Source organism: Aythya ferina, assembly GCF_964211825.1.
Source record: "Aythya ferina genome assembly, chromosome: 23".
Lineage (NCBI taxonomy): Eukaryota > Metazoa > Chordata > Aves > Anseriformes > Anatidae > Aythya > Aythya ferina.
The window spans coordinates 5780793-5833597 of NC_140321.1; the positions used below are offsets into that span (position 1 = coordinate 5780793).

The 52805-nt window shown below is 66.8% G+C and overlaps 8 protein-coding genes across 10 annotated transcripts; 2 read left to right on the forward strand and 6 right to left on the reverse strand.

Moving 5' to 3' along the window:
- Nucleotides 1–265: 265 nt before the first annotated feature.
- LOC311423100 (retinol dehydrogenase 8-like) lies at nt 266–2830 on the reverse strand (the record flags this gene model as incomplete). The annotated part of the gene is made up of 6 exons (XM_084496709.1): nt 266–505; nt 1152–1335; nt 1418–1511; nt 1588–1767; nt 2497–2658; nt 2734–2830. 6 exons carry the CDS (start codon nt 2828–2830, stop codon nt 266–268), a joined length of 957 nt encoding a protein of 318 aa, XP_084352835.1.
- A 345-nt stretch (nt 2831–3175) lies between these two features.
- On the reverse strand, nt 3176–10172 carry GRB7 (growth factor receptor bound protein 7). 2 transcript variants are annotated; one of them, XM_084496415.1, is made up of 15 exons: nt 9854–10172; nt 7433–7577; nt 7200–7338; nt 6940–7096; nt 6717–6838; nt 6553–6630; nt 5619–5756; nt 5429–5539; nt 5207–5305; nt 4820–4900; nt 4607–4723; nt 4468–4528; nt 4265–4352; nt 3931–4024; nt 3176–3836 (listed from the first exon to the last, which is right to left on the reverse strand). In XM_084496415.1, exons 1-15 carry the CDS (start codon nt 9954–9956, stop codon nt 3690–3692), a joined length of 1680 nt encoding a protein of 559 aa, XP_084352541.1. In that variant the 5' UTR covers nt 9957–10172; the 3' UTR covers nt 3176–3689. The 2 variants fall into 2 exon arrangements, with proteins under 2 accessions (XP_084352541.1, XP_084352542.1); XM_084496416.1 differs by lacking the exon at nt 9854–10172 and adding an exon at nt 7897–7918.
- A 980-nt stretch (nt 10173–11152) lies between these two features.
- On the forward strand, nt 11153–13013 carry MIEN1 (migration and invasion enhancer 1). Its single transcript, XM_084496417.1, has 4 exons — nt 11153–11305; nt 11632–11729; nt 12142–12218; nt 12347–13013. Exons 1-4 carry the CDS (start codon nt 11184–11186, stop codon nt 12428–12430), a joined length of 381 nt encoding a protein of 126 aa, XP_084352543.1. The 5' UTR covers nt 11153–11183; the 3' UTR covers nt 12431–13013.
- Nucleotides 13014–13179: 166 nt separating this feature from the next.
- ERBB2 (erb-b2 receptor tyrosine kinase 2) lies at nt 13180–24282 on the reverse strand. Its single transcript, XM_084496414.1, has 27 exons — nt 24041–24282; nt 21318–21469; nt 21061–21229; nt 20197–20334; nt 20002–20070; nt 18841–18953; nt 18610–18751; nt 18403–18519; nt 18049–18175; nt 17874–17947; nt 17661–17751; nt 17337–17536; nt 17028–17160; nt 16818–16908; nt 16557–16717; nt 16433–16480; nt 16193–16331; nt 15986–16108; nt 15806–15904; nt 15538–15723; nt 15313–15468; nt 15146–15221; nt 14914–15060; nt 14729–14826; nt 14456–14626; nt 14114–14345; nt 13180–14021 (listed from the first exon to the last, which is right to left on the reverse strand). The coding sequence occupies exons 1-27, from the start codon at nt 24117–24119 to the stop codon at nt 13660–13662; spliced, it is 3693 nt and encodes a 1230-aa protein (XP_084352540.1). The 5' UTR covers nt 24120–24282; the 3' UTR covers nt 13180–13659.
- A 1659-nt stretch (nt 24283–25941) lies between these two features.
- Nucleotides 25942–30449, forward strand: PGAP3 (post-GPI attachment to proteins phospholipase 3). Of its 2 annotated transcripts, none has more exons than XM_084495991.1 (8): nt 25942–26155; nt 27780–27877; nt 27984–28106; nt 28192–28254; nt 29088–29149; nt 29237–29373; nt 29469–29673; nt 30143–30449. In XM_084495991.1, exons 1-8 carry the CDS (start codon nt 25957–25959, stop codon nt 30204–30206), a joined length of 951 nt encoding a protein of 316 aa, XP_084352117.1. In that variant the 5' UTR covers nt 25942–25956; the 3' UTR covers nt 30207–30449. The 2 variants fall into 2 exon arrangements, with proteins under 2 accessions (XP_084352117.1, XP_084352116.1); XM_084495990.1 differs by having other exon boundaries at nt 27954–28106; nt 30143–30446.
- A 1130-nt stretch (nt 30450–31579) lies between these two features.
- PNMT (phenylethanolamine N-methyltransferase) lies at nt 31580–34200 on the reverse strand. The gene is made up of 4 exons (XM_084496126.1): nt 33707–34200; nt 33452–33622; nt 33015–33222; nt 31580–32201 (listed from the first exon to the last, which is right to left on the reverse strand). Exons 1-4 carry the CDS (start codon nt 33753–33755, stop codon nt 31766–31768), a joined length of 864 nt encoding a protein of 287 aa, XP_084352252.1. The 5' UTR covers nt 33756–34200; the 3' UTR covers nt 31580–31765.
- Nucleotides 34201–34729: 529 nt separating this feature from the next.
- TCAP (titin-cap) lies at nt 34730–36192 on the reverse strand. Its single transcript, XM_084496748.1, has 2 exons — nt 36003–36192; nt 34730–35408 (listed from the first exon to the last, which is right to left on the reverse strand). The coding sequence occupies exons 1-2, from the start codon at nt 36149–36151 to the stop codon at nt 35153–35155; spliced, it is 405 nt and encodes a 134-aa protein (XP_084352874.1). The 5' UTR covers nt 36152–36192; the 3' UTR covers nt 34730–35152.
- An 870-nt stretch (nt 36193–37062) lies between these two features.
- STARD3 (StAR related lipid transfer domain containing 3) lies at nt 37063–52567 on the reverse strand. Its single transcript, XM_084496744.1, has 15 exons — nt 52479–52567; nt 50534–50813; nt 48128–48205; nt 47841–47918; nt 47697–47750; nt 47475–47592; nt 46261–46359; nt 45570–45625; nt 44942–45034; nt 43571–43633; nt 42446–42541; nt 41836–41915; nt 41326–41430; nt 39886–39979; nt 37063–38066 (listed from the first exon to the last, which is right to left on the reverse strand). The coding sequence occupies exons 2-15, from the start codon at nt 50747–50749 to the stop codon at nt 37962–37964; spliced, it is 1335 nt and encodes a 444-aa protein (XP_084352870.1). The 5' UTR covers nt 50750–50813; nt 52479–52567; the 3' UTR covers nt 37063–37961.
- Nucleotides 52568–52805: the final 238 nt, after the last annotated feature.

Genomic DNA, 52805 nt, shown 5'->3' on the forward strand with positions numbered 1-52805 from the left:
GAGAGGGGGGGGGGCAGCTGCCAGCCCTTCCCAGCCCCGTCACGGCCGCTGCACTCTTGGAGGAAGCCGCTGCGCTTTTTCACCCGGCGCTGGTTAAAAATACCACTCCCGATTTTAATACGGCCGCCGTGGGTGCTATTTCGGGGCCGGGAGCAGGAAGTGAAACCGCGCGGGTCCTGGCCCCGCTTGCCCCTCGCCACCGTGCAGCCCCCCCACCCCGCCACCCCAAACACCTCCCTGGACCACCCCTCGGGGCCCGCGGGCGTTATTTGAAGCCCAGCAGCCGGGCGCCCGCCTGCACCTTCTGGGCCTTCCAGCGCAGCAGGCGGATGGCGCGGAGGCCGAGCCGCAGCACGGCGTCGTACTTGAAGACCAGCTTGTAGAAGGCGTCGGTCATCAGGGCACCGCTGGGGTCGGCGTGTTTCAGCGCGGCCATCGGCGTGTACGCCGCGTTGGTCTGGTGCCGGAAAGGTGGCCGGGCCGCCTCGATCACCCGCAGAGTGTGCTGCACACGGGGACGTCACTGAGCCCCTCCTGACCCCGTCACCTCCTTGACCCCATCCTTGTTTCCGTCCCCAATCCCAGTCCCAGGCTCTCTTCAGCCCTAGCCCATCATCTCCATCCCCATCCTCATCCCCACTGCCATCCCATTCCCATCCCCATCATCCCCATTCCCACCCTCATCCCTGTTTCCATCCCATTCCCATCCCCATCACCGCCATCCCTATCCCCATCCCATCCCCATCATCTCCATCCCCATCCTATCCCCATTTCCACCCCATTCCCATCTCCATCTCATTTCCATTCCCATCCTATCCCCATTTCCATCCCATTCCCATCTCCATCTCCATCCCATCTCCATCCCATCTCCATCCCTACCATCTCCATCCCCATCCTATCCCCATTTCCACCCCATTCCCATCCCATCCCATTCCCATCTCCTTCCCCATCCCATCCCCATCATTTCCATCCCCATCCCATCCCCATTCCCATCCCGTCCCCATCTCTATCCCCAGCAGGGCTCAGCACCAGGGGACCTCAGGGTCAGGAAGGAGCCAGCCCAGGCGATCCAGCTGTGATCACTGCTCCTCATTAGCACTAATTGAGCTCTCATGGCCAGCCCAGCCCACCCGGGCAGGTGCACCCATCACCTCCGCGATGTCCTCGGGGCTCTGCCCCAGGCTGGCGAAGACGTCCTTGGAGTTCCTCAGGTAGAGCTTGGTGAAGATCTCGGCGGTCTCGGGGTCAGTCTGCGAGTAGTCTGCGCGCTCGGCCTCCTCGTACACCTTGGCCTCGAACTCCGTCGTCACCGGCCCCGGCTCCACCAGGCTGATGCTGCCAGGGGAGGGGGCTCTGGGGATGCTGGTGGCTGAGCATCCCCCCCTCCTCGGCCCCTCCACCCACCCCGGGCACTCACGCCACGTTGAAGCGCAGCGCCTGCACCACCAGGCTCTCGCAGAAGCCCTCCACGGCGAATTTGGAGGCAGCGTAGACGTCGTTGAAGACGATGCCTGGGTGAGGAGGGGGCTGGTGGGGCCGTGCTGGCAGGGCAGGACCCCCCCTGGATGCCCCGGTCCCCCCCCGTACCCTGCAGCCCCATGACGCTGCTGATGACCACGATGTGGCCGCTGCGGCGCCGCTTCATGTCGGGCAGCACCTCCTTCACCAGGCGGACGAGGCCGAAGAAGTTGGTGTCCATCAGGCCCTGCATGGCGGCCAGGCTCTGGCACTCCAGGGGCCCGATCATCCCCACGCCGGCGTTGCTGACTGCGGGCAGGAGGGGCATCAGGACCGGGCGGGGGTCCTCGGTGCCCGGGGGGTGCCCAGCAGGGTGTCCCCGTGGCACAGGGTGTCCCCATGGCACAGGGTGTCCTTGGCACAGGGTGTTCCCTTGGCACTGTCCCCATGGCACAGGGTGTCCCCGTGGCACAGGGTGTCCCCATGGCACAGGGTGTCCCCGTGGCACAAGGTGTCCTTGGCACAGGGTGTCCCCTTGGCGGTGTCCCCATGGCACAGGGTGTCCCCATGGCACAGGGTGTTCCCTTGGCACTGTCCCCATGGCACAGGGTGTACCCATGGCACAAGGTGTCCTTGGCACAGGGTGTCCCCTTGGCACTGTCCCCATGGTACAAGGTGTCCCCTTGGCACAGGGTGTCCTTGGCACAGGGTGTCCCCTTGGCACAGGGTGTCCTTGGCACAAAGGGCCCCCGGTGCAGGGTGTCCCTACCGTGGAGGGTCCCCAGCACATGGGGTACCCCTGGCCCAGAGCTCCCTGCTGTGTGGGGTGTCCCTGGCACAGAGGGTCCCCAGCACTGGGAGCATGGAAGGTCGCTGGAGCACGGAGGGTCCCCAGAGCATGGGGTAAGCACCACGCGGGGTGCTCCTGGCGCATGGGGTGACCCCAACACCGAGGGTCCCTGGTGCACGGCACGTCCCCAAGACCCCACAGCTGCAGGGTGCCGGTGGGACACACGGGACCAGGGGGCTGAGGCTCACCCAGGACATCGACGTGGCGCCCGGGGATGCTGTCGAGGCAGGCGCGGATGGAGCCCTCGTCGCACACGTCCAGCTGCTTGATCTCCAGCGTCCTGCCCAGCGCCGACCCCGCCGCCGCCACCAGAGCCCCGCTCCGAGACACGTTCCTCACCGTGGCGATGACTGGGGGCACAGGGGGCTCAATCCCGGTGCAGGGAACCCCCAAATCCCGGTGCGGGACCCCCCCCCCAGGCTCACCTCGGAAGCGGCGCTGCTTGTCCCGTGCCAGCCGCACGGCCAGCGCCAGCCCGATGCCGGAGGAGCAGCCGGTGATCAGCACCGTCCTAGGAGCCATGGCAGGGTCCTGGCCTCGCTCCCCAGCCCCAAGGCTTTAATAGCAGCTGCCCCCCCCCAAATCCTGGCCTTTAATCCCCCACTGTCCGCTATTAATCCCCCCCAACCCTCCCAGCCCAGGGATTTGTAGGGCCGCGTGGCTGAGCCGCACGTGGTGCCCGGGGCGCACAGAGGGGTCTTTGTGCGGGGTCCTGGGGCACTGCGGGGACACAGAGGGTGTGGGGACACTGCCAGCCACGTGCCTGGACACGGAGGGGGTGGCAGATACAGCCCCCCCCCCTACAAACACCCCCTGGATGTGCACGGCTTCTGATTTGTTTGACTTGGGAGAGGGAGAAACGGCAGCTCTGAAAAAATAACCTTTATTCTCACTGGTATAAAACACATCACAGTTCAACTGGCCTTGTGGGGACGTGGTGGGGGACATGGTGGGGACCCCCCCCCCGCTCCCAAACCCTGCTCCTGTGGGGTGGGGGGAAGGGCTGCAGACCCCTGAACCCGCTGAGCTTCGGGGTGAGGGGTCTGCGGCCAGGGGTCCCGTGGGGACGGAGGGGCCCGGCACCGGGAGGGGGGAGAAAGTGCATGAGTGTGGGGGCACCGGGGTGCGGGGGGCGCTGGGGGAGCCCCCTCACCCCTGAGCTCACTGCTCTGAGCTGTGCCGGCTGTGCCGTGCCGGCTACGCCGAACCACCAGCAGTGCCATGGGGTGCTGAGCCGTGCCGAGCCGTGCCGAGCCGTGCCAGCAGTGCCATGGGGTGCCGAGCCGTGCCAGCAGTGCCACGGGGTGCCGAGCTGTGCCAGCAGTGCCACGGGGTGCCGAGCTTTGCCGTGCCGAGCCGGGGTGTGCCGGCGGTGCCGGGCTCAGAGCGCCACGCAGGTGCAGTAGTGCCGCAGCTTGCAGGGCAGGATGCCGCGGTTGATCTGGTGGAACTCCACGAGCTGGATGAGGTCGGCGAAGCGGGTCTGCCCGTCGTCCATGGTGAAGTAGAGCCGTCCTTCCTCCTCGCTCTGCCGGGCAGGCGCAGCTCAGGCCTGGTCAGTGTGTCCCCCCCCAAAAAAAACCCTCCCCAACTCCCCCCCCTTCTCCAGCCGCGGCACTCACCGGCAGGATGAGATAGTGCTTGACTTTCTGCAGGTGGCACAGGGACAGGACGAAGCCCTTGGGGTTGCGCTGGCTCTCCCGCACCAGGAACACACTGCGAGCCCCGGAGCGGTGTCACCCCACGGCCCCGGGGCTCCCGGTGACACCCCCAGGGTCCCCAATCCCCCCCCCCCGACACCCTCTGGGGCTCTATCCCCCCACCCCCCTGCTCCCAGACCCCCTAACTCCCCTACGAGCCCTATATGCGCTGTGGGACCCTATAACCCTCAGGGGCTGCATGTGCCCCAGGGGTCCCGTACCCCCCCAAGACCCCCAGAGCCTCCCCAGTCCGTACCCATCCACCAGCCCCTGGCGGCCGATGAGCTGCTGGGTGTCCTCCCGCGAGATGCGCCCGTGGAACCAGGGCTGGGTGCGGTGGATGGCTGCGGGGACGGGAGAGGGGTGTCAGGTAGGACCCCCCCATAAGGCAGGGACCCCCGGCGGGGGGGTTCCGTGCCCCCCAACCCCATTCTGAGGCCCGTGGTGGGCTCTGCTCACCGGCGCTGAGCGGGGAGGTCTGGCAGGCAGCCGGCAGGCTGTAGCGGTGCGTCGTCTTCTTCTGGCCATGCGAAGCCAAAAGCGGGTGTGAGTGGGTGTGTGGGGGGGGTTCCCCGCTCCCCCCAAAGCCCCCACTCACCCTCCAGGCTTGTGCCTCCTCCAACGCCGCCGTCAGCACCTCGCTGGGGTTCTCGATCACCCGCCCCGTGCACCCCGAGAAGTCCATGGCCACCAGCGCGTTGTCCGACACGCTCCGCTGCGGGGACGGCGAGAGGGGGCTGGTGGCAGCCGGGGGGCCGGGGGGAGCCCCCCATGGCACAGGAGCTGTGCTGGGGGCCGGGGGGGCACTCACCAGGGCCGTGGGGCCGATCCAGGGGGGTTGGCTCAGCCGGGCCTGAGCTTGCTGGTAGTTACGGTAGAGCTGCATGCCGTACTGGGGGGCGGCACCGTGAGTGGGGGGTCCCGTGGGACAGGGGGAGAGCGACCCCCACCCCAAAAAAAAAACAGGAATGGGGGCACCCCCCCTGTGTCTTTGCTGGCTCAGAGAGGGGGGCATCCCACTGGCAGCCCCTCATCATGGGGGTATCTCCAGCATCCCCCAGTACCCCCCAGTACTCTCCAGCACCCCTCAGCACCCCGCGGCATCCTCCAGCATCCCCCAGCACCCTCAGCACCCCATTACACTCCACACCCCCGCTACAGGGACCCCGAGCACCCTCCTGGGGGGGCCGGGGCTCACCTTGAAGAGGCGGAAAGCTGCCATCCAGCAGGTCCGGCTCTGCTCGTCCTCGCTGCACAGCAGCTTCAGGCCCTTCGTGCCGCTGCGCACCTTGTAGGGCTGCGGGGAGAGGACAGAACCATCACAGGGCAGCCCCCCCTGACCCCTCCCCATGTCCCTGTCACCCCTTGGGGGGCAGAGACCCTTTGGCAGAGCTGGCTGAGGCGCCCAGAGGGGCCGCACCTTGATGCAGAAGCCGAACTCGGTGGGCGTCCCGTAGTGCTTCTTGCCCTGCGTCACGTAGTAGATGTTGGACTCGGTGAGGTCGGCGAAGTACTGCAGGTGCCGGGGGTCCTGGGGCCGGGGAGGGGGCGTCAGGGGCCGCCCCCCCCCCGCTGCCCCCAGGGTCGGGGCACCCTGACCCACCCCTCACCTTGGACGTGCCCTTGGTGGAGTAGTAGAGCCCCGAGCGGCGCAGGGAGAAGTAGAAACGCTTCCAGACCTTGCGGCCGGCCTCACGCAGCTGCAGGAAGCCCTGGACCTCGGGGCAGCTCCCGGAGTTCAGGAAGTTCTGGGGGGGAGGCCAGGGCTGAGGGGTGGCCGGGCACGGTGGGGGCCCCATGGCACGGTCGGGTCCCCATGGTATGGTTGGGTCCCCATGGCACGGTTAGGTCCCAATGACACAGTCGGGTCCCTATGGCACGGTTGGGTCCCCATGGCACAGTTTTGTCCCCATGGCACAATCAGGTCCCCATGGCATGGTCCCAATGACACGGTTGTGTCCCCATGGCACAGTTGGGTCCCCAAGGCATGGTTGGGTCCCTACGGTGTGGTTGAGTCCCCATGGCACGGGCGGGTCCCCATGGCACAGTTTTGTCCCCATGGCACAGTTGTGTCCCCATGGCACAGTCGGGTCCACATGGCACGGTTGGGTCCCCATGGCACAGTTTTGTCCCCATGGCACAGTTGTGTCCCCATGGCACAGTCGGGTCCACATGGCACGGTTGGGTCCCCATGGCACAGTTGTGTCCCCAAGGCATGGTTGTGTCCCCATGGCACAGTCGGGTCCCCATGGCATGGTTGGGTCCCCATGGCACAGTTTTGTCCCCATGGCACAATCAGGTCCCCATGGCACGGTTAGGTTCCAACGACACAGTTGGGTCCCCAAGGTATGGTTGGGTCCCTACGGTGTGGTTGTGTCCCCATGGCACATTTGGGTCCCCATGGCACAGTTGTGTCCCCATGGCATGGTTGTGTCCCCAAGGCACGGTTGTGTCCCCATGGCACAGTTGTGTCCCCAAGGCACGGTTGTGTCCCCACGGCACATTCGGGTCCCCACAACACATCCTGGCACGGTGTCCCCATACCTGGATGAGCTCCGAGTGCGCCATGCTCTTGTTCGCCTCCAGGCAGCTGGACACCATCACCTCGGGGAAGAGCGACTGCTGGGGAGGACGAGCGAGGGGGTCAGGGGGGGCTCTGCGGCTCCCTCCCCACGTGGGGCATCCAGGTGTCCCCCCCCCCCACGTACCGCGTTGCTCTTGAAGAGCTCGTACTTGGCGAAGTTCTTGCGGAAGACGAAGCGGCTGTCGGCGCCCAGGGGCCACGCGCTCTGCACCTCCACCACCGACTCGTGGTCCTCCAGGCAGCGCTCTGCGGGGTCAGGGTGGGTGGGTGGGGGGCTCAGCAAGACGGCGGGGGCCAACCCCGTGCCGTGCCGTGCCGAGCCGTGCCGTGTCACCTGGGCCACTCACCCAGGGCCAGGTGCTGGTGCAGCTCCACCAGGGCCCAGCTGTGGTCGTGCAGCGCGTGCGTCCTCTGCACCAGCATCTCGCAGAGCTGCCGCGCCGTGGTGCCCGCCGACACCTCCAGCGAGCGGCACGACCCGTCCTCGCTGAACACCTTCACCAGCTGCAAGGAGGGGGGGCACGGAGGCCGTCAGGACCCCCGTTACCCCACCGGGAACCCCCACCACCCGCCCTGACCCCACTGTTGCCCCCCCCCCGGCACTCACGTGGCAGGTGCCTTCGCGAGGGGGTCCCTGGGGGAGGCTGCTGAGGATGGGCGAGTTGGAGGGGCTGCAGAGCTCGGGGAAGGGGTTGGGGATGCAGGGCAGCGACGAGGCACGCGGCTCCTCCTCCGCCGGTGGCCGGCTGCGGGGCAGAAATGGGCTGAGCCCCCCTGCCCGTGCCCCCCACCTGCCCCGTGCCATGGGGCCGAGCCCCCCCCCACCCCCCCAGCACCCACCTGCTGCCCTGGATGAAGAGGGGCTGCGAGCGCCTGAGGTCGGCGGCGGGCGGCCCCTCGCCCGCGTCCCCCTCCTGCTCCGTGCCGCCCGCCCCGGGGGGCTCCCGGAGGCCGCTCTGCTGGGCCCCCCCGTCCATGGCATCATCTGGGGGGCAGAGAGCGGGGGCTGCAGCCGGTGGCGCCGGGGGGCTGCCCACCCTGGCACCCCCCTGCCCGCTGGGTGATGAGCACCTTGAGTTCAGCGTGGGGGTGATGCAGCAGTGCCCTGCCTGCCCCCCCCAACCCCCCCAGGACCCTGCCCGCCCCCACAGGGGGTCTGCAAGCCCCCGGTGCCTCCGTCCGCATCCCGATGGCGTTGGCACCGCGAGCAGGGGACGCAACCCTGTGGGGAGCACAACCCCATACGAGACACCCGAGAATCCCCCCCCCAAGCATCCCCACGCGGGATGGTGGCCCGGTGTCACCTGGCGGTGGGCAAACTGGGCTGAACTGGGCTAAACTGGGCTGAGCTGGGCGAGACTGGCCGAGCTGGATGAATTGGCCTGGGCTGAACTGGGCTGCGGCGAGGGGGTGCCAAACCGTGCCGAACCGTGCCACGCCGTGCCAAACTGTGCCAAACCGTGCCGAACTGTGCCAAACCGTGCCAAACCGTGCCAAAACGTGCCGTGCCGTGCTGGTGGAGCCTCCAGTTTGGCCCAGCCCCGCCACCACCTCGGGTCCGGCCAAACCAGTTCAGGCGGCCGCTCCCAGCTCCACCTCACCGCGCTGGCATCCGCGCCGGGGCGGCCGCGCCGGGGCCGGGGGCGAGGAGCCGGCGCCCGCCGTGGGAACGGCCCCCAACCCCCCCCGGGGCACGGCCCCCCGCCGCGCTGAGCCGCCCTCGCCCCCAGCCCGGTGCCCGGTGCCAGCACCCACGCGCCCAGGGTGCTCCGCTCGGGGGGACGCGGGGACACGGCCACGCTCCGGATGGGCATGGCACGGTTTGGCACGGCTTGGCACAGTTTGGCACGGCCTGGCATGGCCTGGCACGGCTTGGCACAGCTTGGCACAGCCTGGCACAGCTCGGCACGGCCGGGCACGCACTGCCCGGGACAGGCAGGGGCAAGCTGAGCCCGGCCGTGCCGGACGCGCACGCGGCACACGTAACACACGCGCGGTGCCCGCGGCCGCAACCGGTGGCACCGGGAAGGGGGACACTGGGGGGGGGAAACCGGGGCCGTGCTCTCGCCGCCGTGCCACACCGGGGCCGGGTTAATCATTCACCCGGCCCCACAAACACCTCCCGGCGGCGCGGGGTCCAAGTCCACGGCCAGGCGGGCACCGGGCCCCTGCCTGCAGGGTGCCAAGGCACCGAGGAGCTGAGGTGTACGGGGCCACCGCTGTCCCCATCCCCGTCCCCATCCCCGTCCCCATCCCCGTCCCCATCCCCATCCCCATCCCTGTCCCCATCCCTGTCCCCATCCCTGTCCCCATCCCCGTCACCACCCTGCTGGCTCGGGACCCTCCTCTGCATCCCCTCTCCCCAAAACGCAGCCAGGTCCCTGCCACCTCCCCGGGGTGGGGACATGGGGACGCAGCGAGGGTGCTGGAGGGGGTCCCGGCCACCCCAGGCCACGCGTGGGGTGTGAGGGCCGGGCTGGAGGGGCTGGGGGGTAACGGGATGGCTGGGGACCCCACAGGGCCCCGTGGCACCACAAGTCACCTCAATGCCAGCCCTGCCCGGTGGCCTGGTCCCCGTGGCCACGATGGTGAGGTGACAGCACTGGGGGGACACGGGGTGTCCCTGGGGTCTGGGACAAACCGGGGGGACCAAGGCTTTGTCCTATGGGGCAGGGTTCCCAAGGCCACCGGGGTTAAGGGACAGGCTGTGAGGGCCACCAGGGTTATAGGGCAGGGTTCCCAACGTCACCGCTGTTAAGGGACAGGTTGCCAGGGCCACCAGGGTTAAAGGGATGGGATCCCAGGGCCACCGGGATGGAAGGGAGAGGGTCCCAGGGCCACCAGGGCTGTGGGGTAGTGGGACTGGGACCATCAGGGTTATAGGACCGGGTCCTGAGGTCACCAGCACCATAGGACAGGGTTTCCAGGGCCACCAGGGTTTGGGGACGGGGTCTGAGGGCCGCCAGGTTTAAGGGACAGGATCCCAAAGCCATCACCAATAGGGGATGGGGTCCGAGGCCCACCGAGGCTATGGGGACGGGGTCCCAGAGCCCCCAACCTGCAGGCAGAGACCCCAAAAACCCCCGGTGCCGTGCAACCACGATCCCCGCGTCTCCGAGGCGTTGACGGCGGAGGAGGAAGAAGAGGAGCTGGGAGGAAGACGGGAAGGAAAGGACGGAGAAACGGGGACAGGGGGGGAGGACAGGGCCGGTAACCGGTGGTCCTAGGGCACGGGGACCCCCACCCTGATCCCGTTCCTACCTGCAGCGCCCGCCGCGTCCCGCCACCCTCCCGCCGGACCGGGCATTCCTGTTTTTCCCCCGGTTTTATCTACCTGCGCCAGCGCCCGCCCCCGGCCTGACATCACGGCACCGGGGCGGCCACGGCCCCACGGCCCCCACCCGGTTCGTGGGGGGCGTCCCCCCCCTCCCCAAATCCCCCCCCTAACCGGGGATGGCGAGTTTCCTACAAGGCACCGGGGTGACCCCAAGACCAACGGGGTCCGGGTGTCCCGTGGCCCGCAGGGTGCTGGATCTGCCCCACGGCACCGGGGGGGCACCGGTGGGTGGTGTGTGTGGGGGGTCCCCAACCCCCGTGGGACCCCCGTGTGTGGGGCTGGAGAGCGGGGAGGGGGTCCCAGGGGGATGCGCGGGGGTCCCGTGGGGGATTCAGGGGGGAGAAGGGCGCTGAGCATCCCCGTGGGTGTCTGTGGGGTCACGGTTTGGGGGTGTGGGTGGCCCACGGGGGTCGGTGGGCACCCGTGGAGCTGGGGGGGTCCTCGTGGGGGGGGGGGTTCCGTGGGGAATGGGGGGTCCCAGTGGGGAAAGGGGGGTCCCCGTGGGGAAAGGGGGTCGCCCCATGTGCTGTGGGAGGCCCTGTGGGGTGGCTGTGTCCTTTTGGGGTCCGTGCGCCCCCCCTCGTGGGGTCTGCGCGTGGCCCCCCCGTGGGGTCCGTGAGCCCCAATAGGGCTGCGGGGGTCCCCATATGGGGGGGTCCCCATGGGTATAGTGGGTCGCCCCGCATCCCGTGGGAGCCCCTGTGGGGTGGAGGTGTCCCCGTGGGGTCTGCGTGTCCCCGTGGGGTCCCCGTGGGGTCCCCGTGGGGTCCGTGGCTCTGTCCCCGGAGGGGGCTCGGGGGTCCCCGTGGGGTGCTGGGGGTCCCCTGAGGTCACGGAGGCTCCAGAGGGGCCCCCAGAGGAGGATGGGGGGGTCTCGGGGGGGGGGTTCCGAGATCTGCGTGGGCTCCGTGGGGCTGCCGTGACTCCGGGGGGGCCCCGTGGGCTGCGTGGGGGCCCCGTGGGGGTCCCGTGGGGGGGTCTCACGGGGGACAGGGGGGGTTTGAGGGACCCTGTGGGACCTCAAGGCTCCCATAAGGCTCCCACGGGGCTCCCACGGGGCGTGGGGACCGGGGGGGGGAGCCCCGCGTGGACGCCCCCCCCGGTGCCCCCGTGGGGTGTGTGGTGGGGGTGGGGGGCGGCAGCCGCGGTCCTCCCGCCAGCAGGGGGAGCAGACGAGAGGGCGGCGCAGAGCGGCCGGAAGTGCCGGCGTCACGTGGGCGAACCCGGAAGCGGCGGCTGGCTGGGCGGGCGGCGATGAGCGGCGGGGCCGGGACGGCGGCGGCGGCGGCCGGGGATGGGGCCGGGGACAGCTCCGGTTCCGGTTCCGGTTCCGGTTCCGGGTCTGAGCAGCGGGTCTGCATCGTGGTGGAGTACTGGTGAGTGCTGGGACCGGGGGAGGGGGGGGAACGGGGGCGAAAGGGGGGGGATGGGGGCACCGGGGGGGGCACCGGGGGGCTCTGGGGGGGGGCGGCGGAACCGGGAGGGGGCCGAGGGGGTGAGGGGGGGGCGGGAGGAGGAACGGGGGGGTAAAAGTGGGGTAAAAAGGGGTAAAAGGGAGGGTGAAAGGGGGGGTGGGGGGGTATGGGGAGGGTTTTGGGGGGGTTTAGAGGGGTTTTGGGGGGTTTTGAGGGTTTTTTTTGGGGTGGGGGCGGTGTTTGGGGCCCCCCCGCCGCCATACCGGGCCCGTTGTTCCCCCCCCCAGCGAGCCCTGCGGGTTCGAGGCCACGTACCAGGAGCTGGCGAGCGCCGTGAGGGAGGAGTACCCCGACATCCACATCGAGTCCCGCCTGGGGGGCACCGGTGAGTGTCGTGGGGGGGGCCGGGGAGGGGTCCCCGGGGTGGGGGAGGGCATCAAACACCCCCCCCCCGGTTTTGGGGTCCCCGTGGGGAGCGGTGGCTGTGAGTCCCACAGGGTTTGGGGGAGTCCCTAGGGGGTGGAGGGGGTTGTGGGGGGGGGCGCTGTGGGTCGTAGCTCCGTTTGGGGGGGGGCACCAGGGTTTAAAATGACTGAAAACGCCTTAAAATATTAAGGGGGGGGGGGTTGTGCTCTGCTCCCCCAAGCGCTGCGGGAGGCGGGGGCTGCCCCAACCCCTCACCGGGTCCACGAGGCCCCAGCTGTGCCCCCCCCGGGGTGCACCGGGAGCTGCTGCACCCCCCAGGAAGGGGGGGGCACAGCTCAGGGCTTGGCTCACCCCCCCCCCTTATTTTTTAGGTGCCTTTGAGATCGAGATCAACGGGCAGCTGGTCTTCTCCAAGCTGGAGAACGGAGGCTTTCCCTATGAGAAGGACGTGAGTACTGCGGGGGTGAGGGCCTGGTGCCCCCCCCGGGGCTGTGTGGCTGTTGGGGGGGGGCAGGGAGGCCCCCCCAGCCCCGTTACCCACCCCCCCCCCCTCTTTTTTTTTCTCTCTCTTTGCAGCTGATCGAGGCGATCCGCAGAGCCCGCAATGGGGAGCCCCTGGAGAAGATCACCAACAGCCGCCCCCCCTGCGTCATCCTGTAGCCCCGCGCCCCCTGGGGGGGGTCATTTTTGACCCCCCCCCGCGTTAAGCAGCCGGTTCCCATCCCCTCAGCCCCCCCCGTTCTTTGCTGCCCCCCTCCTTTGTTACCTTCCTACACCCCCGGGGGGCAGTGGGGGGACGTGGGAGCGTAAGGAGCACCCCGGGGGGGCCACCGAGAGCACCCGGGGGGGGGTTGAGCTCCCCCCTCCTCGATCCCTGGGGGCGTGGGATCAATTCTGCAGCCCCCCCCCCCCCCCACGCCGTGGGGCCGGCAGGGGACACGGCAGCTCCGGAAGCCTCACGCCGTGGAGCTGTGAGCAGCTCGTTAATGATTAAAGCCCCTCGGTCACTAATTAAACAGGCACGAGGGCGGCGGGGGGGGGGGGGGAGCATGGGAACCCCCCCCCCAGGCTTCATCCCCACAGCCCGGGGGTCCGTTTAACGACCCCCCCGCCCCGTTCCCAGCCTCCCTGCCCCCCTCACGGCTCCGTGCTCTGCCATGGGGTGGCCGAGCCGAGGTGCCCCCCCCCCCGTGGCCCCCCCTATTTATTCTATACTGTGTATAACCCCCCCCCGCCCCCCCAGCCCGGTGCTGAATAAAGGACGGAGGAGAACGTGACCCCATTCCCCCGCATCCTTTGGGATTTTCCCCCCCCCCAACCCCGCTGCTGGCTCCTGGGGGGGGTCACGGCTGCGGACGGACGGCGTTTTGGGGCCGGGGGGGGGGGGGGAAGCAGAGGGACAAGCAGAGTAGAAAACCCAAATACAATTCTCAAATCCACAGCCCCGGGGGGCGCTTCCAGCAATCCAGCAGGAGCCCGGGGCCTGCTCTCAGTGCAAGTCGCTGTGCCCGGCGCCGCTGTGCGCCGGGGGGGGGGGGGGTTTGTGGGGTCGGGGGGTCGCGGTTTTGGGGTTTTGGAAGAGTTTTGGGGAGCGGGGTGGCACCATGCTCCCGCTGTCCCACCTCGGTGCTGCCAGCGCCGGCCCCGCTCGTCCCTTGGTGTCCTCAGCCCTTGAGCTCCGCAGCCCGAGCCCCCAAATCCAGCGGGGTTTTTGGGGTCCCTTTTTTTGGGGGGGTCCAGGAGGCAACGGGGTGCCCCCTCCGCCTTCCCCCATGCTGCCGCCGCGCTGTCCCACAGCGTCCTGGGGCTCTCCCCGTGTCCGTCGCCTCCTCCCCGAGCTCTGCCAACGATTTGGGGCTCGGGGGGGGGGCTCTTTCGGGGTCCCGACCCTACACGGCCGCGTCCTCGGGGCGCAGGGGGGGCTCGGCCAGGCCCAGGTATTCGGGGTTTTCGGCTGCCGGCGTGGTGAGGGGCCCCCCCTCGGGGTTGCTGCTTTTTTGGGGGTCCTGGTTCCAGTAGTAGGGGTTGTCGAAGGCTTGGCTGAAGGAACCGGGGGCCGGCAGCCCCGGGGGGGTCAGGTATTCGGGATTTTCCACGGCTCGGCCGAAGGGTCCCGGGGTGGGGAAGGGGTGTTTGGGGTCCTTGATGAGCCCGTTCTTCCCCGCGTGGCTTTTGGGTTTCTCCAGCGGGGAGGGGGGCGTGCGGGGGTGCCGGGGGGGGGACAGCTGCTCCCCGGCCTGGTTGACGTACTCTGCGGGGACAAAAGGGGTGGGTGAGGAGCCGAGCGGGGGTGCTCGCCCCCCCCACCCCAAAAAAAATCCTGCCCCTTCCTCCTCCTCCTACCTGGCATGGTGCTGCAGGGGGCCGGGGGGAGGAAGCCTTCGGGGTCCAAGCCCTCGCTCTCGTCACCCGACAGCCCGGTGGGGTCCTCGCTGTAGCGCGTGGCCGGGGGGCTCTGCAGGGTCCCTTTGGCCCCCCCCTCCCCATCCAAAACCTCCGGCACGGGTCCCTCGGGCCCCTCCACCAAAACCTGCTCCTCGCCCTCCTCCCCGTCCGCTGGGGTCTCCGCCGTGCTCTGGAGGCACGAGACAGCACGGCATCAGCCGGGTGCCTTGGGGGGGTCACCCCCCAACTTCTCAGGGTACCGGGTTCCCCAAAAAAAAACCCCAACCCCCCCGGGGTTACCCGCGTGGAGGAGATGCGGCTGCGGTAGGCGGTGGCGGTGTCGGCGCTGAAGAAGCCCTGGTGGGGCACCAGGTACTCCTCGGCGTCCACCAGGTCGTCCATGTCCTCCTCCTCCAGCAGAGCCCGGTAAAAGGTGCTGTCCATGGAGCTGGGCAGCCCGATCATGTCGTTCTGGGGGTGGGGGGGGGGGCGAGAAAAGGGTTTTCGGTGTCTGTAGGGTCGCTGGGCACGGATGGGGACCCCCCCCACACACACACACCCCGGAGTCCCTACCTGGATGACCACGAAGCGCTGCGGGTCCCGCGCCATGCGGGAGAACTCGGTCACCAGCTCGCGGAATTTGGGCCGGCACTCCGAGTCGATCATCCAGCCTGGGGCAGAGCCGAGCGACGTCGGGGCGAGGCGGGGGTCCCACCGCATCCCCCTGCCCCACTTTTTTCCCCCCCCCACGCCCGTACATTTCACCATGATCATGTAGACGTCGATGGTGCAGATGGGCGGCTGCGGCAGCCTCTCGCCCTTCTCCAGCAGGTCGGGGATCTCCCGCGCCGGGATCCCGTCGTACGGTTTCGCCCCAAATGTCATCAGCTCCCACACGGTGACACCTAGGGGTGTAGGGACGGGGTGAGAGGTGTCCTGAGCCCCCCCCCTAAAAGCCCACCCCCCCTCCAAGCCAGCTCGGGGACGCACCGTAGCTCCAGACGTCGCTCTGGTGGGTGAAGCGGCGGCGCAGGATGGACTCCAGCGCCATCCACTTGATGGGCACCTGCGTGGGGGTGGGCGCGGAGGTCAGCAGGGTCCCGTGGGTGGGGGCACGCCCCGTCCCGTCCTCCCTACACCCCCCCCACCCCACCCACCTTGCCACCGTCAGCGTGGTACTCGGTCTCGTCGATGTCGAGCAGGCGGGCCAGCCCGAAATCGGTGATTTTCACGTGGTTGGGGCTCTTCACCAGCACGTTGCGAGCAGCCAGGTCGCGGTGCACCAGCCGCACCTCCTCCAGGTAGCTCATCCCCTGCAGCACCAGGGGTCAGCCTCCAGACCCCCTTTAACCCCCCACACCCTCCTCTATCTCCCGTCCTACCTTGGCGATCTGCACACACCAGTTGAGGAGGTCCTGGGAGCCGATGTGGTCCTTGTTCTCCCGCACGTAGTCCAGCAGGCAGCCGTAGGGCATCAGCTGCGTCACCAGCTGCACCGTGGAGGTCAGGCAGATGCCCAGCAGCCGGGACACGTAGGGGCTGCCCACCCCCGCCATCACGTAGGCTTCCTGTGTGTGTATTGGGGGCCGTCAGCCTGCCATTGTCTCCTAAACCCCCCCCCCTGTGCCCCCCGCCACCGTGCGCGCTCACGTCCAGGATCTCCTTGTTGGCCTTGGGGGAGGTGTTCTCCCGCAACACCTTGATGGCCACTGGGATCTTGACGCTCTCCCCATCCGGGATCCAGATGCCCTGGAGAGGAGCTGGGTGAGCGGGGAGGAGGGAGCCCGCCGGGGGGTGCCTCCCCCCCCCCAAAAAAAAAAACCTTCTCACCTTATAGACGGTGCCGAAAGCGCCCGAGCCCAAAACCTTCACCTTCTTCAGCTCCGTCTCCTTCAGGATGCGCATCTGGGCTTGGTTGGGGAGGGCCCCGCTGGGCGTCAGCGGCTCCACCAGCTGCAGGGTGAGTAAATGAGTAAATTAAGGGGGGGGGTGGACACAGGATGGGCACCCCCCCGGGGGACGTCCCCGCGTCCCCACCTCGGTCTCCTGCAGCAGGCGCCGCATGGTGTGCTTCCTCTCCTGCTGCCGCCGGCGCTTGACGCAGACCACGGTGATGAGCAGCAGGACGACGACCAGCAGAGCCCCCACCACGCCGGCGATGATGGACGTCACCTGGCTGCGGGACAGGAGGTGACGGGGTGGTGGTGGGGGGGAAACGGGGACAGGAGGAGCCCCCCCTTAACACCCGGAGGGGCTTGGGGGTACCCGCGGCGCTACCTCGGCTTCTGGTCCACGGGGCAGCCGTCCTCGTCCCGAATGGTGCACCTGGGGGCGGAGAGGGGTCAGCGAGAGACCCCCTCCCAGCCCCAAAAACCCGTGCCCGGCCACGGCCCGCACTCACGAGTGGGTGCAGTTGGTGGGGCAGAGCTGGCAAACGCCGTCCTCGTCGGGGTATTTCCAGATGGGCACGAAGGAGGCGTCCGCCTTCACCCCGCTGGGGCAGCGCCGCACGCACTGCTGCGCGTCCTTGTAGTGGGCGCAGGCCACGCACTGATCCGCCTCCTGGGGGGGGCACGGGGGGCATGGAGGGGGTCAGGGACCTCGGCACCGGGCTCGTCCTCGTGTCCCCGGTGTCCCCGTGTCCCCGTGTCCCCGTCCTCACCGATCCGAAGCAGGTCTCGGTGCCGTTCTGGGGCTGGCACTCGGGGTGGCACGGCAGGCACCGCGTCCCATTGGTGTGCTCCCGGACAGCGCTGCGGGGCGAGAGCAGCGAGGATTGGGAGGGAGGGGGGGTTGGTCAGTGCAGAACAGGATCCCGGACCACCCCCACCCTCACCCCTTGCACCGTGCTCTACCCCATCCCCGTGCTCACCCGTCCAGGAGGTTGCAGGAGGCGACGCACTCCTGGCCCCGCAGGAACCGCTCGCAGGCCACGCACTGCGTGGGGCCGGGCCCCCAGCACTGCCCCTCGGCGCAGAGGTGGAAGCAAACCAGCCCCTCGCTCTCTGCGGGGTGTGGGGGCACCGTAAACACCCCCCCCTTCCAGCCCCCAAACCCCCCCCCCCCAGCCCGGCTCCTCTGGGTGCCAGGAGCAGCGAGCAGATCCGGGAAGGGTTTGGGGAGGGGGATGGCATTGAGGGTTTGTTTTTTTTTTTGGGGGGGGGGGGGGGGGGAAACTCACCGCACTGCTCGGGGGGCTTGTTGTGGGTCTGGAAGAGGCGCTGGCGGGGGTGGCGGAAGATGCGGTCCCAGGGCACCTTCTGGAGGAAGCAGAGCTGGGGGTTGTGGTGGACGAGCACCATCCCGCTGCTGATCTCCTGCAGGGCGCGCAGCCCCAGCGCCCGCACCGCCAGGTCCCGCAGCGTCAGCGAGTAGGCGCCGCTGCCGAAACACGGCCGGGTGAGCACCCACGGCTTCGGGGGGGGGTGTCCCGTGTCCCCCCCCCATCCCCATCACCACCCCCTCCCCACCACCAGCACCCCGAGGTGTCCCCGACCCCGCTCACTTGTGCAGCACGCGGCCGCGGATGATGCGCAGGTTCTGGAAGACGCCCAGGTCCTCCATGCCCGGCGGCCAGGCGGCGATGTACAGGTAACCTAGGGGGGTGGGGGGGGGGCACGGCGTCACCACCGCCCCCCCTCCTCCCCCCTCGTACCCCCACACCCCCTGGGGACGCGTCCTCCCCAGCCCCGACCCCCCCCAAACCCCGTGCGCTCACCCGTCAGCTCCTCCAGGCTCTCAAAGGTCGCCAGCAGCTGGGGGTCCAGGGGGGGCGTGTTGGTGCTGGGGTCCCTGGGGGGGGGGGAAGAATGAGGGGAGGGGGAGATGGGGGAGGTTGGTGGGGCCGGGGGGGGGCCAGTGGCTCCCCATGGAGTTAGGGAGGGGGTGCTCACCCGGCGAAGGTCTCGGGCAGGAAGGCCAGGCTGCCGAAAATCTTGGTGCAGCCGGCGAAGTGCTGGATGTTGGAGGCGTTGACGGCGCGGACGCCCTTGAGGAAATCCACCCCCAGCCCGTAGCACACTGCGGGGGGGGGCACAGAGGGGGCCAGTTGGTCCGGGGGGGTTCCACCAGGACCCCCCCCTTCCAGACACCGCCTGCCCCTTGCGCGCCGCAGGGATCCCCAGGGCACGGCGGCCCCCCCAGCCCTCTGGGGCTCCCCACATCGTGCTGGGGGGGGTCCCAAAAATGTGGCAGCCCCCCCACCCCCCAAAAAATGTGTCGGGGAGCCCCCCCCCCGGGCTGCTCACCCTCTGGGCAGGGCTTGCTGCACTTCTCACACTTCTGCACGTTGTTGACGGTGACCTCCTGGCTGTTCTGGGGGCACACCAGGGTGCACGACCCCACCTCCGTGGCAAGGTAATTATCTAAACGGGGGGGGGGACAACGACAATATCAATGGTCAGGGCAACGTAACGAGCCCCCCCCCAACCTCCTTGCCCCCCCCCAGCACTCACAGGGGCACTGGCTGACGCAGCTGGCACCGAAGGTGTAGCGCCCGTCGCGGTTCGGCACCGACTCGAAGGTGTCCGAATTGTAGATGACGAGGGGGGGGCAGTGCAGCTCGCAGATCCCGCTCCGGTTAAAGTTCAGGCAGGCCTAGGGTGGGTGTGGGGGGGTGTCCATCAGCCCCTGAACCCCCCCCATTTCACCTTTTTGGCCCCCCCTACCCCTTTTCCCGTGCCCACCAGGCAGTCGGAGTGCTTGGGGCCGGTGCAGCCGGCGGCGCACTGCTCGTGGCAGCAATCCGTCGGCTTCGTGCCCTTGCAGCGGGGGCACCCGTGGCAGATGCTGTTGGTCACTAAGGGGGCACAGGGGGGGGGGACACGGGGGGTCAGGGACAACCCCCCCCATCCCCATCCCCGGGAAGGGGTCTGGGATAAAAGGGGGGGGGCGCTGGGGTAAGGAGTTAGGGGGTGGGTGGCTTGCTGGGGAAAGGGGGTGTGGGAAGGGGTGCCGGGGGTCCCCAAAAAAGGGATTTGGGGGTAGTGGGGGTCTGCTTAAGGGGGGTTTTGGGGGGGTGGGTGGGGGTCCCCAGGGATTTGGGGTCAGTGGGGCAGGGGTTTGGTTGTCAAGTGGGGGTCAGTGGGGCAGGGGTTTGGGGTCAGTGGGGGGATCAAGGGGATTTTGGGGGGTGAATGGGGGTCCCCAGGGCAGGGATTTGGGGTCAGTGGGGTTCTGTATTAAGGGGATTTTGGGGGGGTGAATGGGGGTCACCAGGGCAAGGATTTGGGGTCAGTGGGGAAGGGGTTTGGGGCTAGTTGGGGTTAGCAGCAAGGGGATTTTGGGGGGCTGAATGGGGGTCCTCAGGACAGGGGTTTGGGGCCAGAGGGGGTCTGCATTAAGGGGATTTTGGGGAGGTGAATGGGGGTCCCCAGGGCAGGGATTTGGGGTCAGTGGGGCGGGGGTTTGGGGCAAGTTGGGGTCTGCATTAAGGGGATTTTGGGGAGGTGAATGGGGGTTCCCAGGGATTTGGGGTCAGTGGGGCAGGGATTTGGTTGTCAAGTGGGGGTCCCCAGGGCAGGGGATTAGGGCCAGTGGGGGTCTGCTTAAGGGGATTTTGGGAGGGGAATGGGGGTCCCCAAGGCAGGGGGTTGGGGCCAGTGGGGGTCTGCTTAAGGGGATTTTGGGGAGGTGAATGGGGGTCCCCACGGCAGGAATTTGGGGATTCCCTGGGGCAGGGATTCGGTTGCCAAGCGGGGCCAATGGAGCAGGGATGTGGGAGCCTGCTGGGGGGTATCCAGGGCGATTTGGGGGGTGGGGGGGGGGGGTCTCACAGGGGTGGGGTCTTTGGGGAATCCCCATGGCGGGGGCAGCGCTGACCACAGCCCCCCCCCCCCTTTACTCACGCGTCTGGCAGTCCTGGGGGCCGGCTCCCCAGCAGTGCCCCTCGGCGCACAGCGCGTGGCACCCGGGACCTGCAGCGGGGTGAACGGAGGGGGGAGGTTTTGGGGAGGGGTCCTACACCTTCCCACGGGGGTAGCAGCTCCCCTGTGCCCTGGCGGTGCCACCCCCTCCCCAAAACCCATCCCCGGGGGTCTCACAGCTGCGGCTGCGGGCGCTGTCCACGAGGGTCTCGGCGCGGAGCTCGTTGTGCCGGTGGAAGATGTCGGCCCAGAGGACGGTCTCCTGGAAGCAGAGCTGGGGGTTCCCCTCGATGCGCACCCCCCCCTTCAGGATCTCTGCGTGGGGAGGGGGACACCCCCCCCGTCAGCACCTGGGGATGGGGACGGTCCCCAACGGGGTCACCCGGATCTGCGCCAGGGACCCGCAGCCCCCCCCATGGGGACACCCGGCCCCACAACAGGGACCCGCAGCCCCCCAGGGGGATACCCAGCCCCATGGGGACCCCTAGCCCCATGCCAGGGACCTGCAGCCCCACAGGGGGACCCCTGGCCCCACACCAGGGACCTGCAGCCCCATGGGGACACCCGGCCCTGTGCCAAGGACCTGCAGCCCCATGGGGACCCGTGGCCCCATACAGGGACCTGCAGCCCCACAGGGACACCCAGCCCTGTGCTAGGGACCTGCAGCCCCACAGGGGGACACCCGGCCCCATGCAGGGACCCACAGCTGCACAGGATGACCCCTGGCCCCACACCAGGGACCCGCAGCCCCCCAGGGACACCCAGCCCCACACCAGGGACCCATAGACCCATGGGGACCCCTGGCCCCACACCAGGGACCCGCAGCCCCCCATGGGGACACCTGGCCCCACACCAGGGACCCACAGCCCCCCATGGGGACACCTGGCCCCACACCAGGGACCCGCAGCCCCCTGGGGACACCCAGCTCCATACCAGGGACCCACAGCCCCACAGGAGGACACCCAACCCCATGCAGGGACCCGCAGCCCCCTGGGGCACCCCCACCCAGATCCCCCCCCCCCCCGAGCCGTTCCCCCCGACCTGTGAGCTGCCTCATGCCGAGCTGCTGCAGCCCCGAGTTGCCCAGCACGGCCAGGGCGTAGCGCTCCTGGAAGAGCTGCGTCCCGCGGATGATGCGCAGGCTCCGCAGCCCCACGCCGCTCACTTGGTTCTCGGCGATCAGGACGTAGCCCTGCACCTCCTTGATGTCCTGGCGACGGGGGGGGGCACGGCGGTGAGAGCCCAGCGGCAGACCCCCCGGGACCCCCCCCCCTTGCCGAAATCCCCACCCCGCACACCTGGAGGAAGGCGGTGTCGGCGTCGGGGGCCAGGTAGGTGAGCTCCAGGTTGCCCTGCACCACCTGGCAGCCCTGGTAGAGGTGCCGCAGGGTCTCGTAGTGGCTCTCGGGGCTGGAGGGGCGCAGCAGCTTCATGTCGGTGCCCGTGCACACTGCGGGGACAGCAAAAGGACGTGGGGGGGTTAGGGGGAAGGCTCAACCTCAGCCTGCCCGGCTCTGACCCCCCCCCCCCCAGAGGATCCGGCCAGCTCCGGCCTCCGCAGGAAATGCCGCGGATGCGGCCGCCGCCGATTATCTGCGGAGAGCTGCTCCCAACAGCTTCCGATGGGCTTCCTGGACGGCCTCCGCGGCGTGGGGACGGGGGCGGCACGGGGAATGCCCCCCCCCCGTACACACACACAGCTCACGGCCCCGTGCAACGGCCCCGCTTGCACACACCGGGGCACGACGCCGGCACCGGGTGGGCACCAGGGGGTTGAGGGCTGGGTGCGAGCGGGACCCCGCAGCTTTGGGTCCCCCTACACAACAAGGGGGGGGGGCCCCCAAAGCGGGGAGGGGGGCACGGGGGGTGGGGGGGCGCACACGGAGCAGGAATGCTCGGCCCACGCCGGCGGCGAGGAGAGGGGGGGGGCAGCGCCCAGACAAGACGCGATTGTTGAGCGGCGCCGACGGCCGCCCCGGATGGCCCCAAACGGGGTCCGTGCCCACCGCGGGGGGCTCCGAGGGGCGGCGGGGCTGAGCTGCAGCCGGGGAGGCCGTGCCATTTGGGGGGGGGGGGGGGGCCCTCGGTGAGTCAGGGCGTCCCGGTGGCACGGCCCCAGCCGCGGCATCCCGGTAGGAACCGCCTTTTCAGGTCAGGCGTGTTTGGGGAGCGAGCGGGTGACGCAGGCACGGCCCAGCCCCGGCGCGCCCGTGGGCCCCCAGCACCCCGCCGCCGCCACGCGGGATGGCCCCCCCCCCCCCCCCCACCTTTCCCCCAAATCCCAGCCCCGCCGAGGGAATAGGGTTAGGGGCTGGGGGTCTCGCCGCCTTGCTCCCTGCACCCCTTTTGGCCCCCCTCCACGTCCCCGTGGCGTGGGGAGGATTTGCACCTGTGCAGGTGCCCCCCCAGCCTCTCCAGCCTAAGAGCCCTAAAGGGGGGGCACGATTGAACCCTACAGACGCCAGCATCAGCCCTACAGACCCCGTGGGGGTCTCGCTGCAAAGGAAGGGTCCGGGGGGGGGCACAGGGCCCCGTGCAGGGGGGGCTGCCGGCCGTGCCGTGGCTGAGTGACAGCCCCCGGTGCCGGCAGCTGCCCGCAGAGCCACGAGGCCCTTGGGGGGGGGGGGGGACCGGGATGCAGCCACCTCCTGACCCCCGCCTGCTCCGGGGCCCCCGAGCCCAAGAAACGTCCCCAGGCACGGCCTGGAGCTTTGGAGAGGGGGGGGGGCACCGTGTTTGGGGTTCAGCTCCGCACCCTCAGCCGGGCACGGAGCTGCCCACGGGGATGGGGACGGGGACGGGGACAGGGCTGGACACAGGGGACCCCCACAAAGCCCCACGGGGATTGGGGAGCTGGCGGGGCCGTGCCAGGTGCCCCCACCCCGTAGGAAATTCGGCCCTGGAGCAGGCGGGCGGCCAAAGCTCAAGGTCTGCCCTCCACCTGCTGCGTCGCGAGAGCACGGGGTGCCGCCGGCTCCCCCGGGGCGAAGGGCGAGCGGGGGGGACCGGGGTCCTGCCAGGACCCCCGTTTCCATCCCACGACCCCACTGGCTGCCCTGGGGGTGCAGCACCGAGCCCCCCCCCTTGGGCAGAGCTATCGGGGGGACAGCGTTGGGGACGTGCCGTCGCCCCCCCCCAGCCCCGGGGGACCCACTTTTGGCTCTGCCACCCCAATGCGCCCCCGGTGCCGGACCCGGTCCCCACTCAGGGTCTGGGTGGAGGTGACCGGGGGGGGGCAATGCCTGGTCGAAGCCCCCCCCTCTCTGCATGCCTCAGGGCTCCAGCCCCCCCCCCCACGGCTGCTCCCCGGGCCGGGCAGGGTGCGGCACCTCGAGAATGTGGATGGGAGCGACGGGGACGCGCCCGCCCGCCCACCCGCACCGTGGGGCACCGCCACCGCCCGGGGCCCCTCCGCACCCCAAAACCTCCCTGCAGGACTTTGGGGGGGGGGCCCCCCGGGTGGCAGGGGTTTGTTCTGGCCTCGTGTCCCCCCCCCCCTCCTGTCCCCACGGCCCCCAGGACCCCCGGCAGCGGGGACGGGGATGGGGCCGTTCCCTGCTCGGGGTGCAACAGGTCCCCCAAAAACTTCCCCGGGGGGCCGCGGGGGGGGCTCGTCCTGCTCGGTGGGACCCTAGGGGACGGTAGTGGGGGCGGGGGGCACCGGGCCGAGCAGCCCCCCGCAGCCCAGCGCCTCCCAGTTCAACCCAGTCCGGCCCCCAGCACTCGTGGGGACGCGGGGCGGGGGGCACCGGGAGGGGGGTAACGAGCGCGGGGGGGGGGTGGGGGGCACCGGGAGTCACTTCCAAGCGCACAAACCGATCTCCCCCCCCCGTTACCCCCCCGTTCACCCTCCGGTTCCCCCCCCCGGTGCCCCCGGTGCCCCCGGTGCCGTGCGCTCCCCGCGCAACTCCTCTCCAAGTCCCGCCGCCGCCGGGTCCGCCCCGCGGCCCGGTGCCCCCCCCACGCCCCCCCACCCCCTTTAACCCCCCCCGTCCCCCCCCCCCCGAGGCCCGGGACCCACCTTCGGCGGCGGCGGCGGGGCAGAGGGCGGCGAGCAGCAGCAGCCCGGTGCGGAGCAAGCGGCCGCCGGTGGCGATCATGGTGCTCAGCGCCGGCCCCGGCCCATGGCCCCGCTCCGGGAAAAGTTTTGGGTTTTTGTTTTTTTGTTGTTTTTTTGTTTTTTGTTTTTTTTTTCTTTTGGATTTTTTTTTTTTTTTTTTTTTTTTTTGGGCCGTCCGGAGTCGCCGCCGCCTCCTCCCTCCTCCTCCTCCTCCTCCTCCTCCTCCTCCTCCTCCCGCCGCGCTCCCGAGCTCCGCCTCGCGGGCCCGCGCCGCGCTCCTGGAGACGGGGTTGGGGTTGGGGAAGGGGGGGGGGTGCGCGCGCGCCGCGCGCGCTCCCGACGCCCCCGCGCGCTCCCGACGCCCCCGCGCGCGCGTTAACCCCGGTGGAGCGGAGGGAACGGATGGGTTCGGCTCGGGTGTGCCCGCGGGAACCGGGCACCAGTTTGTCCCAGTACAGCACCAGAACTGGAGCAACTGGGAGTCCTTGGGTGTTCTGTACTGGGAGCACTGGGCACTGGTTTGTCCCAGTACGGCACCAGAACTGGAGCAACTGGGAGTCATTGGCTGCTCTGGCCTGGGGGAACTGGGCACCAGTTTGTCCCAGTGCACCCCCAGCACCAAAGTTACCGGGAGTCCTTGGCTGCTCCATCCCGGAAGCACTGGGCACTGGTTTGTCCCAGTACAGCACCAGAACTGGAGCTACTGGGGGTCCTCAGCTGCTCCGTCCCAGGAGCACCAGGCACCAGTTTGTCCCAGTGCACCCCCAGCACCAGAGCTACTGGGGGTCCTTGGCTGCTCTGTACTGGGAGCACTGGGCACTGGTTCATCCTGATGTCCCCGTGCACCACCAGCACCAGTGACACCCTCGTCCGTTCTGTCCCCTGGGCCTGCTGTCCCGGGCACCACCGACTCGGGACACCCCCAGTCCAGAGCCACCGGGCACTGGGAGCACTGGGACGGGCACTGGGAGCACTGGAACCACCCCGGCTCCAGCCAGGAGCCCCCTCCCCGTGCCCCATCCAGCTGGGGCCGTGACCACCACCAGCACGGGGACACGGGGACAGTGCTGGGGACATGGGGACAGTGCCTGGGTGTGGTGTGGGGGACAGGCCTGGGGACGGGGCAAGGCCTGACCCCGGAACTGACCCTGTACCCCAGAACTGTCCCAGTACCCCAGAACTGTCCCCTTGTCCCTGTACCCCAGGACTGTCCCCCTGTCCCCATACCCACCCCCATAGCCTGTTACTGACCCCATACCCTGGTACTGTCCCTGTACCCTAGCGCTGTCCCATTGTCCCCATAGCCCAGGACTGTCTCCCTATCCCCTATCAGGGACTGTCCCCCAGAACTGTCCCTGTTCCCCAGGACAATCCACTTGACCCCATACCCCAGAACTGTCCCCTTGTCCCCATACCCCAGGACTGTCCCCATACACCAGGCCTGTGGCACTGGCTCATTCCTGGGGCGAGGGGACAGCTCTGGGCTATGGGGACAGGGGAGAGGGCAGGGGACAGCCCTGGGGACATCCTTGGGGACACCCCTGGGGACAGGGGGACATCCATGGGGACATTGGAACACCCCTGGGGACACTGAGACAGCCCCAGGACAATGAGGACAATGCTGGGGACAGCCCTGGGGGTAGCCCTGGGGACATGGGGACTCCCTTAGGGACACGGGGACACCCCTGGGGGCTGCCCCGAGGCCCCCCCCCACCCCTTAGGGCCTCGTTGCCATGGGGGCGGTGTGTGTACACATCCAGGACTACATTTCCCATAACGCCCCGCGGCGCGCACATCCCGCCCTGCCCCGCGCCAACAACCCCGCTTCCGGGGCGTGCCGGAAGCGGCGAGGCCGGGCCGGGCCGGGCCGGGCGGTGATGGCGGGCGGTGGGGCGGCTCGGGCGGCGCTGCTGCTGCTGCTGGGGGCGGCGGCGGCGCCGGGCCCGGCCCGAGGCTCGCAGGGCGACCGGGAGCCGCTGTACCGAGAGTGCCTGGGCCGCTGCGAGCGGCGGAACTGCTCGGGGGCGGCGCTGCGGCACTTCCGGGCCCGGCAGCCGCTCTACATGGGCCTCACAGGTACCGCCCCCCGCCGCCCATTGGCTGCCCGCGAGGGCCACGCCCCGCCCACCGCCTCGAGGCCACGCCCACTGCTTGGGGGTGGTGCCCATCGCAGCGAGGCCACGCCCACTGTCGTGGGGCCACGCCCACCGCCGCGCGGAGGGGGAGGGGCTGGGAGCGCTGGGGGGCGCTGGGGTGAACTGGGAGGCACTGGGCTGTACTGGGGCGGGGCTGGGAGGGCACTGGGCAGGGCTTGTCCTTTACTGGGAGGCACTGGGCTGTACTGGGGCGGGGCTGGGAGGGCACTGGGCAGGGCTTGTCCTTTACTGGGAGGCACTGGGCTGTACTGGGGCCAGACTGGGAGGGCACTGGGATGAGCTTGTCCTATACTGGGAGGCACTGGGCTGTACTGGGAGACACTGGGGTGTACTGGGGCGGGGTTAGGAGGGTACTGGGCAGGGCTTGTCCTTTACTTGGAGGTACTGGGCTGTACTGGGAGGTACTGGGCAGGGCTTGTCCTTTACCAGGAGGCACTGGGCTGTACTGGGAGGCACTGGGATGCGCTCAGGCCAGGCAGAGTGGCACTGGGCCATACTGGGGCCATGGGGGGTCACTGGGCCATACTGGAGGGTCACTGGGCCATACTGGAAGGTCACTGGGCCGTACTGGAGGATGCACTGAGCCATACCAGGGGGTGCAGGGTGGTGCTGGGGGGCACAGAGCCATACTGGGGGGCACTGGACTTTGCTGGGGGATGCACTGGGCCATACTGGCAGGGCACTGGGCCATACTGGGGCCATACTGGCAGGGCACTGGGCCATACTGGTGGGGCACTGGGCCATAGTGGGACTTGCTGGGCCACATCACCCAAGAGCCCAGCTGCTCCCAGCTCCTGTCCCCTGCCCGTGCTGCCCAGTGGTCTGTACTGGGAGGGACTGGGGAGGGGGGGTGTGCACCGAGACCCCTCCATACACCCCAATTACCCCCCAATACCCCCCATAAGCCCCCCCATATCCCCTCCCATACCACCCCCATACCCCCTCCATACACCCCAACTACCCCCCATACCGCCCCATACCCCCCAATACCCCCCCATAACTCCTTTTCCCCCCCCTCCACCCCCTCCCACCCCCCAATTACCTCCCCAATACCCCCCATAACCCCCCAATACCCCCCCATAACCCCCTTTTTCCCCCCCTCCACCCCCTCCCACACCCCAATACCCCCCCTAACCCTCCCAATTACCCCCCCACCCCCTAATACCCCCCAATACCCCCCCAATACCCCCCCAATAACCCCTTTTTCCCCCCCTCCACCCCTCCCACGCCCCAATTACCCACCATAAGCCCACCCCCACCCCCCAATACCCCCCCTAACCCCCTCAATTACCCCCCTACCCCCTAATACCCCCCAATACCCCCCAATACCCCCCCAAAACCCCTTTTCCCCCCCTCCCACCCCACAAATACCCCCCAATACCCCCCCAATAACCCCCTTTCCCCCCCCTCCACCCCCTCCCACCCCCCAATTACCCCCCCACACCCCTTAATACCCCCCCTAACCCCCCCCAAACCCCCCCTAACCCCCCCCAAACCCTCCCCTAACCCCCCCCAAAAAAAATAACCCCTCTCTCCCCCCCCAGGCTGGACGTGCCGCGACGACTGCAAGTACGAGTGCATGTGGCTCACCGTGCGCCTCTACCTGCAGGGCGGCCGCCGCGTGCCCCAATTCCACGGCAAGGTGAGCCCCACGGGGGGCACCCGGGGGTCTCCCCGTGTCCCCCCCATCTCCTCACAGCCCCGTGGCCCCCCCCCAGTGGCCCTTTTCCCGTTTCCTCTTCGTCCAGGAGCCGGCCTCCGCCCTGGCCTCGCTGCTCAACGGGCTGGCCAGCTTCCTCATGCTGCTGCGCTACAAAGCCGCCGTGCCCCCCGCCTCCCCCATGTACCCCACCTGCGTCGCCTTCGCCTGGGTGAGTGTTGACCCCCCCCCAAAATGTCCCCCCGGGGTTGGGGACGCGCTGTAACCCCCCTCCCGGTGTCCCCCCCCCACCCCAGGTCTCTGTCAACGCCTGGTTCTGGTCCACCGTCTTCCACACCAGGGACACGGCGGTGACGGAGGTGGGTGAGGTCTGGACCCCCCCCCTCAACATGTGTCCCCCCCCCCCCTCAGTCCCAGTTCTGTGTTTGGTGGCCCCTCTGTCCTGTCCCAGTCCCGTTTCCCATCCCCGTCCCAGTTCCGTGTCCCCATCCCAGTCCCATGTCCCCATCCCAGTCCCGTTTCCCGTCCCCATCCCGGTCCCCTGTCCCCATCCCGTCCTGTCCCAGTCCTGTTCCCATCCCAGTCCAGTCTTCCCAGTCCCATCCCAGTCTTATGTCCCCATCCTGTCCCAGTCCCATGACCCCATCCCAGTCCCCTGTCCCTGTCCCAGTCCTGTGTCCCCATCCCAGTCCCACATCCCACCCTGTCCCAGTCCTGTTCCCCCTGTCCCATCCCAGTCCCACTTCCCCCATCCCATCCCAATCCTGTCCCTCCTGTCCCAGTCCTGTGCCCCCATCCCAGTCCTGTCCCCCTGTCCCATCCCAGTCCCATGTCCCACCCTGTCCCAGTCCTGTTCCCCCTGTCCTGTCCCAGTCCCGTGCCCCCATCCCATCCCAGTCCTGCATCCCCATCCCATCCCAGTCCTGTGTCCCTGTCCCAGTCCTGTGTCCCCCCCATCCCAGTCCTGTCCCCAACCTGTCCCAGTCCCGTGCCCCCATCCCCTCCCAGTCCTGTGTCCCCATCCCAGTCCTGTTCCCCCCATCCCATCCCAATCCCATGCCCCCATCCCATCCCACTCCAGTGTCCCAAACCCAGTCCCGTGCCCCCCCCCCACCCCAATCCCATGCCCCCCGACCCCCCCCACCCCGGGGGCTCCATCCCAGCCCCCCCTCCATGCCCCATACCCCCACAGAAGCTGGATTATTTCTGCGCCTCGGCCGTGGTGCTGCACTCCGTGTACCTCTGCTGCGTCAGGTGAGCCCCGCGCCCCTTCCCCTATCCCCGGGGGGGGCCTGGGGACCACCCCATTAACCCTCCTGTCCCTTGTGTCCCCCCCCCCAGGACACTGGGGCTGCGGCGGCCGGCCTTAATCGGCGTCTTCAGGGCCTTCCTCCTCCTCTTCCTCGCCTGCCACGTCTCCTACCTGACCCTGGTGCGCTTCGACTACGGCTACAACATGGCCGCGAACGTGGCCATCGGTGAGGCTGGGGGGGGGGGGATGAAAGCAGGGCTTTGGGGGGGGGGCGTAAAGGGGTCTGGGTGCCCCAAAGCTGTGTTTTTGTCCCCCCCCCAGGGCTCCTGAACCTGCTGTGGTGGCTGTGGTGGTGCCTCCGCAACCGCCCGCGCCTGCCCCACGTCTGGAAGTGCGCCCTGGTGGTGCTGCTGCTGCAGGCGGGGGCCCTGCTGGAGCTGCTGGATTTCCCCCCCCTCTTCTGGGTGCTGGACGCCCACGCCCTCTGGCACATCAGCACCGTCCCCCTCAACGTCCTCTTCTACAGGTGGGTGCCCCCCCCGTCCTGAAATCGGGGTGCTGGGACCCCCCCTCATTGAGATCGGGGCCCTTCCCTTCTGTATGGGATCCTCAGCGCCCCCCCTCCTCAAATTGAGGTGCTTTGGGGTCCATCTTTTGCCCCTGGAGTGCCCTCCTCCTCAAATTGGGGTGCTGGGACCCCCCCTCTTTGATATGGGGGCCCTTCCCTTCTGTATGGGATTCCCAGTGCCCCCCCTCTTCAATCTGAGGTGCTTTGGGGTCCCTGTTTTCCCCCTGGGCTGCTGGGTGCCCCCCCCACAAAATTGGGGAGCTGTTGGGGTGGCCCCACTGCTGCTCCCCAGCAGCCTCCAATGTCTCACAGCGCCCTGGGGGGGGGCTTTTGGGGCGCCCCCACCTCCCGACCCAGCACCTACAGGTGGAGGGGGCCGAGCTGTGCCCCCCCCACCCCAGCCCTGTCCCCCCCCCACTCCCCACAGCTTCCTGGTGGACGACAGCCTCTACCTCCTGAAGGCCAACTCCGACCTCTCCAAAACGGACTAGAGCAGCCGGGGAGGGCGGGGGGGGGCCCCCCAATTACCCCCCCCCCACCCCGGGCGGGGGGGGGCCCCTTCCCCCCTTCCCCACCGTGTGCCAAGCGCCCCCCCCCTTCCCCCTCTTCCCATTGCCTCTTGAGGTTTCCTTCCCCTTTCCCTGCACCCCCAAATCTCCCCCCCCCAGCCCCGTGGCGTGCAGGGGGGGGGCACGGAACCCAGCTGGGGGTGTCTGGGCCCCCCCCCCACACCCTATTTTTTTGTGTCCCCCCCCCCCGGCTGCCGGTGGCTCCCTGCCATGGAGCTCGGCAGCCGCGAGGTGGCAACGGCTGCTGGGGGGCACGGAGCCGCGGGGGGGGGGACACGGGAGAAAAAAAAGGAGGGGGGGGGTCCTGGGGTGTGTGTTTGGGGGGGGGGGGGGGACACGGTGCCTGTGTCGGGGAGGGGTGGGGGGGGGGCACGGTGCAATGCGCGGGGCTGGAGAGGTGCCTTGGGGGCAGGGGGAGACCCCTGTGCAGCCTGGGGGGGGGGCGGGATGCAGCCCCCCCTGCCCCCCCCCAGAATGTGCCCTGGGCTGTGAATAAAGCTGGAATTTAATCTGTGCCCCCCCCCCCCGGCGTCCCTCAGCCTGCTCTGCGCCCTACAGGCATCCCATACCCGCCCCCCCCCCTCCCCGTGCGCCCCCCCCCTCGTACCCCTTGCTGCCCCCCCCCCAGTGCCCCATTTCCCACCCTGCTGCCCCCCCCCCGTGCCTGTGAGCCCCCTGCCCACCCCCCCACATCACCTCCTTGTGCCCCCCAACCCCTTGCTGTGAACCAACCCCCCCAAACCCCCTCCCAAATCCCCCCCCCCGAGCCCCCCCAGCTCTCCCCAAGCCGTGCAGCTCAGCCTTTATTATGGACACAGGACATCAAAAATGGGGGGGGGGGGGGCAAAATTTAACTTTTGGGGGTGCAAAATTTGACTTTTGGGGGCATAAAATTCAACTTTTGGGGGCACAAAATTTAACTTTTAAGGGTGTAAAATTTAACTTTTAGGGGTGCAAAATTCGACTTTTGGGGATGCAAAATTTAACTTTTGGGTGCGCAAAATTTGACTTGTAGGGGTGCAAACTTTAACTTCTGGGGGCACAAAAATTAACTTCTGGGGGTGCAAAATTTAACTTTTAGGGGTGCAAAATTCAACTTCTGGGGGCATAAAATTCAACTTTTGGGGGGTGCAAAATTTAACTTCTGGGGGTGCAAAAATTAACTTTTAGGGGTGCAAAATTTAACTTGTAGGGGTGCAAAATTTGACTCTCGGGGGCGCAAAATTCAACTTTTGGGGGCGCAAAATTCAAATTTTGGGGATGCAAAATTCAACTTTTGGGTGTGCAAAAATTAACTTTCGGGTGCGCAAAATTTAACTTTTAGGGGTGCAAAAATTAACTTCTGGGGGTGCAAAATTTAACTTGTAGGGGTGCAAAATTCAACTTTCGGGTGCGCAAAATTTAACTTCTGGGGGCCAAACGGGCGCAAACTGACTTCGAGGCGGGGGGGAAACAAGACCGGGGGGGGGGGGACGGGGACCTCAGGCCTCCATCGGCTTCTGCGCGTGGGCGAAGAAGACGCCGTCCACGTCGTCCACGCCGGTGCGCAGGGCGGGGGGCATGGCGTAGGAGCAGAAGCGGCGCAGGACGAAGCCGGCCCCGGCCAGCGCCCCGCGGACGTCGTCCTCGGCCAGCGGCACCACGGGCAGCCGAGCGGCCCCCGCCAGGTAGAAGGATTCGCCCAGGGCCCCCAGCAGCACTGCGTGGCCCCCCGGGCGCAGGAGGGACCCCACGTGCCCAAGAGCCCGGGCGAAGGTGGCTCGGTCGGGGCTGACGGCCTCCAGGCAGAAGGCCGAGAGCAGCGCGTCGGCCGGGGGGCGCAGCGGGGACCCCAGCGGGTCCGGGCGGTGCACGTCGATGGGGAGGATGCGTCGCAGGCGACCCCGCAAACGGCGTTCCTTCTCCTGCCAGGGTTCGCTGTAGGGATGGGGTTGGGGGTTAGAGTGGGGTGGGGATGGGCTCCTGTGGGGGTCGGCGTGGTGTTGATGGGGGTACGGGGACAGGGTGCTGCGGGGTTCAGCCCAGCATTAATGGGGACAGGGGGCTGAGGTCCTCTAGGGATCAGCCCGGCATCAATGGGGACACGGGGATGGGGTCCTGCAGGGGTCAGTCCAGGGGCTGTGGGGACACGGGGATGGGGTCCTCTAGGGATCAGCCTGGCACCGATGGGGACACAGGGACAGGGTCCCGCGGGGTTCAGTCCAGTGTCAATGGGGACAGGGGGTCGGGGTCCTGCAGGGATCAGCCTGATGTCGATGGGGACACAGGGACAGGGTCCTGTGGGGTTCAGCCCAGCATCAATGGGGACACTGGGACAGGGTCCTGCAGGGATCAGCCTGGCATTAATGGGGGCAGGGGGCTGGGGTCCTGCAGGGATCAGCCCGGCCACAGTGATGCGATCCTGGGGGGGCTCAGCCCAGCATCAGGAGGGACGGGGGGGGCAGGATCCCCTGGGGATGTGCAGAGAGGATCCTGCAGGGATCAGCACATCACGCTCTGGGGTGTGGGGACGTGATCCCAGTGGGGATCAGCTCAGAGTCCACGGGGCCAAGGGGCTGGGATCCCACAAGGACAAGGGGCTGGGATCCCGTGGGGATTTGGGGTGGGATCCTTCAGGGATCTGGGCACATTATTTGGGCAGAGTGAAGACACGCAGCTGTGATCCAACCCAGTCCACCCACCCTGGGGAGGGGTCCCCACGTCCCCTCTTTTGCCCCCTGCCCCCCCTACCCGCGCCCCTCGATCTTGCAGACGTGCTGGATGAAGGGGCTCCAGTCGAAGGTGCCGGGCTCGCCCCGCGCCCAGCGCTGCAGCTCCTCCCGGTTCACCGCCAGGTAATCGGTGGCCACGATCTCCTCGAAGTGGTCGCAGGCGCTCAGCAGCTGGTAGATGGTGGGGCCCGAGCCCACGTCGATGAGCGTGCGCCCGCGGATCTCACCTGGGATTGGGGCGCACAAATTGGGGGGGGTGTCCCACAGCGGGTCAGGGATTTGGGGACGTGGAGCTGGGGGAGCCGGGCACGGGGGAAAATCCAGGGGAGAGCGGTGTGGGGGGGGGGTGGCAGGGTGCTGGGTGCCCCCTCACGCCCCGTGCCTCAGTTTCCCCTCTCCTCTCCAAGGTTGGGGAGACCCCCAAGACCCCCCCCCCCCCTCCAGCACCCCCCTCACCGCTGGCAAAGGTCTCGGCCAAGCATCGCAGCTTCCAGGGCACCACGCAGTCCTCGGAGGAGAAATCGGCGCGGGGGGGCACGTAGTTATTCTGCAGGTAGGCGCGGGGGTCGAAGCGCTCGTAGCCCTCCCGGACGGCGGCCAGGCTGCTCATGGCGGGGGCTGCGGGGGCTGCCGAGCCCGGATTCGCTTTATAACCCCGGTAAGGTGGCGGGGGGGGGGACACAATAAGGCCAAGGTGGGGGGGGGACACACAGGGTGAGTTATGGCTGTGCCGGGCACGGCACTGATTGCGGCCGTCCATCGCGGATAACCAGGTTAGCGTCAGCGCCCGGGGCAGGATCCGGCCCTGCTGTGTCCCCCCCCCTCCCCGGAGCTTGGTGTGTATGGGGGGGGGAGGCTGGGGGCTGGAGTCCTGCTGCAGCCTCTGGAGATGGTTTCCAGCCGGGAAGGGTGGCCCAGAATGGTGGTGGGGGTATGATATCCCCCACTGCAGCACCCAAGGGTGCTGGCCTGGCTCCAGGCTTGCCCCGTGGGGATGGGGTTGGGATGGGGATGGAAATGGGGCTGGAAATGGGGCTGGGGTCTGTCTGGGTGCTCCCTTGTTACCGATGAGCCCAGCCCCTGGCAGGAGCCAGCACCACCAATCCTGTTCCCAGTGCTCCCAGTGCTCCCAGTGCACCCAGTGCACCCTGGGACTGGGGACAGGATGGGAGCTGCTTATGGGGATGGGGGAGGAAAGGGGGGAAAGGCGCTGAAGTCCCAGGGGCAGCAGTGGGAGGGGAGGGATGGGGATGGGGATGGGAAAGGGGATGGGGAGGGGGACGGGGACAGGGACGGGACAGGGATGGGGACAGGGACGGGGACGGGAAGGGGACGGGGATGGGGATGGGAAAGGAATGGGGATGGGGACAGGGATGGGGACGGGGATGGGACAGGGGCTGGCGGTGGCCCAGGGACAGCGGGATCCAGCCGGGAGGGAACAGCTAATCTGGGCACTGGCACCGAGGTCGTCCTGGACCCTGCCAGGGGCTGGGCTGGCAAAAGGGGGGGGGGGCAGTTATATAAGCAGGGATCTGCCCCCCCCCCCATCCTTCCTAGCCTCCAATGGGCCGTGCCTCAGTTTCCCCAATTTCCCCCCCCCCCTCAAGGGTCCCTCTCTTGGGTCCAGGGGTGGAGGGCAGATGGGGGGGAGCTGAGATAGGTCTGGGGGGGGGGGGGGCAGGTCCTGGTATTCTCCCACCCCCCCAAAAAAAAAAAAAAACAAACCACTGCTGCTGGAGCTGCAGGCCCAGGCCGGACACTTTATTGCAGTACAAAGAACGTCAAATTGGTACAAAACCACACAAAAACCCCCACCGCGCCCCCCCCCCAGCCCCTCTGAAGGCTTGGGGTTGGGGTTGGGGTTCGGGGGGGGGGGGGGCTCAGCGCTCCCCATCCTCACACCCCCTCCTCCTGCCAGGGAAACCGAGTCGCCCCCGCGCCCGGCGCCACCCCGAGCCGCGGCCACCCCGTCCCCACCGGCCACCGCCACCCTCCGCGGGGTGGGTGGGCGCCCACCCCCACGTCCCCCCACCCTCCTCCTCTTCCTCCTCCCCCCGGGGGCCGCGGCGTGCACGGAGAGCCTCAGGACCCCGCCGCCGCCACCGTCGCCCCCCCCACCCTCAACCCTGAGCCCCCCACCCACGGCCGCCGTCGCCTTCAGCCCCTCTGGGCCTCGTGGGAGAGGGAACGGGACAGGGTGCGGGGGACGCCGGCCTTGGCGCCGCGGAGGTCCGGGGGGGCGAAAAGGGGCAGGGGCAGGGTGCGGGCGTAGGGCAGGAGGTGCTGGGCCAGAGGTTGCCCCAGGACCCCGAAACGCAGCACCCCCCAGGGCGAGCGCTGCTCCAGCACCCGCGTCTCCCCGCGCTGCTCCAGCGTCTCGCGGCGCCGCTCGTCCGCCTCCCGCCGGCACCACCTGGGCACGAGGCGCTCGTTAGGGGGGGGTCCCCGTCGCTCCCCCACCCCGTGGGCATCCCCTCTCGCTCCCCTTCCCCTCCCCAGCCCCCCAAAACCATCCTGAGCCCCCCCTTGGGACCACCCAGGGGCATGGGGATGCGTGGAGAGCTCCAAGTCCCCGCGGGTACTTTGGTGACCCCCCCCCCCCACCCATGGCATCTCCAACCCCATGGGGACCCCTGGAGACCCCCACCTGCGCCCCCAGGTCCTGCCCAACCCCATGGGAACCCCCCCCGGGACCCTACAACCCGCACTGCAGCACCCGGAGCCCCCCCTGTCCCACACGCCCCCCCCCCCTCCAACAACCTCCCCCACCCCACAGGGACCCCCGGAGCCCCCCACCTCCCCGTGTGGCCGCGCAGCCTCCCCCAACCCCACAGGGACCCCCCTCTCCCCACAGGAATCCCCAACACCCTCTGAATCCCACAGGGACCCTTGGACACCCCCCACCTCCCTGGCTCCCCCAAAGACCCTCAGAGCCCTTGGCAACCCTATGGGGACCCCCCCCCAATCCCTCCTGGACCCCCCCCCACAGCCCGTGGGTGCCGCTCACCCCTCCTCGGGCCGGGTGCTGAGCTCCAGGTCCAGCCACTCGGCGCTGAAGGTCTCGCGGCGCCCCACGTCCTCCTCCTTCACCCTACAACCCAGGCGGGCGCCCGACAGCAGCCCCCCGCTGCGCACCACCGTGCTGGGCCCCCACATCCCCGCGACACCCCCGGGGGGCAACTACAACGCGCCCCAGGATCCGGCTTCTGCTGCCCCGTGCCTGCCGGCCCCGCTTATATGGCCCCCGGGAGGCTATTTTGGGACGTGTCACTGGCACCGCGGGGACCACAGGGTGCCAAGAGCCCCCCCCCAGCTCTCCAGGGGGGTGGCACTGGGGACACATGCGTCACCTCGTGTGCATCCAGCCACGCTCAGCCCCGTGCGCCCGGGGTCGCTCCTGTAGGGTCAGCCCCCGCCGTGGCAGCCCCCGCCCTGGGTTGTGTCCCTGTGGGGTGTGGGGACACGTGGGGACAGCCCCCCCCCTCCCTGGCACCGTGAGGCCCCCCCCTGGCCTCAGCCCAGGGCACGCTTGGCCTTTCCCTGCCCGCTGTGGCGCTGGCACCGGCCCCCGGGACCAGCAAAAAAAGAGGGAGCCGAGGGGTGGCAGTGGCTTTTTGGGGGGGCTGCTGCCCGTACCGTGGCCGTGCCACCCCACACCACCCCACACCACCCCACAGCACCCATCCCATGGCGGTGCCGGCCCCATTGCTGCCCTCGAAGGGCCGCCGAGGTCCCATCCCCGTGCGTGTCCCCCCCACTGCGAGCTGGCAGCGGGGTGCTGGCCACGGGGGCCCCCCCGGCGGGCTATTTGTAGGGCCGACAGATGGGGGCTGCGGACAGACGGGTGCTCGCAGGGTGCCAGCGGGGCTGAGCTCGCCTGGCCGGGCCATGGGGACACCGGGCTCTGTCCCCGACCCCTGGAGCACAACAGGGGACGGTGACCCCACAGCCAGCAGCCGGGGTTGATCCTTTGAGCCTGGGGGGGTGCAGCTTGGGTCTGTTGCCCCCCCCTCCACCCCACCAGGCGCTGGTCCCTGCTTTTCTTCGCTCGGGTTACAAAGGGCACGTGGAAGGCAGCGGGCTGCAAATAGTGCAAGGCTCTTTATTTCCACAGCTGCCGGGCCCCCCCCCCCCCCGGCACGGGAAGGGGCCACGAGACCCCAGGGACCCCCCAAGGACCCCAGGACGGTGCCGTGGAGGAGAAAGGGGGGGGGTGGGAAGGGGGCAGAGCCCCCCGTGGTTCTGCCCACGTGGGGGCTGCCGTGGGCGCTCGCCCCCGTGCCGCAGCGCTGCCGGCGCGTGCCCCCGCGTGCGGGCGGCTCGTTGCAGCTTCCCTTTATAGCCCAGCACAGGTAGAAGGGAGCCGCGTTCGCCCCCGCATCCCCCCCCCCCCTCCACACACACACCCAGGAAGGATGAAAAATCTCAGAAACGTTCGTTCCCTGCAGAGCTACGGGATGTGGGGGGGAAACACGAGCTCAGGCGGGACCCCAGAGAAGCGGGGCAGCACCACGGGACAGCCCCGGGGGTCCCAAAATGTCCCCAACCAACAGTATGCCCGTCCCCCCCCCCCCCCAAGGGGTGAAGGCCATGGGGGGGCTGCGTTTTGTCCCCGTGTGCGAAGGGCACAGCCTGGAAGGTGGCTGTGTCGGGACAGTGACGGGGACAGACGTGTCCTCACCCCCCCCAGCAGCTTTCCCCTCCCTTCCCCTTACCCCAGGGTACCAGGAGGGGAACCTGGGGGGGTCCCAACGAGCCCCCAGACCCCTTGTGTGGGGAGGGGGGGCAAGGCTGGACTCGGAGCAGTGCTGAGCCCGGCCACATGGAGAGAGGGGGACAGGGGTTTGGCACATGCCAGGGGGGGTTTCAGGGCTCTGCTCAGCAGGGAAGGAGCCGAGCCCTTGACGAGGTCAGTGTGGGGCAGCCCCCCCTGCCCGAAGACCCCCCCCAGGCTGTGTTGTGGTGCTCAGGGCTTGCCGGACAGCTCGCTGACCCGCTGGCGGAGGTGGAAGGCAAACTCGAACATGGTGGCCGCCAGGCTCTGGTGGATGAGGTACCGGGGCAGGCGACCCTGCGAGGAAAGGAAAAGGAACAGCACATCAGGGAGAACAGCAGCAGCACGGGCAAAACGGCCCCCCCAGGGAGGTGAAATCCTCCCCAAACCCACCCCGAGCTCCTGCTCGGGGCTGCCCGGGTTTTGCTCCCTGAACCCGGTGCCGCAGCGGGGAGCTGCTGCTGCTCTCAAGGAGTTTTCTCCGGGGGAGGCACTGAAACGAGGTTTGAGTTGTCTAAAAAAGCCCCGGCACGACTCAACCCCAGCCGCCTCGGCCCCTGCTCCGTGATGTGAGATGCACAAAAAAAAAAAAAAAAAAAAAAAAAAAAAAAAAAAGCAAGGCCGGGCTCTGCGGGGGCAGGCAGCAGCAGCAGCAGGGCTGGGAGCGCCGCTGGGGCTGGCAGGGACGGAGAAGGGGGGGCACGGCCCCTGCCCAGGGCACGGGATGGGAGCAGGAGGAGCCCCGGGGATGTGGTGCACACGGGGGGGCTTCCTGCAGCCCCCTGCAGCCCCCTGCAGCCCCCTGCGAGCTCGGGGCCCGTTTCAGCCCTGCCACAAACACACACACGTGCGCAACCCTTGCCCTTCGCTGCAGGAAGGGATGAGCCATGAGCTATAAATACTGCGCCGGGGCCGAAGGAAATACCAAGGCAGCACAGGCCGAGGGGTCTGGGCAGCAGCAGAGCCCTTCAGGAAGGTGGTGGAAGCAGTCGAGGGGCCGTGAATTAAGAACTCGGCCGGCACGGCCTCTTCCAGCAGCAGGCAGGCACTGGGCGAGGGCTCCCCGGCTTGGGAACGGCTCTCTCCTTGCCCAGCCCCATCTTGCACACCCAACGGGGCCGTTTTTCCCCAAATCAACCCCTTGCAGAGGGGAAGAAGAGGCACGGGAGCCAGATCAGTGATGGAAAAACACCTCCGGCCCCGGCCCCGTGCCAAACAGCACCGGGGGGCAGCGGGGTTGGGGTGCGGGCGGCGCTGGGCTCGTCCCCGCCGTCGCTTCCCAGGCGAGGAGCTGCCGAAGGGGAGAGCTTCTGCAGAGCCCTGGCAGAGAATTTCGGCAGGAGCAGGGCGCCTGAGCTGCTTGGTGGGAAGGGAGGGCCGTGGGAGGGGAGGGGGCCGCAGCTTTGCAGCAGAGCGCTGATGAATGGAGCCTTTGTGCTCGCTGCTGCAGCGCCGTTTCCACGTCAACCTCGGCTCGATTCAGCAGCGGAGGAAGAAAACAGAGCAGCTCCCCCCCCCCCGATGCACCCAGCCCCGCTCCCTGCACGCTGCCTTTGTCTGGGCCACCAGTGAGGGCTCCCCAAAAAGAGCTCCGGAGCTGGGGCACGGCCTAGGGCCCAAGCACCACTCCCTTCATGCGGGCACAGCCCCCAGGTCTGTGTTTGTGCTGAGATTTTGGGAGCAGGGCACGCAGCAGAGAGTGATTCAGCCCTTCAGCGGGGTCCGGGGAGCAGCAGGCAGCCAGCACTTGATGTGCCCAACTATTTCTGTCCCCTAAGGATAAAATCACCTCTTCACGGAGAGGTAAAACCCGAAGTCGAGATCTCAGCTGGGTAAGGAAGGGTTTCCCAGCCCTACACCGGGGGAAATTCAGGGAGAAAAGAGGGTGCACAGCCTCTGCCTGCAAAACTCAGGTCCCCTTAGGGCAGCCCTTGGTGAGGCAGCTGAATCTGCACCCAGGAGAGGCTTGCAGCAGCACAGCAGCCCCTGCAGGGTCCCCAGCAGGCGTCCTGCAGCGTGCAGGGGCTGCTGAAGGGGCTCCTGAAGGTGCTGGTGTCCCTGCTGGGGAGGGAACACAGCCACGGCGCTCGCCCGTCAGCAAAGAGTTTGGCTTTACCTTCAGGTCCGTGTTCAGAATCCAGACGAAAGTGCAGACCCTGGGGTTGCTGGGGCACTTCAGCACGATGAATCCACCCGGCCCGTTCTCACCCCTGCAGGGAAACAAGGACAGCAGCACCGAGTCAGGCTGGGGGAGGCTGAGGAGCTGCTCTCCCTGGCACGCCGGGTGCGTGGCACCGACCCTGGCTCCTGCTGCGGCACAACCCTGGCCTGGCGGCGAGGAGGGGGAGCCCCGCGGGGTGGGAGCAGATGTGCAGAGTGCCCGGGAAGGGCTCCGGCTTGGCTGCAGGCTCCCGAGCAAACACCACGAGGCAGGTTTCCCACAGGTGCCTTGGCAGCAGCGGTGCCAGGGCTGCTGCAGGGCTGCAGGCTGAGGAGCAGCCTCTGCCTCCGAACCGTGCCAGCCCCGCCGACGCCGGCACCGCGCCGCGGGGAGGTTTCAGAGGCACAGACCCGGCAGAAATGGGAGCCAACGAGCAGGTCCCAGGGAAGCCGAGCACTCGGGGAGACCGTGCTGGGGCAGGACAGGCTCAGCGCAGACAGCCTTGTCACTACAGCCCCCAGATCCTTCCTCGCACCATCTGAGCGTCTCAGCGAGGAGAGCCGTGCTTACACACACAGCCCAGATCCAGATTTCCCTTCTCTGCTCAGGAACACACGCTATTTTTGCTGCGCGCATTCGTTAAAAGATTTTTCTAGGCCCTGAAGATCCCCGGCTCTTAAATAGACTGAGGCAGCTATAACGGCTCTGAGTTAAAATGTCAATTACTTTAACCAGATTATTAGGAAAAACAAAGTCAGCGCGTGAAGTGGCACAGCTGGGCCCCAGGCACAGGCGCAGGCAGTAACAAGGAGTCCTTGTTTGATGAGAGCAGCCCCGCTGAGATCCAGCCCCGGCCGTGCGAAACCTTCCCTTCGGAAGGGGAGAGGCCAGAGAGCCGCTGACACCCTGGGAGCCCGTCCATCCCGACGCAGCTCGGCTCACCCACGGGACCACCTCTCGGCGCCTGCAGCCTCTAAAATCTGTAAGCAGCCGGCTTACGAGCAGCAAAAGGCATCCGAGAGGCTGAAGGAAAGGCACGGTCAGCTGTTTACTGCCCCTCAGAAGTGGCAGCTGGCCCTGTTTGGGAATTAAGTGTTACGTAAACAGGATGCGGGGCGGGTTGGGGTTTGTGCTCGTACTGGTCGGCACCTCCACTCCCCAGAGCGGAGGGAGCAGAGAGCTGGGAAACGCCCGAGCAGCGCTCGGCAGCACGGAGAGTTTCTTGAACAAAGGCAGAAGAACAAGGGAAGCAAGGTTCAGTTCCACAAATAGATTAGTTTCCTGAAAGCGGTGCCAGAAAGACAGCAGGGTTTTCATTTAAGTGGCTCTTTGCCCTAAGCTTAAGCGAGGCGCGTGTGTCAGAGAGCAGCTCAGATAACAGGATCTGCCTCTCACCTGACATACTTGGAGAGCGGGGGCTTCAGGCTGTGCGTGGTTGACATCCCTGAGGAAATGTACCTGTCTCTTCTTCTCTCGATCCGACGCACGTTCACGAAATCCCTGCGCAAAGGAAGGGCAGAGACGGTTTTGGGATGCGCAGGGGGCTCGGAGGGGAGCAGATCCCAGCCCTGGGACTGCCGGGAAAGGCTGTGGCAAAGGGACGGCAGCATATGGACACGGCACGGCCAGCACCGTTCGCAGGGAGACAGGCTGACTGCCTGCCTGGGACAGATCTGGGCTCTGAGCCTCCTGCCAGAAACGGCTGGAGGAGACTTCAGGGGCTCCCTGCCTTTGGGAGCAGAACCCAGCCCTGCTCTGGGGATGCCAAGGAGCTCCCAGCCAGCACACAGGGACAGGGCTGGAGCCGAGCGCTCTCGCCACGGTCGGAAGCTTCCCTCTGTATCTCAGGAAGGTGTTTTGGGGGGGGGGGGGCTGAGCACAGCGCAGACAGCAGGACAAACTGACCTGGGGGAAACGACACCGCCTGCGGCCCCAGCTGCTACGTCGTACGAAACGATCGTGTTGTCTTCAACCCGCTGCAAGATCTGGAAGAAGAAAAAAGAAAAAAAAAAAAAAAAAAAAAAGGATTTCCTCAGATTGCGCCTGCAGGTGCCAACAGCTGGGCGATGCGGCCCCTCCTCAGAACAGCACCGGGACTCGAAGCCAGCGCCTTTGGCAGCTGATGGGAGGCTCGGGGCTGGGGCCGAGCTGGTTGGCAGCACACGCAGAGGTTCCTCTGCTGGCCCGGGGCTGCCCCTCTGCCCCTTTGGGGAGGGGGCACAGGCGTTGCCTTCGGATCACCGCCGCGGCGAGCAGAAGCCGGCTTGGCTCGGCCGCTGGCCCAGCTCCCTGCCCACCTCGTGGGCTTTTGGACGGGCAGCGCCACGCAGCTGGCTGCCGCAGAGCATTCGGATCGTACGGATGAGCAGCGGAGATTTAACGCCTCAGCGACTCTGATCCAGCTAAGCTCCAGTAGGGCCTGGGCAGCGCCGACAGCCGGTGCGGGGCTGGGAAGCTCCAGCTCTCCGCTCCAAGGAGCTCCTGTGATTAAGCCATCTTTGTCCGGCACGCTCACCTGGCAAGCTGCCACTGTTCTGTTCCACAGGATCATCTTCTCGGGCTGGAGAATAACCTCCTGGTAAACTGTTTCAGCAGAGCACTGCAGGAAAGCCTGAGGACACGGAGCCAGAGCAGTTAGCCAGTCCCCCGCTCCCCCCGGGTAAGATGATTTCTGAGGAACAGGGGGCAGATCACAAAGAACAACAGGGAGCGAGCAGCAGGGCAGCGGCGAGGCTGCAGAGCTGAGGCTGTGACCCCGCTGCCGCAGCGCTCTCGTTCCCAGGGGCCTGCAGGGCACACGAGGAGACAGAGGACGGATCAGACCCCGGGGAACTGCAGTCGCTGAGCTGCTGCCTGCTGGGGTCTGCGGGAGGGCAAGTATCTGTCTGTGCCACACACGGACCTCGGGGCTGACCCGGGCCAGCTCCTCCACCCTCACCCTGCCTCAGCAGCGATTCTGCTGCAGGTGCGATCGCATCAAAAAGTCCCCAAAAAGCTGCTCCGAGCTCTAGCACGGACAACAGTCCTTTCCCCGCGTCCCTGTGGGACTGGGGGGGGGATCTTCAGAGGCAAATGGTGAGCGCCGCAGAGCCCGTGCAGCTTTTCCTCGTGCACACAGAGCCGCTCGGCCGGCGGCTCCTGCCAGCAAGGCAACATATGCACTGGAACAAAGAAAAGCCACCGCAGCACCGATGCTTCATTAAAGCGTGGTTTACAGCCAAGCCACTCCAGCGAGAGGGCACGGAGCACGGCACTTCCGCGCGGCTCTGCTCGATGCCAGGCAGCAGCAGACGCACGCTCAGCCCTGGTCTTGCTGGCAATTAGTTGCAATTAGCCTCCTTGGTCAGATTAGTCCTAGATGCTGGGGTTGGAAGCGAGTCTCGCAGTCACCTGCTCCCACTTCTACCAGCGGAGACTGGGGCCCGGCATTATTTGCCGGGGAGTTTGTCTGCCAGCCAAGGGGTTTTCCTGGAGAGATTCCCTAGAGCGCGCAGAGCAGTTCATCTGTCTCAAAGAGTGCTCTGCAGCCTGACCTGTCCTGCCAGGGCCAGGAGAGAGCGTGAAAGCTGAGCTGCGATGCCAAGCAGAGCAGGCTTTTTGCCTGTGCCACGCAGGCTGAGTGATACGGGAAGGTTCTTACCTTTAAGATAAAGGTCTTGCCGTGGAAAGGTATTTCAAAAGTGTAAACAACGTCACCGAAGTCCTGCGCAAGAAACAAGGAAGTTACATTTCTGCTGGCAAAATAAAATTAACTGCTTCTACCCGAGCTAAAGCCTGCTGGTCTCTGAGCACCGTGCTGCAGCAGCAGGATCCAGCCCGCTCCTGTGCCACGCGGGACCATCCCTGACCCCAAACCGTGCCCGTTCCCCCAGGCCAGGCCAGGCAGCCAGCCCCACGACAGGAACGACACCCAGCACATTTCAGATGCCCGTGCACGAATTTCCATAAACAAAACAACATCCAGAGAGGCAGCAGTGATGAGACAGAAAAAGAATCCAGCCCGTGCCAGGCTGCAAACTCCGTTTCAAGGTCAAATTCTCTTTGTAGCAAGCTACCAGCACCAGTGCAAGAGAAAGGGGTTAGTTTGCCAGCACTGCTGTTGTTACCTACATCTGAGAAGAGACTCCCTGGAGGGGTTAGGGATGGACAGATGATAACCTTTCATCATTAGCCCTGTGTTAAACTCTGATTAGTCTATTTAAATCCATCCCCCTTTGGATAAAGAAAACAATCTGCCCAGCTAGTTTGGCATCAAACAATGGATCACTTGACAGGGGAATTTTAAACACCAGATGAGACTGCAGTTTGCAGGACTCTCACCCCAGCCATGGCAGGAGCCCACAAGCAGAAAGCGGGGTTGGTTTTAGGGGGCAGAGACAGGGCACCTTCCACACCACGCTTTGGGCAGAGCAAGGAGCTCTAGATACCCCAGCAAACCCCGCTGTGGCTCAGGGAATAAACCCGTGAGGCGGGGAAACGGGCAGGGCTCCCTGCTTTACCCTCTGCCTCCCCCAGGGTCCCTGTCCTGGGCAGGGGACAGGCACACGGCCTCGGGGTGGGCCAGCAGGAGCAGCCTGCGCCCCACACGCTCCTGCTCCCTCTTGGCTCACAGCAACCTCATCTCATCCAGAGCCTCCCCAGACTCCAGCACGCTCCTAAAAACACCAGAAAAAGCAAAACCAGCAGTGCCAGGGCCCTGGGCACGGCACGGCACACTTCTGCTCCTCCTGCCTACCAAAGGTGAGTTGTCCGCCCCTGCCCGCCCGCCGCCGAGAGGGAGGAGTGACGGGCTCTCTCTCCTGTCAAACGGGAAGGCAATTAAACGTCTAATTAAATAAGAGGGGATTTTACATTTAACTGAACTGGAATAGATTCCTAATTCAATCAGGTAATTGTAACGCTTGTTAATTTTTCGTGTCGCAAGGAGGTTTCAGAAGCCTCGTTTGTCCTCCGCTTTTTGCTAAGCCAGCCGTGCTTGCTGTGGGGCAGCGGGGCGGGGGGGGACACTTGCATTGTTTTTCTCGAACTTCCAGTTCTCCTCCTGCGCCAGGATTTGGTCCACAACCTCCATCGCCTCTTTGCCTTGCCGGACATACTCTTTCTCCTAGGAGAGAAGGGAATATTTTCACTCGTGGGGCTTGCAGAGAGCCCAAAGCGTGCGTGCAAGGCTGGCTACCCACCCCCCGGGGCTAGCAGAGGGAAGCGGGCAGCCTCCCACCACCACACGACAGAAATCTCTTCATTTGGGTCACTAAGGCTTCATTTTGGAGCTCAAAGTCACGCTCCCAGCCCTGGCTCGCATCCACACACCAGCTGCACCTAGCAGCAAGCCTCCTGCCTCAGCACGAGGGCTTCCAGCAGGCTGAGGGCTGCGAGGTGCTCAGAGCTTCCTCCTGTGGGAGCTGAGCAGCAGCAGCACCTCTGGGAGGGCAGCACCCAGGGGCTGGTGCCCAGGCAGAGCTCAGGGAGCTGCAGGACCACCCTGTGGTCTAGGTCTTGGTGAGGATGGCCAAGGCGATGCCCTCTTGGGGTGTGACCAGGGGGGAGAGGGAGAGGCAGAGCCAAAAATCACCCCCCCAGGGCAATGGCTGTGAAAGGAGGGACAGGAAGGAGGGACAGGAGCGTCCAGCTCGAGTTACCTGCGCTGTCAACGCCTTCCTCCCCAGACCTTCCTCGTCCGACTCGTTGTCCGACCCTAGGAGGAAGCACGCAATTAACACACAGCTAACGAAGATGCCACGTGGACAACCTCCCCCTGACCTTCCCGTGGAGCAAACAGCGTCCGATCCCCGCTGTCAGCACAGCCCGGGGCCTGCCCCCCACCCAGGGGTGGCTCTGCTCCCCAAATGGGTGTCAGAGACACCGGGACAACTGCTCCAGCAGACAGCCTGCCGAGCTGGGGGGGTCTCAGGGCAGTGACAGTGGCACGGGGCAGTGGGCAGAGGCACAGGGAAGTGGCACAGGGCAGTGGCACCTTGTCATCTCTGCCCCCTCACCTCCTGGTGGCGATTTGTCCCCACGCCCTCATCCCCAGGGCGATGTTTTTTGAGCGTGGCTTACGAGCATTAAATCCCAAGCCCACAAAACTCTCTGGCTTCCCACGGGGCCGAAGCCAAGCACGTGGGGCTGAGCACCACCCCCTGCCACTGATGGCACCGAGACAACGGGGCCGTGGCTGCACTGCCCGGGCACGGGGCAAGGAGAAGGGGCCGGATTTGCGGCGTCAGCTCTTGGAGGCGCTGCCAAGGGCCGGGCTAAGGAGGCAGAGCTGGGAGAGGAGGAGGGGAGAGGGGAGAAAAGGAGGGGAGAGGGGTGAGGAGCACACGTTACCTGCGAAGGACTCCGGTGGGGAGTAGAACTGCCCGTCCGAAAGGGCTCCGGGGTAGAGCAGGGGCCCGCGTGCGGCCGCAGCCTGGGCTGCCAGGTACCCTGGGGACCAGAGGGGGTCTCACACCCTGCCCCGTGCTTCAGCCCCAAAGGGGCTGGGTTGGGGGCCCCGTGTCCCCCCCCAGCCACCAGCCCAGCCCTCCCCAGACGGCCTCCCAGCCACAGCTGCTCGGCTCGCGCTGCCACCAGCCAGCCCACGAGCCTTTCAGCTCCTATTGCCTCATCTTTTGTTGGAGACATTTTATCTGCGTGGAGATCAATGGGCTCTTTTGCCTGTCAAATCCAAAGGCGATTAAGCATCTAATTAAATAAGAGCTTCCCCTGGAAGCAATTTGGAACCCGAGCCTAATCCAATAGAGGCATGAAACACTTGATCATTTTTCATCTTAAAGCCTCCTCGCAAGACCCAAACATCCTCTGGTGTTTTCCAGTCACTGGGTGCATTTCTGACCCAGCCTCGCTCGACAAATACCGCTTCGTTTACGTGCCACTTCCCAGTCCTCTTTCGTCAGAGAAGCCTGGAAGAAGGACGAGCTCTTTTGGCTGTAAGAGGGCAGCTGCACCACCCTGAACCCAGCACCCGCTCGGTTCCAAGCACCCTTGGAAGTGACAGGTGCCCCGCCGCGCGCGGGAATTCGCGCGGCATTAGGTCAGAAAAGCTCAGTCTCATTTTAGTCTGACCTCAGCGACTAGAAGCTGTCACATTTCCCACACCGTAACCCACGCTGCACCCCTGTAATGTATCTCCCAGTGAAGCATTCCTCCCCGAAGGTCTCCAGCCCGGATCTGCAGACAGATACCGGGAGCTGGAGAGTCCCCCAGTCTGCCTGGCATTTGTCCCACTGTTTCAAAACATTTTCAGTGATGCGGAGGTGAGCTCTGTTTCCAATACGTCTGGCTTCGGTACCCAGACATTGGGGAATCTGGCATGGTTTTCTCCTCTCAATTAAAAGATGCTTTTTATAATCTGGTATTTTCTTCCCCTGAAGGGGCTTGTATACCATCACAGAACTGAGTCAGGCACTTACCGTCACAGCCAGCCTGGAGATCACTTCTCCACGAACGTCCTAGCTGTCAAGGTGCTGCCAAAGCAGCAGAAACCCCAGGCCTGGTAGCCTGATCTGCCAGCTCCTACCAGAGAAGAGCAAAATACTCACATCGTTCCTCTTCCGCCTCCTGAGTTAGGACTTTAAAATCCAGGAACCAGGTCTCTAGCCAAGCAATGACGAACGAGACGATAGGAAGCAAATAGCCGAACGCCCCTTTGGTCAGAAGCTGAGTGGAAGAAAGCAAAAGCCACAGGGAGTTCACACAAAAACGGCCAACAGCAGCAGCCAGCAATCACAAAGCAATCCCCCCGTGAGCCCGAGGAAACCAACCTCGGAGAGGATGACCTTCACAATCAGGAAGGCGCTGGAGACCAACGTCGTGACCTGGAAAATAAAATCACCCACCTGAGATCCCTGCAAGCCCCGGGCAGAGAGCACAAACCAAAAACAGGAAAGCAGGAACTGCCTTCTTACCGCTATGACCCACCAGTGGCGCAGCCTTACGACCGCGTAGGCCAGCAGCAGCACAAAAAATCGGAAGAAAGCCAAGACCTTTTAAAAGAAAACGCCATCAGGACGAGTCAGCGTCCCAGCGTCCTCGTCCCCGTGCCAGGCACCGGGAGGACGCAGCCCCCAGGCAGCCCCCAGGAGGGCCTCGCCACCCAGATGGGGCCAGAGGTGCAACGGGACGGGCTGGGAGGCTGCAGCCTCCCAGCTCTGCAGCCCCCAGCCCCACCCCGAGCTATCCCCGGGACACTCACAAATATGTCGAAGAAAGAGGTCTTAAAATTGTACTCGATGATTTCGCTCTCCAAATTCTTCTCGATGCCATCCTTGGTCTGCAGAGGAGACAGGAAACGAGACAGCTCTCGAGACAGCACTGATAAGGAAATGCTGATAGGAAGAAGGCGGCCGAGAGGTGCCCGGAGGTTAGCACGGGGTCGGGTTGTGCAGCAGGCACGGGGGGGATGCTGCACATTTCAGCCTCTGCTTCACGCCAAGGGGAGCCAGGGCTGGAGCGGCTCACGGCGACGTGGAACACTTCTGGGGGGGGAGCTTTCTACAAAGGGAAACCCCGAGCAAGTGAACGGCTCCAGGAAGCGCTCAGCACCATCGACCACAGCCGGACACCCAAAGCATCCCTCACAGCACCCCTCCTGCGAGGTGGGATTTCAGCTCAGATCGTCCTCTTTGTGCAAAAAAAACCCCTCAGTGTTCCCCCAAGCCAGCCCGTGGGCCGGGGGGAAGCGGGAGGAGAGGGCCACGGGTGCACAGAAGCACGAGGAAATCCGAAAGAGGCCGAGCCACGGCCGCTGGTATCGAACCCGGGCGTGGAAAAAAAGCTCAGAGAAGAGCTCTCTTGCCTCACCCCGAGACAATCTGGGGCTCGCCAGCCTCGGTGCTTCTGCCACCATAAATCCTGCTCTCAGGAGCTTGGACTGGCTGTTTACGAGGAAGCGGATGGCTCAGGTAACTGGAACAAATGCTTCACCTTTAGGCTATTGGTTTGAACGCAGCCCAGCTGGCCGGGACGCCGGTGCACGCTGACAGCTGTTTGATGATCTGCGAGAAACAAGTTGGTGGATCTCAGGCCAGTTCTTGGCAGCCTGGAGCCCTGGCACCCTCTTGTCAGACAGTCCAAGGACAGACGAGGCAGCCGGCGGGAAGTGGTCCCTCTAGGTCAGGCTGGTGCTTAATATTTGGGGGCTGGGGGGGGGCTGCTTCAGCTGCTGGGGGGCCACAGGGCTCGTGCCAGGCAGCTTCGCTGAGCTGCTGCTGAAAACCTCCTCCCAGGAGGCTCCCAGGAGGGAAAAAAAAGGGCCCAGCGAAGGCTTTGGGTCACGGTTTCTGAGAGGTGTTTTAGGATTAAACGCACGCCGCTGCCCTGAGCCAACGAGGAGAATTGTTTGCGGCACCTCTTTGTCTCAGCGAGCTCGCAGAGCACCGTTTGCAGGAGGCAGACATTTAACGAGGGCCAATTTGCTCAGCTTATCTCGCAGCGAAGGAAACCATTTGATAAAAAAAGCATTAGTCACGATATAAACTCATTGCTCTTCATAACTAGGCAAATCAGCCCTCCTAATAGCCTTAAATATGCAGCATCTCGGCTCGGGGCCCAAATATCACCAGTTAGTCACTCATTAATGGCTACCTGCGAGACCTACGCTCGGCATCACCCTGACGACCGCGCTGCCAGAGCATTTCCCCGGGGCTGCAGGTTTTGATTTGGGGGCCAGCACCGCTCCTAAAGCCCCGAGGACAGCAGCAGGAGGGCTGGGGTCCGCGCCAGGGGTGCTGGGCACCATCGGCACGGCAGGAATGCCGGCCCCGAGCTGCTGTTCCTACACCACGGGGGTCCCTGCGGGCTCAGCACCGCGGCCACGGGGCGAGGGAGCCGCTGGCTGGAGCGATCTGTTAGGTGCAGACACCACAGGAGATAAGAAGGAGAGAGATAAAGGTCGCTAAGCGAGCGCAGGACACGGAGCTGATAAAGGCAGGCCAGGCACGGGGAGCGGCAGGGTCTATCTCTACATCTCGCAGGACAAGCAGCGCCTGCAACCCGAAACCCAGTGCCCTGCGCGGCCCCAACTGGTCGGGACTGGTCGGGAGAGAATAAAAAAGCACGGCCCCAACCCCGGGAGCGACTTTGACCTGCTGGGGCTGAAAGGAAAATCGACTGGGAATCAACTGGGTTTCCTCAGGCGAGCCAAGGCGGGAGGACAAAACCCCGGCGGCGCCTTTGAGGCAGGAGGGCAGCACCTCGGGCGTCCCGAGGCTGAGATTAGCGGCAGGGACCAAAGCTCAAAGCCCTTTTTGTCCGTGCCCAGCAGCTGGGCAGGGAGAGGAAGGTTTGCAACCCCCCCCTCCTCCTCCTCGTCACCCCTGCAGGGCAGAGCAAGCTGAGCCGGCAGCTGCTTGGCGAAGGAGGGGAGCAGGGGAGAAATTCGGCCACCCTGCGGGCCCCGGATCTGTTACAGGACAGCACAAAGCCCACCCCGGGATGGTGTTAACCACCCTGGGCAGCCACAACAGGGCCGGGGTGCAGGAAACGAGCAGGGCTGCAGCTTATAAAGCCTCAGCCCGGGCCCGGGGAGAGGGAGCCGTGAGGATCTGGCTGCACGGGAGGAGAGGAAAAGCTCCAGGCGGTTTTTTTCCCCCCCACTTACGTTCAGTTCGATGATCCAGAGCAAGGAGATGAAGAGCAGGTCGAAGGTGACGAAGAGGCAGAAGGTTCTCCTCACGTCCGAGATGGCTTTCCTCTTCTCCGGGGAGAAAAAACCGTAGGGGGAGAAGGCCTGGCTGTGGGACAGCGAGGTGCTGATGGAGGCGATGGCGGGGAGGCTTCGTTCCAGGTCGTGCTGCAGCTCCGGCGGCTTGCTCATCCTCGGCCCAAGCAGCTCGGGTCCTACGGCAGCCGGAGCCGCATCTGCGAGGCCGGGGTGTCACCTGGGGGGGGGACAGGAGGGGACAGGGGGAGCTGCAGCGAGGCCTCGCACCCGGATCCGTGCTGAGAGCACAGAAAGGGAGCAGGGGCACGCGATGCCCCCCCCCTCCAGGCGCTTGTCCCCAGCACCCAGAGGCTGCCTCTCTCACAGCACTCCTGGGAGAGAAGAATCCAGCTGGCTTTTAGGGTTTTTTTAGACTTTTAGGGTTTTTTTAGGCTTTTAGGGTTTTTTTAGGCTTTTAGGTTTTTTTTAGGCTTTTAGGGGCCTCCCTGGCAGAGCACAGCTCACACCCCGCACCAGCAGAGCCCCATCCCTCCCCGTGCGCTGTTTGGGGGCAGAAGGATCAGCCACCAACACCCCCACCCTGCAGCACCCCCCCTGGACGTGCTGTGGGTGTGGGGAGAGCCAAACCAGGGGCTCCAGAGTGTGAGCAGGGGGTGGCAAACACCCCGGGGTGGCCACTGCTTGCCCCGGTCTCACCCCCGAGCTGCTCAGGGGGCAGTCGGGGCGTCGAGGCTGACACATTTTCAGGTGGCCCCACTCCCTTTGGGACCCGAGCGGGGTGAGGGGGGGCTGCAGCACACCTCACTCAGAGCCAGGAGGCTGCAACCAGGAAAAAAAAAAGCCCTTTTGGGCCCAAACCTGCGGGAAACGGGCACATTGCGGGGCAGAGGGGGCTGCTCAGTGAACGACCCCATAAAAAACACAACCCCGGGGCTCTGTGCGAGCAGCTCGGGGGGGGGGAGAGGCGGCGGGGCTTCACCAGCCTCCCCCCCCGGGCCCCAGCGAGGCCGTGTCACTTCGGATAAGGCACCGTGAGCCCGGCTCAAGGCGAGAGGAGCTCGGGACATCTGCGGGCGCTGAATAATGGATGGCCTCCCGCCCGCCCCCCCAGCCTCCTCCCCGCTCAGACAGCGCTTTGCACTTAGGCAGCCCCCCCCCCCCTCTCCCCGGCACTTCAGAGCGGTTTAGGATCACCCCCCCCCCACCTCCAGGGATGCCCGGCCCCGATCCGAGGCTGCCTCACGGGGTGGGGACGTCCCCGGCTCCTGAAACCAGCAAAATTCAACGGTTTTGGGGTTCCAACCCAGCTCGTGCGTGGAAATTTAAGGTTTTTTGGAAGCTCACCGGTCCTGAAGCTCAAGGGGGGGGGGTCGGTGCGGAGGGTTTGGCCCCCCCAGGAAGGCCAAAGGCCTCTCACGGGAATATTTGGAGCCCCCCCAGGCTCTGCCCCGTCCCCTCCCGGCTCTCAGACCCCGACCCCGACCCCCCCCGGTAGCTGAGGGCGCCCCAACCCTCGTTACATCGCCCCTCCCGGGGGGGGGGCTCCCCCCCCCCGTGTGTGTCCGGGGGCAGCAGCAGCAGCGCGGGGCTCCGGGGGTGAAACGGCCCCGGGGGAGGGGGGGGGGGACCCAGGCCTGGAGCCGGTACCGGGGGGTGGTTGAAAGGGGTGGGGGGGTGAGGCCTGGTCCCGGAGCGGCCCCGCTCACACCGGGGGGGGCCAAGCGCGGGGACCCGGCCCCCAGCGGCGGGTTCTGTGGGTGAGGGCCCGGTACCGGCACCGGTGGCGGCTCCGCTCCGGCCTCGGTCGCTTCCCGGTCCCGGTCCCGGTCCCGGTCCCGGTCCCGGTCCCGTTGCCCCCCCCCGGCCCCCCCCCGGCCCGTACCTGCAGCCGCCCGCGGCCAGGCCCCGCCGGAAGCAGCCCCCAGCGCTCAGCCGCTTCCGGTCCCGCCGCCACCTCTGACCCCGGAAGCGAACGCGCGGCCGGGCCCGGAGGGGGGGGGGGAGCCAAACGGAGCCGGGCCGGGGCGAAACCATTTGGGGACGGTGGGGAGGGGGGGCGGTGGGAGAGCCCATTCCGCAGTGCGCGGGGGGGGAGGAAGGCCCGGGGGGCACCCCGAGACCCCCCCCGGACCCCCCCCAAACGCCCCCCGAGTCCCCCCAAGTGCCCCTGAGCCCCCTTCGAACCCCCCCGAGACCCCAAAGCCCCCCC

Coding starts and splice junctions, on each gene's coding strand:
- GRB7 (XM_084496415.1), bottom strand. CDS start 9,956: ATGTCAGGCCGGGGGCGGGCGCTGGCGCAGGTAGATAAAACCGGGGGA. Junction 6,839..6,939: donor GCACCAGCACCTGGCCCTGG/GTGAGTGGCCCA, acceptor CTGACCCCGCAG/AGCGCTGCCTGGAGGACCAC. Junction 4,353..4,467: donor GACCTCCCCGCTCAGCGCCG/GTGAGCAGAGCC, acceptor CCGTCCCCGCAG/CCATCCACCGCACCCAGCCC.
- MIEN1 (XM_084496417.1), top strand. CDS start 11,184: ATGAGCGGCGGGGCCGGGACGGCGGCGGCGGCGGCCGGGGATGGGGCC. Junction 11,306..11,631: donor TGCATCGTGGTGGAGTACTG/GTGAGTGCTGGG, acceptor TCCCCCCCCCAG/CGAGCCCTGCGGGTTCGAGG. Junction 11,730..12,141: donor GTCCCGCCTGGGGGGCACCG/GTGAGTGTCGTG, acceptor CTTATTTTTTAG/GTGCCTTTGAGATCGAGATC.
- ERBB2 (XM_084496414.1), bottom strand. CDS start 24,119: ATGATCGCCACCGGCGGCCGCTTGCTCCGCACCGGGCTGCTGCTGCTC. Junction 15,222..15,312: donor ACCACGCTGACGGTGGCAAG/GTGGGTGGGGTG, acceptor ACCCCCACGCAG/GTGCCCATCAAGTGGATGGC. Junction 15,061..15,145: donor GAGCGACGTCTGGAGCTACG/GTGCGTCCCCGA, acceptor CTACACCCCTAG/GTGTCACCGTGTGGGAGCTG.
- PGAP3 (XM_084495990.1), top strand. CDS start 25,957: ATGGCGGGCGGTGGGGCGGCTCGGGCGGCGCTGCTGCTGCTGCTGGGG. Junction 26,156..27,779: donor GCTCTACATGGGCCTCACAG/GTACCGCCCCCC, acceptor CTCCCCCCCCAG/GCTGGACGTGCCGCGACGAC. Junction 29,674..30,142: donor CTCAACGTCCTCTTCTACAG/GTGGGTGCCCCC, acceptor CACTCCCCACAG/CTTCCTGGTGGACGACAGCC.
- PNMT (XM_084496126.1), bottom strand. CDS start 33,755: ATGGACGGCCGCAATCAGTGCCGTGCCCGGCACAGCCATAACTCACCC. Junction 33,623..33,706: donor GCACAGCCATAACTCACCCT/GTGTGTCCCCCC, acceptor CGGGCTCGGCAG/CCCCCGCAGCCCCCGCCATG. Junction 33,223..33,451: donor GGCCGAGACCTTTGCCAGCG/GTGAGGGGGGTG, acceptor CCCCAATCCCAG/GTGAGATCCGCGGGCGCACG.
- TCAP (XM_084496748.1), bottom strand. CDS start 36,151: ATGTGGGGGCCCAGCACGGTGGTGCGCAGCGGGGGGCTGCTGTCGGGC. Junction 35,409..36,002: donor AGCACCCGGCCCGAGGAGGG/GTGAGCGGCACC, acceptor CCTCGTGCCCAG/GTGGTGCCGGCGGGAGGCGG.
- STARD3 (XM_084496744.1), bottom strand. CDS start 50,749: ATGAGCAAGCCGCCGGAGCTGCAGCACGACCTGGAACGAAGCCTCCCC. Junction 42,542..43,570: donor GCAAGACCTTTATCTTAAAG/GTAAGAACCTTC, acceptor CCGTGTCCTCAG/GCTTTCCTGCAGTGCTCTGC. Junction 38,067..39,885: donor TTCTGAACACGGACCTGAAG/GTAAAGCCAAAC, acceptor CTTTCCTCGCAG/GGTCGCCTGCCCCGGTACCT.